Consider the following 72,089-nt stretch of genomic DNA (forward strand, 5'->3'; position numbering starts at 1 on the left):
CAGTATATATTTATTTTACTACTGAGCCTGCTTAGCAGTCAAACTGTAGGAAATTGACTATACACTTACTGTATAAAAATTGTATGCTTGGTTAGTGATACTTTAGAAGAAATAAGTGCATCAATCATAGAATAGCAAGTTGTCAAGTCTTCATATGTTGGAAAAACACAGAACAAAGAACGTAATGTGTGTTGAGCACATTTTACAAAAGTTTCATGCCAAAGTTGATTTACAATGAACTCTTCCCTCCCTCTTTCCTCCCAAATTCTTCTAAAGAAATGTTTAAGGAAATCTGAACAAACTATCACGCTCTCTGTTCTGACATGTGTGTAATTACAAGATCATCCTCATTGTGAATTTTCTGTTTGGTTGATTTAAGAAAAAAATTAGGTGCATACTCTTAATGCTGTTCTGCCATTCAAAATCAGAAGGGTAATTTTCCTCACAAGTTAATGAGAAGAAGACGACTTAATAATTAGACTGGCTTAGACAGGTTGGATCCTTGACAAGGAACAGTGCCCGCCCTTGGAGCTTGCTCTGTAGGCTGAGCAGTCCTCGTCCCAAGCAGGGGCTCCCAGGCACCATCCTTGTCCAGAGGCTCTCCTGGGTGCACGCTGGTCACGCTCAATTTCATATCAGAGCCCTGTGAGAAGTGCAGACCTGACACGCGTTCTGTACAGTGCACAAGCTCTCCTGACAGCATGTGAAACCCTACAGATTAAAACTGCCACTGCATAGGTTGTTGCTATGGACCGTTGCATCGCTCTGCCTGATCTGGACCCAAAAGCACAAAACCAAGTCTGTATCTGTCCAAGTGCAAAGTCGAGTTCTCTGTTAGGAAACAACGTCATACTTCAGCTGGTAGAGATTCCTGGATTTCCAGTTCTGCAGCTCTTCTCTCACTGTTTCTTCTTTAGGGCATCTGCTCACCCTCCCATGTGTGTGATTCCCTCCCTTCATTATATGGATTTATACTACAGACATATGGCTTTAGTTAATCTGACAATAGCTCTCACTCCTTTCTAAGAGATCTGTTATGAAAAAGTAACCATACATTGTAATAAAATATAACACCAAGACAGAGAATACCCTTTCACTTCAGCAACAAAGACATCTTTTGAAGCTCACCCCAAGTATCCTTGGTACCAGCACAACCATCCTAAATATAAGAACAACTACAGTTTCTTTTTGATGTTGGACAATAGAAAGTAACAATTCTTTGAACTTCTGTCTCTAAATCGGTCATTGCCCACTCAACCCGTGCTTTGTATTAGGGAGGATGAAGGCAAGTAAACTTTGATTAGTCTAACTCAGAATAACTGGAATGCATAATAACCTAATATGGCCTCATCACACCTCTATTTAATGTATGTTACGCTTTCCGTTTGCATCACAATTTGTCAGTTATGGCTTAAGAGCTAGGAAAGTTGGATGTTTCATTTCTTCTTCAAGAATGAAGAGAGGAGTAAACTCAACCAATTTCTTCCATTAGGAAAGAAAAATCCTGACAGTTCTATCTACAGATTTCCATTTGAACAGAGATGGCAGTCTGGATATGGCTGCAGATAAGATACCTCCATCCAGAATCCGCAAGCAAGTGCCATGCATGGAGAGGCAAGAGTCTCTTTATCATCCCAACATCACTTCAGCTTTTGGTATTTCTCACTTATGACTTTCTTCAGCCTGAGCTGTTCCTGAGGAAATGTCATGGCTGTTTCCAGGAAACTGTCTACTTCAAACTCCACATTTCTGGGGAGACCCATGCACATATCAGAGTGATGACACCCTCAATCATGCTTTTATTCCATCCCCTTTCTCCATCTGGCCACGTTTGGAGAATGAAGTGAGGGAACAGTAAAAATGTATTATCAGTTTGGTATTCCAACAGCAAGCAGTTTAGTAAAATGAAGATTTACAAAATCTATGTTATTGAATGTGTCACTGTCTAGAGAAAATAATACTCTTAACTGAAACATATGGACATGTTTATGTGTGTTTTGGCATAGTAATTTCAGGCTGGTCTCCACTTTAATCTAATTTTTTGCCAGTTTTGTTAATCTTAGAGTCCTTTAATTTTCCCAAATTAAAATTTTAATTTAGACAAACAAAAACCCCAAATTATTTTTTCTAGGACTAAGAAGGTATCTTTACAGGTAAAGATAAGTTCATGCTGTATAAGGATGTAATGAAGATTTTAGCAAAAGCAGAAAGCATCACTTTTACATTCAACTGGGAACAGAAATCTGTATCTGGATGTATTTCTTTATCCCAAAGTACAGGATGCAAATAACTGGCATCTAGACATCTTCTAAATTATAATTTTTAAGTGGAGTTTTCATGTCATTACAAAATAAACTCATCCAATAATTCACCCACTGGTTATCCTTTTCCATTGCCTCTCAGAAGGAATGTGCTGTTGAGGGTGTCAGTATTTTATTATTATCCATTCCTTGGACATCTTTACGGATTTTCTTTTGAGTCATTACATAACATATGATCCAGAACACCTGTTTAAAGTGATGCAGAAGTGTGTGCATGTACATACCTTTCTCTAGCTGAGGACTTACGTGACCTCACCCCAAATTTCTGTCTGCTGTGAAAGGGAATCATGACTTTGTAACTCTGCTGAAGAATATGTCCAGATGAAGACCTTCACATTTTTACAGTGGATATGGAATCCTGACACTGGTGTTGAGTAGGGAAAGAAAGTCCATGCTCAGCTCTCCCCTGCTTCTTGCTGAGCAATCCCCTGGATGAGCAGTGCTGGCACTGATGAGTATGAGGCCGGAGGCTCCAGAGGAGAAGTTAAACTGATAAATACTGAAAAAGTTGCTTAAAATATGAAGTACTAAGAGCAAGCCACATAATATATGCCCCTTTTCATCTTGGGACAACAGGGGATGGATGATTCAGAAGTGGTACTGAAGCCAGTCAGTAGTACAGGCGCTTGTCAGGTGGTGAGCAGCATTTTTCATGTTAATGGAGGAAACATATTGTGTTCAAGCACTTCAGATTCAACCCCTGTTCTTATGGAAAGTGCTTTGGGATTTCTAGTGAACAGGAGGAGAAAATAAGGCTCCAATCACTAGGAATCTGAACAAAGATATCCAAATAGGACAACTCAGTTTGTCTGTATAACGTGCTGGAAAGTACTTGGTCTTTACTAAGGACTGGTAGAAGGCTTTGAGCATCAGGTACCTGATACCACCTCACCCAGTCTCTTCTCAGGAGTTCACTGGCTGCTGTACATCTTCTGAGCTTAGCCTGGCACCCGGTGTTGTTGCAGAGTTAGTCAAAGGAAATGCAATTGTGGAGTGAATGTTGCAAGAGGTGATTGCAATGCTGGAAATGCTATTGATGGCATTGCTTATTTATTTAGTAGACAGAATTTAGAATGGGAATAAGGATTTGTCTGTCACCATCACATCAGCCATCAGTTCAGCACTGCTCTAGGCAATGTTACTAATTTTTGTTTTGTTTTCATTCAGTCCAGATAATTTTTTATGTTCATTTAGTTGCTGTTAATGATTAAGAAAGAAATGTTGCGTAATGGTGAGGGAGGGTACTTGGAAATTTCACCCCTTACATCACAGCCTGTGCAGTTCCGGCCAATGACGTACAGTGAATTAGTTGTTTCCTGCAGAGGCAGAAGCCATGACGTGGCTTTGTGTCAGGACCTGGTGCTTTCTCCTGGTGGACCAGTGTCACAGCCACGTCCTGCAGAATGCATCACTTTCAGCTGCCCTGGGACAGAGTTCTTCTGATGTAGAGCACTGGAGGGTTTGTACTTCAGGGGCAGAGAATGCGAGAAGATGTACTGGAAGTACCTCAAACAATGTGAATGATTTGTTGATCTGCACATTGTCTCTAACTGGTGCAGTCACTGCTATAGGAACTGCTAAGTCACATCTGAACCAGTGACTGAGCATCTGGTGAAGGCGTGTTGCCAGCCCTGGGAGCACAGGTGGAAACAATTCACCTGTGAGACCAGAATGGGAGAAGCCTGGATCCATCCTTCTCCAACCTCATTTAAGGGCTGGCAGCCACAGGGAAAGGACATCCACTTGGGGTCTCCTCCTTTGGAGTGTTTGGTGAGCCTTGTTTCTCAGGAAGGGGTAAGTCATTCTTTATTATCACATCGTGACCTCTATCTTTTGTGGTTGATCCTAAACTGGTTTAAAGGAGCTTTATCTGCCATTGCTTTTCTCTGTACCTGCAGATTGGGCAGCAGTTTTGTAAAAGTAGGTGCTTCTTTTCCCTTGGGTTGTGACTGAACTGTGGAACTCACTTCTGTGGGAAAGCGACAGAATTTCCTGAAATTTAAGAAGACTCTAGCTGTCACTTCTTTATTTATTCACATTATTTAGGGCCAAATGGACACAGATAGCTAAGCTGACACAAGAGGTCAGTTCCAGCTCTCAGTGGCTTCAGGGCACAAATTATTCACCTGCCAAAGAAATATTTTGCTCTTTCCTAGCACCGTGCCTGTATGGCCATCATTTTGCAGTTATTAAGTGACTCTAAATCCCTCTTCTGCCCCTCATGTTGCCTTCAGTGTAGCTGGGAACAGATACATCTATTTTATGTATGATAAATGAGCAAGACACTGAAGTTAAGCTGCCGACCAATGGGCGCACTTTAAATCAAAAAGGATTGAGAAAGGACTGCCAGCCTCTTTCTCATATGGCCAGCATTACCAAACATTTGTGCTTTCTCTCCACAAAATGTCCATTGATGAGCTTGCAAAATAAGGTGACTTTGTGCAAGCTGCACCTGGTATGAGTGCCTGACGGCACTGTGCAAGGATCCCAGGGCAGCTCTGAACAGTCAGGCTCTTCCCTGAGTCAGAGCAGCATCTGCAGCATCAGTGCAGCATCCAGGAAGCAGGCCAAGGTGGATTGCCATGCTGAGCTGCTTCCAGGGCTTCAGGGGGAGCAGTGCCAGGACCTTGTGGCAGCGCATTGTGCTCTGCGGATGCACCCAGATCTCTGCTGGTCTGCAGCCAGGAGCTCCCAGCAGCAGTGGCACCACGTGTGCGTGGGAAGGGCAGTGCTTGTAGGGCTACCATTTTAATTACACTGAGGAGTCTTGCCCTTGTTTCATGCCAGCAATTCATTGCAAAGCCAGAAGCCTTTAGACAAGAGAGAGCCAGCTGACAGTGCAGGCTGCAGATTTTCTTTGCTCCTCCGAATGACCTAATCCCATGTTTCTGCATCTCTTTCCACCAGCTCCTCATTCAGGATGATCAGAAAAAAATGGGGACAGCAGAAGAATAGAAAGCAAACTGGGCTGGAACAGTTGAGAGTTGGCAATGCTGTGAAGTCAAGTTGGAAAGCACAACTTTGCAGCATTTTTGTGTTTGGTTAAAAGACTTAGGGGGCATCCTTTGAGCCAACAGGGCCCAGCAGTGCAGAGACTTGGGTTCCGCTTCCTACTTGTGACCGCCAGGGGTGCCCCATTGTGCAGCAGTGTCACAGCACTTGGCACAGGCCGAAGTGGAAATTCTATCTGGTATAATTATTGTATATTAAAATAGATAAAATTTTGATATGGAAGTATAGAATATTCTACATTACATTAGCCAGAGAACAGGTTATTCATCTCTGCTTTAATTTGTAGACTTCATAACTTTGTTTGCATTCGCTACAAGATAACTACTGTACATTCCTGAAAAATGACATCTTGCATGAAAAGACTTAACAAAAGCCACAGTGCTGATAATTTTCCTGTGGATCAGGGAGGACAGATCTCTCTGTGGTTTCACTGACATGGACCAAGGCTTGCCTTTATCACTTAAAACTAAATTGTAGCGCTGTCATGGCTGCACATTAAAGGAAGTTTCTCTTGATAAACTATTTTACTCAGTCATGTGAGACTTGATTTATTCTCCCAGACCAAACATAAAAAGGGCAAAAACTTCATTTGAGAAGCTTCTTGGGTAGGCAAAATGCAGACATAGCGAATGTTTTAGAAATACGTATATAAATTTATTAAGTTTTTATCTGTTGATGCTTGCTGCATTTCAAAGTCTTTGAAACTCTCCTGTGGGATGATACTTGGGAGCTGCACAATGTGTGCTGAGGAGGTGATGATGTACAGGCACTGATTGGAGTGAGGGGCAGAGAGCTTCACTGAGGGCTTGGCAGCAAAGCAGATGATGTGTGTGTAGCTGGTTGCTTTCTGGATCCTGCTACAGTATTCATTCTAAGTAATAAAACCTTAAGCAAATTATATCTGTAGTTTAGAACTTCTTCTGATACTGTGCTTGTTGAAGTTACCCGTAGTTGCCACCTTTGTGTGAGCCCATGTAGGGAGTGTGAACTTGTATTAAATGTCCCTGTGGTCCATCCAACAAAAATGTTGCAGTTCCCTGTAGCTGAAAGATGAAACTTCACTGATTCAGAGAAATAATAAGACTATTAATACCAATAGTCTTCTCAAACTCATGACCTGTTCTTGTAGGTCTTGTTCCCAGTCTCCTTATCTGTAGCCAGGGCAGAATTTCACACATGCTATGCCCAGAAATAAATGCAATTTCCTGTCCTGTTTACTTGCTTGCACTTACAAACCTATGCAAATGGGAGTTTAATAGAAGTAAGTGGACTTTTCACTTAATTAAAATCAGGTATTTTTACTTTTATAGATTATAAACAATTAAATTCTTCAAAGGTGCAAGTTGCGTGCTGTGTAATCAGCATTGATTTTAGACATCTGTTTTCCACAAATGCTTATAGGAAAAAAACAAAACAGTGACTTTTAACTCATAATAGTTTAAAAAAAGCATGAAAACAATAACCAGATAGAGCTGTTGCATTATATTCTACAAGATTTAAATTCTTCAATTTAGAAAAGAAATAGTTATCTATGTTTCTGTTGTTGCTTTTCTTCCTTCCCCTGGACATATGGCACTTAAAACTGTGCACAGACCCCTTGTAAAAATAGTGTGAGTTAAGCACAGAGCATTGCCTAGACAAGTAGTTTTAAACTGTGAATTTCTTTGCTCTGGTACCAGAAGGTCAAAGTCAAGTTTTAGGTGTTAACCAAACATAGGATGCATTTGGTTGTTTTGCCATCAATTTTTAGCACATTTAAAAACTTGATGACTCTTAAATAATAAACTGTTTCTAATCAGTGTCAAAACTGCCTTCAGACTTTCACAGGCCCTTGCTCCAGGCAGTTGTCCTGCTCCTGGCTGTTTGTATGGGGTGCTGGATTGGGAACCAAAGTTTTCAGTGATGACAAATCATAACCAGTTTGGAAATGAATCGATTTGCAGGGCCCATTGCCAGAGGTCAAATTTGCAATTGCATGGAAATGTTAAGGTGCAATTGCTTCTGGTTTAATGAACTCCAAAAAGAAATATGCGGGCCTGTAAAGCTCATCCATTAGATCCTGACCTACAAATGGCAAGGAATAACAGCAATGCAACCAAGAGATGTGCTGACTAAGGGAAATGCATTGATGCAATTAGTTTTACTTGTTTTGGCATTTAATTCTGATGCTTAGGCAAAAGAGGTCTCGGCACGTGGACAGCTAGCAGCAAGGAAGGGATTCCCAGTGATGTGTGTGTTGTCTTTGCTCTTCCCTGCCCTTGCAGCAGCATCCCTCCTCCAGCCCTGTGAAGGTGGTGGATGCTGCCTGCCCCAAAGCACATCCAGCAGCAGAGGGGTGCTTCCTGGCCAAGAGAATAGGACTAGGAATGGAGGTCTTCTCTCACAAGTCTTATGAGGAGTGACTGAGAAGAACTGGAATTATTTCTTGTAGAGAAGATGCTCGGGGATTGTTACCTTCTACAACTCCTTCTACTGAGGTTGGGGTGAGGTAGCGCTGTTTTCCCAGGTAACAGTGATAGGATGAGAAGTAATAGCGTCGAGTTGCACAGGGGAGATTCAGGTTGGATATTAGTAAAAAATCTTCTCTGACAGAGAGGTCAGGCACTGGAACAGGCTGCCCAGGGAGGTGGGGTAGTTACTGTCCCTCCATGCAAGAAATATGGAGATGTGGTTCTTGGGAACATGGTTTAGTGGGCAGTTTTGGTGGTAGGTAAGTAGTTGGACTAGATGATCTTAGAGGTCTATTCCCACTTTAATGATTCTGATTGTCTATTCTAGGGGCTGTTTGGCCCAGATTTGGCCCAGAAATGCGTGTGTTTCTGAGACTACATGGGATGCTGGTTGCTGGAGGTGAGTGGCTGCTCTGACCAGTGCAGTTTTCCTCTTCAGAGCATCCTCTCCGGAGAGCCCCAAAATCCAGCTCTGAGCATATACCCAACCTCCTCCTCCCACTGTGCTGTTCTTTGAGGCTGTGCCCTGCTTTGCTGTGAAGGGATCTGGCCTACTTCAGTGCCAGGTAGAAAACAAAGAGGTAAATATGTAAATTGATGTCATTCTCATTTGGCAAAAACCTCCTAGCAATGTAAATAACCAAAACTGGATTAACAAGTTGGTCATCTTAAAATGAAAATAATGATCCTCCTTTGTCTTCCTGCTCCCATCAGGATGATCACAACAGGTTATCTGTTTCCATAAATCAATTAGATTCAACAAGCTGGCTTGTTTGCCAGCCATGTAGAAACCAACCACACCACTCCTACCCTTACTGTCCATTTTGACATTTGCTGGGTCTGTGTAATCCTTGAGCTGGGCTTTGACTTGGAACACCTCCACAGTAACCCCAGAGCTGGTCCTGGTGTCATCCTCAGTGCTTTTTCCCCACCTGACCCTTTTGTGGCTAAAATGCCCTCCACCAGTGGCTGAGAAGATGGGGAAGGGAGAGCATACCGTTGGTCCAAGGCAAAAGCATAGGGGAGAGCAGGAGCAGAAGGGAGCAGCAGCAGAGTGGCTGGCCACAAGCAGCAAGCTGGTCAGCGCAGAGCATGTGGTGGAGGAAGCATCACGTTCTCATGCAGCAGAATCAGGAGAGTCCGTTGGCAGCAGCAAAGCAACAGCGAGGGATCTGAAGCCGGGTACCTATCTTCATGGTTTGTCCATGCCCTTTTTATCCTACTTCTTTCCTGCCTAAGCAGCTTTCCTGTGGGCTTGGGGTAAGAGTCATGTGAGTTCCTCTGAGATGGCCATCTCCCTCGAGGTAAGCCCATGCAAAAGACCTCTTCATGGCCATTCATCTGCAGCTCATCTCTCTCTTGTTGCCCTGGCCTTGTCCATCTGTGTCCCTCAGACATAGGGTTTCTCAATCCTCGACCAGGACTTGACCATCCTCAGCAAACTCTGAGGCAATACGTTCACACAGGAGGAAGATCTTTGCTCTGTGTCTTGGTGCAAACAAATGCAGCCCTGTTGATGGGGAACGTGGTACACTGTGGTGAGTTTTCTTCTTTTTTTCTGCCTTTTTATTTTTCTGCAAGGGCCAGGTCATTGCTTCCGAACCTCTCTCTCAAGAACTGACACTTAAAGTGCAAATGAAGCTAATGACAAGAGACAGTATTTTAATGTTAATTAGATATTTCATGTGTCTTAGTTCATCAGAGCAATATTGCTCTTTTATGTATTACATGAAAGCAGAGCTTTAGCTTGGAGGAAAACAGGGAACACAGTCGGTCATGGAAGCAGTGTGCTCCATTTTGTAATTATTAGAATTATTGTTACACTTTGGAAATCTGGGAAACTTTGAAGAGAAGAAACTTAAGAATGATAATGGAACTACTGCACTATAGGAAACCCTAGCAAGGGCTTTATACCTTTTCTTCCTACATGAGCTGGCATTGTAAAAGCTGCTGTCTCCTAAGCTCTTGCTAAAGGGAACAGACTTGGCTTTTCTACAGGGTTGCGTAGATATGTATTTGGTCTCTCTGTACATGCATTCCCCCCCTCCTTCGTTCCCTATGACGTTATTATCTTTCTAATAGTTGTGTTAAGCTGATGACAGGAGCTGCTAATGCTGCACATCCTGGTGGCCTAATGATGATGTTCCCCAGAACCAGGTCCATTGCATGCAGTGTTTTCTCTGAATCCTTGTGTTCTTGAGGCCTGGCTTCTACTCCTTTCAGTTGCTTTTAAGAAGCCACATGTCACTGCCAGAGAGTATTTACGTAGTTCACGCATTAAAGTTGCACATGTGTTTGTAGAACACAAAATCTAAGGCCTGCCCACAGGAATGGGCTCCAGCCAGAGACTGGAGAGCACCTGCAAAAGGACAGAAAGCCCCCGACCATCCAATCCACAGCATGATGAATGCAGGCACTTGCTGATACAGTCACTTTAGGGTGGGGTTTTAAGAGGAAAATAAGATAGATAATATTAATTTGTGTTTCTTTCCCTTCTTGTGCTTCAGCTGGGCTTGCTTTTATCATCCCTCTGGGTGGAAGAAAATCTGTTTAAAAACAATACTTGTAACCATAAATAGGGCATTTCAATGTAATCTTGTAGATATTCTAGAACAGGGATTATTTTTCTTACAGCAGTTGGTGTGGGTGCCCACACCTAACAAGAACAGCAGTGTAGAAATGTAGTTAAGCCTTCTATTTTTGTACACAGCTAGTATTAAAGGAAAAAAAAAAAAAAAAAAGTGTTAGATCTGTAGTTTCTTTATATTGTGCAGAGCAAAGACACAACAGAGTAAACTCATTGAATATAGTAGTACTGAAGATGATCTGCTTGGCTTGGAACATCCTTGCTACTCTCTTTTTCACAGTGTTTAATTACACTTATTCTTTTTTTTCTTTTTTTTTTTTTTTTTCTAGAGGGGTATCAAATTTATGGCTAAGATTTCCACGTGAAGCACTGGAGTTTAAGAAGGGAGGCTTAACGATGCTGACTCAAAGGTAACACTGATCTGGAGCTGAACATTTCACATACAGGAGTGGGGAGGGAGTGTGCTGGGCACTGCTGATGCAATGTGCTCTATACTAAATCCAGTTGAGGCTCCAGCTGCCTGAAATCAGGACACCCAGTTTAGGGTGAAAGAGATCTCACCAACCTTTGCCAGCCTGTCTGTACTGGGCAAATATGGTGGCAGAGACACTCTGCCCACAAAACCCTGGATCTCATTCCTTCCTATCCCTCGCTGTGCATTACAGTAGGGAATTACATATTAAAGAGATGACAAAAGGAGGATTTATTGTTTTTATTTAATTGGGGGAGGAAATTAATTCATAACCCAATACTAAGTGCATGCACATGTAAGATAGACACATGTTCTTGCAGTCCCCAGCAACAGCAACTGTACTCTTGTAACTGTTTGCAGACATAAAGGAAGAAAACTTGTGTGCTGGAGTTGCATTAATACACATTAACAATTGTAAGTGTTCTGCTTGAATAAAAGCAGTTTGCCTTCCTGCTTGAGGGTTTCTGCACTTTGGGGACATATGATGGGCAAATCAAATACACTGATAGAGGGCTATAAGTGCAGTAAGTTATATTTAACGAAAATAAACAAGCAGATACCGGCACTTCTGCTCTGCTATAAAAAGCCTACATATGCTCAATGCAGGTTTTCTTAAGGTAAGGGACAGAGCTTAGGAAGCTCTAAGGCAGCTAGATTTGCCCATATGGGAAGGCGGGCTTTCACTGATGATTTTGCAGACAGAAATTGCCCATCTGCACTGTTTGCAGGTGTTTTGAATGATTATATTATTAGCTCTGTCTGTTCAACTTTGCTTTTTTATGGTGGCTTTAGTATTGCAGTAAATAAAAAAAAGAAATATATAAGCAGCCATCTGGTTCCCAATTTTTGACTAGTGCTCTTTGTCAAGAAAGAAAAAAGAATTCTCAGATATTATTTCCTAGGTCTGAAGCACTGGCAAATGAGGAGAACAAATCCTCAAATTCTGACCCGAATATAAAATGGAAGCAGAATTTTCTCCTTACTATTTAACTTGCTCTGATTAATCCATTTAAAAGTAATTGCCATGTTCTGTTCTCATTTATGCCTCTGTGAAGTCAGTGGAGCAGTTCTGGACTTACACCACCCTTCTGGGGGCAGAATCTGCTGTGGAAATTGGGGTGGGGGGTGGGGATGTAAAGTGGAAATAAATAATAATTGGAAAACTGCATTTTGTTTTTCTCTAAATGGGTGACAAAGGCAGCTGGGAAGTGGACCTTTTGTGCTGAATTTTGCAGGGAGGCTTCACATTTCTCAGATATTTTTGCAAAGCAATGATGAAACATTGCAGGACCTTTAGAAATGAAGAGCAAGCTATTTGCTATCTCAGCAGTAAGTTCTCAATTTTTAGACTGCATTTAGGTTTCTCTGAGCATAATATTTGATTATTGGCAATATGTTTCCAGTTAAATATTTCATACAGTGCATAAAGGCCTCTTTTACTCTCAAGCATTCTGCTAGTGTTAATGAAAGCAGTGAATTCATAGTCTGGTGCCTGAATACCTTTTGCTGCAAACTGTTTTAGGGTTGGATTGCAGACAATTATTTAATGTTGCTTCTCTATTCATTGAATCTGAATTATGAACCTAAAGGTAGGTGGATTGTCAGTGAATCTTCTTGCAGAAATGGTGGCAGGCCTCATAGAGCTGACCAAAAACCCAGTGTTCTCAAAGTCCAAAAAGGCACATGGCCCTTCTTTTCTGCTTTGACTACAGGATTTCTTTGTCTTCAGAGAATCATTAAAGTTAGTAAAGACCTCTTTCCCCACCATGCTCACTAACCACGTCCCTAAGAATTACATCTATGTATTTCTTGACCACCTTCAGGAATGGTGACTCTGCCACCTCTCTGGGCAGCGCCTGACGGCTATTTTAGAAAATAATATTTCCCTAATTATCCAGACTGAGCCACTCGTGGCAAAATTTGAGGCTATTCCCTCTTGTCCTGTCACTGTTACCCAGGTGCAGAGGCCAACCTCCACCTCACTGCAATCTCCTTTCAGGCTGTTGCAGAGAGCAACATCTCCCCTGAGCCTCTTCTCCAAACTAGGCTCTGCACTGATGTCGTTAGAGGCTTCATATACATCCTTCATATTCCTGATTGTTTTCTATCAGTCCAGTTACTATACTAAAACAACATATTTACTTACATCAGTCATTACTCTTCTAGGTTCATGCCGTTAATATTCCAGTAATCACTGTATCCGTAAATTAATAGACGTCAGCATTCCTAAAAAGATTATACACATTCACATCAGCTATGTGAATAAATGGTAACAGATACAAATGCTTTTTCATGCTGGGTATGCAGGATAATGTAAGTAAGTGTGGTCAGGATCTCACATTCATTTTTCTGAGTTCAAAGAATCAGAGGTTTGGGTTGGAAAGGACCTCATAATCATTCATAGTTCCAGCCCCCTGCTGCTGTTGCCAGCTGCTAGATCGTGCACTAGTTCAGGATGCCCAAGGCCCCATGCAACCTGGCCTTGAATGTCCCCAGGGATGGGCACCTATGAACCCCCTGGACAGCTTGCGCCAGTGCCTCATCACTGTTAAAAAATCTTTTCCACCAACATCTAATCTAAACCATCTCCCATCCTTTAGTTTAAAACCATTTCCCTTATCCTATTGCTCTAGTAAAAAGTTGATTTTTCTCCTGTTCTCCTAAGGAGCAATTATTTAGCAAGCATTGTCATTTGTGTTCTGTTATGAGACTATGTCAGCTGAATGGTGGTATCAGAAATGGAAAGGCAAACTCCCTGAGTTAACTGTGCTCTCTTGTAGGAACTTCTCAGCTTAAAAAAAAAAAAAAAGCATTTAAAGAAAGGCATCTAGAAATAGTAATTCCTGCTTCAAATCTTGTAGGGCTGCTTGATCTGCCCTACTTGCTGTGACTGGCAAAAAACCACAGCAGAACCCACAGCACGGACACTTCAACCGGAGCTGGACCTTGAGTCAGGTACTTCTGTGCTTCTCTCCCTTACATGGGCAAGCTGTTGTTCATTTTCCCCATTGTACAATTGTTGTAACTTCCTGGACTCTGAAAGTTCTTCTTGAGGAAGTCCAGAGAAGCACTATAGTTTGTTATTAGCGGACATATCTGGGGAACATTTTAAACTATACAGAATTATCCAGGGCAAAAGCGTAGTTTGTATCTGCAGGTTCATGAAGGATAGGCTTGGCATATGGATTTGTCTCCTCTGTATCCTGTGATACAATGTGCTTTTGCTGCAGATTTTGTCTCACTGTTTTCACATCTTAGTTGATCAGTTAAAAAACAAAAAAAAAAAAGACTAAAACCTGAGAGATGGATTTATTCTTAAATAACACAAATAATCATGTTGGTTATAATTGTTATTATGGCTCCTTTGGGAATCTGTTTTTACAAGCACTCAACCCTTTTGTCTTTCCTTTGGGACTGGGGCTATGTTGTGATTTATAAAGATACCAGACCTTAGGCTAAGTCAGTGTCCTCAGGGTTATGAGATGTTGCTAAATATCAAAACAAAATCCCAGTGTTCCAGTTCTTTAACTTCACTATGTTTAATTAGCCATTCCAATTAACCTTCTCTTTGTGTTCCCTCATGTTTAAAGGGTTATATTAAAAGTACTGTTGAATTAAAGCCATTTAAAATATGCTGAGTATATTTCAAGGCATTCAGAAAGCCTCTTATGTGAAGCTGTCCTCATTTCAGTTTTGCTAATGACTGGTCACCGGGGCCATATTTCCAACCCTCGGCACCTAGGTTGCAGAAATTGTAACAATATACCTGCATGTGCATCCAGGTCACAGCATGTTCAGGTGGGAAATCACTTTTGAAGATATTTTACCACTTTGCAAATGTCTGTGTACACAAAGGACATATAAGTGAAAGCATATAAATTCCTGCTCTGAGAGTTTAGACAACACCAAGCATTTTGGCAGAGGATTTTGCTCAGAGTTCTGAAAGAGACAAACAGCAAATAATCAGTGCTTCTACAGTATTCCAAACAAGCTACAGTGGGAAAAACACTACATGGAAAAAACACTACATTTTCCACACCAACCAGTTCATAATATACAGTTCTTATGTTTTAATGTTGGATGAATAGCACCAAGTAAAAAACTGTTTAAACACTGTATTGCAGGAAGAGGATATTAGAAATGCTTTCTCTGGCATACCACGACACACTCCCTCTGTGTCACAGACAAGGAATATCAGGATCTGTTCAGACAACGTGATATGAGGGTCTCCAAAACTGTCTCTGTAGTCTTTATGAACCTATGCATTTGTAAATATATGCTGATAGCACTCTGTGAGGTAGGAGAATACTATTATGCCCGCTTTATGATGCCCAAGGGTGACTATGTTTTTCAGATTTATGTTATATTAGGCAGCTTTTCACTTATTATTCTCTGTGCCTCCATTCTGTGGATGCTATTCATAAGACATCCAGGATTTAACTCATGGCTATGGACTTTGTCAAGGGGGAGCAGGTACCTGACAAATCCCTGACCTGGGGCTGTCATTGTAGATGTCTGCAGCACCAATGGGAGTGGAAGCCAGAACATGTATCTCATTCATACACAACCCTTCCTGGTTTAACTTCCTCCTCTACTTGTACTGGAAGGCCTGATCTTTTTAATTCATTTTTTTTGTTTGTAGGAGGAGATGGACTGCTCAGGGGTGAGTTATGATGAGAAAACAGCATTTATTTTGCAACTTTTTACATTTGGAAGAAACAGAGATATTTCTAAAAATCAGGCTACAGTGTTATTTTAGTTAAATTTGTTCCATCCAGAAGTCTGTTCTTACAAAGACCAAAAGAAATTCTAAAGGATGAAGAGGAAAAACAAGAGAGATGTTTATATTATTGAAGCTGTGATATGAGAGACTTTCACTTAAGAAATCTATTGGAGTCTGTCTTTGTTTTCTGAGACAAGGCCATTTAAAAATATCATATTTTGTATTAAATAGTTTGATGGCATAAATTCAATAAGGATATTGTCTAGTATGCTCCCTGTATGAGTTGAAATGAGTTACAGAGAACACCAGGAAAAGCAAAGATCCATTTCCTTTTTTCCTTCTCCCTACTTTCCACTGGTGAAACTCAACTGAAAAGCATGTGATTGAAATATAATCAAATAACCTGCTGGTGTCTAATAAAGAAGCACTGGTTGTTTAAATGACTATTCATAACAGACTTAGATGTCTCATAGTTGGCAATGGTTTAAGAATCAGATAACATCAAATCAGTTCAAATATGGGCTTAAGCTCCTTTGAAAAGGTACAAAGAACAAAGCCAACAGCATCACTGTCCACTTACTAGTTGGAGAGAAATGAAAACAACTCCTCCATTTAGGGCTCTTATCAAGCCTGTGTTGGAGTCTCAAGAGGATCAGCTACATAGGCATGTGATAAACTACAGATACTGAAAGCAGGAATAGATGAGACGTTTTACACAGAGACATAGAACCATAGATTCATTAAGGATGGAAAAGACTTCTACAGTCATCTAGTCCAACTGTTCACCTGCCACCAATATCACCACACACCTGGCACACTGCCCTTCCTTCAGGTTTCATTTGAGTTCCTCAGGCATGACAGCTGCTGCCAGAGCTTACTCTAGGAGGTAAGTGTGAATGGCTGGAGAGACAGTCCTGCAATAGGAGAACTCAGGAAAGCTCATGTTAGAGAACAAAAGGCCACACATGCCTCTTTGTGTGCTCGAGATATATTTTTCAGATTCATTTATTAGCTGCTGTATTGCTGATCTCCTGTTGAGCTTGCCTTAAGTGCAATGAGGACAGCAGTTATGAGCTCTGTACTTAAAAGAGCAGATTTGGGGCAAAGAAAGTATGCACATAACACGGATCTTTGAAGATGCATCTTTTTGTGTTATCAGTAAAGGTGCATTCAGCAAATCCGACAGTTGTCACTGAGAGTGAGAAATAGAACAACAACAAAAAATTCCTCCCTTTGCTTCAGGCTCTTGGATGCACTGGATTAAGTTCATTGCTAATTAGACACAATTGTAAAGCACAATTATTTATGAACCTTCAATGGGCCGAATTCATGAAAGGAATAACGAGTCTATATTTCCCTTTTGTAGAATTTTAATGAAGAAATGGCATTACTATTCATTATTTATCCACTTGCAAATTGTAATGAATAGTTCTGCTGGCAAACACCAAATTTCTGTATTTACAGAAAGGCGGAACATGTGTAGATAATAACAGTTCTGTGTGTATGAAGTGCTGTATTTCTATAGATATAGAGATAAAGAAATTATCACCAGGACTATTCATTAAATTTTGGAAGTAGTAAATAATAAATAGGTCTAACGGTTATTCATTAAAATCCACCAGACATGAAATATCAACTTCACCTTTCTTTCATGGGCCCAATGAATATTTCTCCAAGAATTCTGGCTTTTATGAATATTTTGTTTTTCTCCTCCTGACACTGTTTTATATGCAGTCCTTACTTTAAATTAAATTAAATTAAATAATACTAGTGCATGTATTCTCATGATTTCCACAATTCATGATGCTGCAAAACAGATGAGTTAAAGCGCCAGTCATTCCTGCCTAAGGGACCGTATGTCCCTGTCCTTGGGCCTGCATGGCCGCAAGGTTAGGACTGAAGGCTGAATGGCGTCACCTGAGGAATGTCACTTAAAAGTACTCCTAGGATTGAATTATGTATTGTATTAATTAATCTTCACAAAGCTAAAATTTCAATGCTGTTCTAATTCCATAAATAGTAATTGAACTCTTTGAACCTAATAAGAACACAGACATTGACTTTTTAAACTCCAGTGGAATACACGATATTAGAAAAAGCCTTGCAGCTGAATTAATTGTGAACTGCCAGGTAAAGAGAAATGTCAAACATGACAGCAACATTTTGGCGCCATGTAAGCAGACCTTAGGGCCAGGTGATCCAAGCTGCTTGCAGACTGGGGCTTTTCTTACACTGTTGAATTGTAAGAGATCTGTTATTGAAAGCTGATCTTCTTGTAACTGAATACTTCTTATAGTTAAGAATCTGAGGCTCTTATAAATCTCAACAAGTTTAAAATTAATACCGAAGAAATCTAATCTGTTAGTCTTGACTTCCTTTAAGTATCCTGCAGTTTGATTTAGACTGTGAAGTGGGGAGAACACACAGTTTTCTAGCTATAAGCAGAAACATACCTGGCTTTAGGAGCTGAAAGTTGCCATCCTTCCAAAAGTCTTCTGGCATGTACACCAGGCTGAGGAGGAGGGATGGGTGGTATAATGCTGTAATGTATATGGTGGAAACTACAGCAATAATAGCTGAGTGACACAATCCTAGGCTACAGCAAATGAAAACAAGCCTAAATGGAGCAGCCGTGGGCACAGAAACAAAGGGAAAAAACCTGCTTCTTGAAAGCCTCCACACTAGGCAGGGATCTCCAGCAAGATGCCCTCACCTCCACTGCCAGCCTTTAAATGAGGTCTGAGAAGAGATGCATCCTGGCTCCACCCCTTCCAGCCACTCAGGTACACTGCATACACCTGATCTCCCTTGGGTTAGCCCTGCCTTCCCACTAGGTGCTCATCACTGCTTCAGGCTATGACTTGCATTTCTACTACACTCCACCCTTTCACAGCACAAATCATAGAACAGCCTGGTTTGAAAGGGATTTCATTGTTTCTGGGAAAAGCTCTTCTGAAAGATCGTTAAATTCTGGTGAGAAGCTTCATGCCATTGTGCATCTGTAGCAGTTGGCCCTCATTCGTGTAACAGTGTAGCATAATGGTCAATGCTCACCATTTAAATGTGGGTCAAACCACATTATTAAACCAGGACTCCTTGCTGGATTGCACGTGCCAAAAGGCCCCTTTGCATTTGACACACAATTTCAAGGATCCACACAGTTCTCAGCAACAAAGCAGGGCTTGCAACCCCACAGTGCTACTGGCCTCCTCCCATAGGGAGAGAGCAGGCACTGGCACGTGGTCCGTGCTGCGCTCAGATCAGCTCTAAAACATCTGTTTGGCTCTGGAGAAGCATGCTGCTTTCCCTTGCTTTTCAAGTTTGCTTTCCTGTATGTAACATTTACATCATGATTTAAAAACAATTTTACACATAATAAAGTTTAACTATTTGATATTTTTCATTTCAAAACTAAATAACAGACATTTAAGAGAATATTTCTTTTTAATGACACACATGATAGTATTTTAAAGCTCCAAATGGCATCCACAGTGAATTTTTCAGTCTTTTTCTAGCATCTACTCTATCAGGCAACTTTGCCCATATTTACAATTTTTTTTCTTGAGATGTTTTACTGCGTTTGGTAGAACTAACATCTGCTTCTCCAGGGACTCTTGTATTTATGACAATTGGAGACGTTTTTGAAAACTATTTGAATTAAGCTCAGGCTCAGGAGCTGCTTGTACCCGTGCCGTGTTCACTGATGACATTTGACAGAGCTGTTAATCCCTCTTGACTCTGATGTATGAGATCACATTGCAGGAGCAGGAGCGACCCAGTGATATACACACATGCAAAGTAACATTCACCCATTAGTTGCTGTTCGCACAAAACAAGATCCCCACCCACGGCTGAGCACTGCTGCCTTTCAGAGCTGATGTGCTCCTTAGTGCCACGGCAGCTTTTCCTGGCCCAGAAGGGAGCCCTGCACGCGAGACTTGTATTTTTTTTGCCCAGCATGGCCCTGCAAACAGCATCCTGCATCCTTCTACCTTCATGGCCATAAAAACAATTGCCAAGACTTTTGGTTCATCCTTCCGCATAACAAAGTCCAAAAGAACTAATTATGAAAAGAAAAACCACTGTTGCCAAGCTAGCCTCAATTATCACATCAGCAGCCATATTCTTTTGTGTAAACTGTCTTAAAAAAAAAAAAAAAAAAAAAATCAAAACACACACGCACACACATACACAAAGAGCAAGAATTCTCTTGGGATTGTTACTGATGAAACCTCTTATTTTCTCTAGAGTGATGGTCCTTGGGGAATTTTGTGAGTTGTGAGAAAACCAAGGTGTTGCAATGTAATGTAACATTATGATTTAAAGATGATTATCATTTCTCTTAAGTGCTGAATCCGCAGTATCTTTTTCTGCACACTTTTAAGAAATGTGCCGCTAGACAAATCTCCAAAAGAGAGAAGTGATGCTTCTACATTAAAGTGATATCTTTGGACTTCATAAATTTGATTGCAAATATAATTCTAAGCGTGACACTATTTATGTTAGAAATATAAAAATAAATATTTTCAGTTGTTTTCAAGTCTCTAAATCAAAGTACTAAATGGAGCCTTCCCCAGTAGCCTGTCTGCTCTGCTTGCATGGATCTGACTCTTAGCTTTTTGGTCACAATGATTTATCTATCTGTGCTAACATTTAAAAAAAATAAATAAATAAAAAGGCAGAAAAAGAAAAGGAAAAGACAAGCAAAAGAATGGCATGAATCAACCTGGACAATAAGTGACTTTTTCAACTAAAGAAAGATATATTGATTCCTGAATATGCAATGCCTTTGACATTGCCTGGAAGGGCGTTTCCTTGGTCAAGAAGACCAGGTCCTTTCACTGATTGCATATTAGCCCTTCTGTTCTTCCACATGTCTAATTATTCTTACAATTAAAATAGATTGCATGATCTTTCATCTAAATCTTTCTCTTTAAGAAAAAGAGAATTTAAACCCTAATTTATGAACTTAGATCTTATTAACCTTTCATTCGATTTGCTTCTGTGCCTTGATCTTGTAAACAGGCTATTATACCTTTTGCAATTTTATTCGGTATGTGCTTTTTCAAGACAGCCAGAAAGCCAAACATTGTGCTCACCTGCACAGCCTAAACTAAACATTTCTTGCTCCCGCACCCTTGCTTAGTGTCCCGAGTCCCATAAGCAACTCCAAACCATAGATAAATGTAACCATTAAACAATCCATGTTAACAAATAGAAACTGAGCTGACTTTGGCCGGTGGTTTCCCAAAACAGTGCTTCCATCCAGAGCATGCAGACATTCACTGCTTTGCCTCCTCCCAAAGGAATGGGCTCTCCATTCCTACTGCTGTTTCTTCAGACATGCTTTGTTTTCCTACCTCTGCTATTTCCATCAGACACAGTTGTCTTTATTTCCTGTTTTCCTCCACTCTTTACATTTCTTCCCTCTTCATACAGTCATCAGGACTTCTATTTTAAAAAATCAGTCACGCTGCTCCTTTTGCCCCCTAGTTTTTATTATTTACTCCTCTTGGTTTTTGACTGTGCTCCCCTCTACTCTTCAATTCATGTAATGCAGTCTCACCACTTCTTTCTTCCATTCCATTTTCAGATATTCTTGTTCTCCTTTTCCTCTTCCTCCAAAATTCCATATCTGCTGCTGATGCGCCCTGCTACATTCATCCTCCTGCCAGTATGCAAGAAGGGTGATGGTATTTTCCAAAGACAGAGATGAGATGCTTCTCTCAAGAAGCAAGACGTTGTCAGGCCGCATCACCTAACTCCCAATAGCTAACCACAAGTAGTGTACATGGTGGGACAGCATCTGCAAGAGAAGCTCAGGAAAATGGAAAGGTAGGAAATGCTTTATCTTGTGAGGTGCAATTACACTGTTTCTCAGTTTACAAAGCTTAAGAAGTATAGCTTTGCTCTATCTTATGTAAGAAAAAAACAGAGAAGGGATTTTCAATTCTTTATGGTTTAAATAAATTCTGGAAGATAGGTGCAAACAAAACTGGAGTTCTGACTTCAGGACTTCGAAGAAGGAAAAGAGAAAGGGATTTTTTGCAGGATAAAGGAACAACCAACAGTACAAACCAAGGGTGCATTCAATAACACAAGAGCTCTTGGGAAAGGCACTGCTGGGAGCACAGAAGGACAAGTCTGCTTTGACATGATGGTAACTGAATTTTCCACTTATAGTTCAGACTTAACTGTGGTCTTAGTCTCACCCAGCTATGAGAATAGAAAGCTCCTGCTTCTATATGCAGATTGCTGCAAGGATGGAAGGAAGTACTGTGATTTCTGTTTGTGCAGTTGTATGGGAAATTGGTAATCACAGCCTGAACCTCTGATTAATCAGCTGAAGCAAGTGTCAGGTCAGCTGTGGGAGCACAGGTGAGGGTAATTTAGCTGTGCTCCCGGAAGGGGTGGAGCTTGACTCCACCTCCTCTAGACCTCATTTAAGGGCTGACCACCACTAAGGCAGCATCTCTTGGAGATTGAAGTCTCCTTGTTGGAGACTGTCTCAGTGGTTCCCAGCAGACTGAAGGCTTCCATATGGGGGAGTTTTTCCTGTAAATAACATTTTGGATATTTATCACCATCCTTCTTGTATTATTACCATCTTTGTGTTATTTTTACCTTACAGCAGTGCTTTGTAGCTGGAGTTCAATACAACGCATTGCAATACTGGCCTAAAAGTACAAAATCAAGTATGAATGAAGGACACGTAGCTACCCTGGACTGGAGACTTTTTCAGTTGTTGATTCATTTAGAGTATGTCATATAGTCATAAATACAATGAACAAGTCCTGGTTTTTCTTCAACTTTTCTTCCTTGCTTTTCTTACTTCAGTTGTATTTGCTTCTCACAAATTCTTGATTACCAAGCCCTAGAAACAAACTACACCAACCCGCCAAAACAAGTCCAGCTTTGGGATCAACTGTGTGCCTTCATGAATGATCAACGAATTAGCGTTCTGTAAATCTTAGTGTTTGGTTTCTCTTTTATTTCTGATGGTTGCATGAAGTCATTCCACTCAGTATGTTTGCACTAGTAAAAATGCGAAATAGCCAGGTCATTGAAGAGTGAACTGACACACACACACATTTGTGCATAGAGCTTTTTAAGGGAAGCAAAGTAGGATGCTATTTGTGTTTCCTGTACACAGGGAACCGAAGTTAATTTGTAGGTTGGTGAGAGAAAGCTTGTGACACTGCACTCCATTTCACATCAAGAGACATTAACTTGAAATTACTGTTTCCAAGGGAAACACTTATGACTCAAAGCATTAATTTGCATTAGCCCACGATAAGGCTAGCCTGTAAATTGAGTTATTGAAAATAACTCGCAACCATAGCACTAAGGAAGGAATTAACTAGGCATGTTTTCCTATAAACATGAGCTGATATTTTTTTTCCAGGTAGTTAAAATACTAAAAAAGTGTGCAACATGTAATCAATTTAGTTTTCTAGTAAATTCATTATTAAACAAATTGTCACAATGGAGGTAATCAGTCTGGATAAATTTGAGCTGGCTGGGTTTTATCTCCTCACCTTTTACTTTCATACGAACAGCCTATTAAAGCCCATGGTTTGGGACAAGCTCTACATTTTTCTCTTACAGCTGTGAGGACAATGGTCATTCTTTACAAATTTAGTTCAAGGTAATGTGATGTTCTACCCAATCTGGCAGAAAGATTTATAACTTAGCAACTGGGGCCTAAATTTCTGTGTTGTAAGCAAGTCTGGTCTCAGGCAGATTTCACTTCTTTTGGACATCATAAGGATTATTTAGAAAATCTCCATGAAATGCTCTCTTTACCCTTTGTGTGCTCCTATGATAACTACTCCAAGAAAGTTAACAGTTGCTATTACTAATTGAAACCTACCCCAAACAAATTATTCTAAACTGTTGCTGATTAGCAGTTGCACAGGTACCACTGCTTTAAGCACAGGGTGAGTTAGTATTCCCTCGAATCAGTGTAGTCAGCCAGGACCCACTTTTCTGTCCTCACTCAGCAAATGTTTGCGGAGTTTCCTGGTTTTAAGAGAGGTAGGCTTTCTTCTTACCTCTCAGAATGGTGCCCCAGAGGGAAGTGCAGACAGCTCCCTCCTAGCAGATGCGTTCCCCTTGCCAGCATACCCAATCACGCTGAGGGCACCCACCTAGTACTCTCCAAATGCCCTTCCAATGTACCAGATCCAAAGACATTCTGGAAGAGAGGAAAACAAGGAAGACTCATTTTCTAGAATGCAAATATTTAATTCCAAATGCTCTCCCCTTTTGTGCATTACCTTCTGCACATATGCACGTACTGTAACAGCTATCTATTTTAATTTTTTTTCCCCCTTCCTTCCTTATTTCTTCCAACCACACAATGGCCTTCCAACCCTAGCAGTACAGGTGCAGTGCTGCAGGCACTGGGGCAGTGCTGATAGAGCAAAGCTTGGAAGGATCCAGCTCCACCAGTATGTGACATGATTTCCCTCTTCTCCACGGTGAAGTGGAGCATTGAAACTGGAGGTTTGCTCTAGACTGGGAGGGAAAAAACAACCCATTGAGCTACCCAATAGATAAGTGCACCTCAGAATTGCAGGCATGGCTTTTCTGGACTACGCATGGGATGTCTGGTTGTCTGCTTGCACATCTATACATTAAATAACATCATCTATAAGGCAGGTGACAACATTGCATGTGTAGGTGAAGAGCATCCATACTGAAGCAGACTTAAACCCTGGTGTCTGCCATGTACATGGTGCATTGCAATGGAGCGGAGCTCTGCCTCGTGCTGCCTGGCCCTGCCCATCACATCCCATATTCTCTGCCTGCCATGCCTGACAGGGCACCCTGCAGTGTATCCCTCAATTGCTTCTCATGAGTAAGGACATTATTTTTGATCCAAACTAATATGTAATTATCTATTTCAGAATGTTTTATTAGGAATTAGGACCCTTTTTATATTTTAACCAAACATATTCATTTCACAGCATGTTAAAAATCATTTTCTCTCCCCTAACTGTGTTTATCCTTTCTCTGTAATATTTCACAGCTGAAGTCCTTTTCTAAGAGAGCTTGAAAAATATGGTCTAGGTTTATTTTCATAAATTCAGCATGTACGGACAAAATGCGTCCTCTCCTTTCTTGTCCTTAGCATTCTAAAATGTACCTGTGTTCAAATATTAAGAAATAAAACAAATATAAATTATGCATTTTCCAAGTTAATTTAAAATGCATTATGCACTGCTTTGTTCTCTGGAATTAGTATTATTAAGGGGACAGATCTGTATGGATTAATTTTGAGTCAGTTTATTCACTTCTTTGTAATTCAGTGGCAAGGATTTCTGTCCCCAGGCGTCAAATTAAAATTTTTACTGTAAGTAACACATACACAATATGGACCTCTTTGTATTGTTTCTTTGTTTTTCTATCAGACAGCGTATTTACATACTGCATTATTTCACAAACCCATCTCTTTCAAAGTAAACAAAACTTTCCCTTGTTCAAAACGATTTAAAAAGCCCACTCCCGTTGTCACTGCACCCAGGTGGCACCTGGTGCTGGTTTCATGGGGCTGGGGGTGGTCTTAACCAAATAACACATCCTATTCAGCTGTGCCTTCCCTGAGGTTTATCACAAGCTGAATAACCACCAAACCTCTCACCCCTTCTAAATGTTTTGGCGGTGTTTGAGCTGCTTCTTTATGATTTTTGTAAAAAGCAGCAAGGAGGTATTCAATAATCATTTTAAAGCTCTGTGGTTCTTGCAATAATTCTTTGCTCTTAGATGTTTTAAATCTTTATTTTTCCCTAAACTGAGCAAGAAAATAGAGTCTGCTTTCTTAATTAGTCTTCTTTAAACAAAATATCCTTTCATATGCACTAATAAAGACTAAGGATCATTTCTGTCTTGTTTAAATAACTGCTTGCTGTAGTATAAAATTGTAAGAGACATGATGCAGATCAAGATGCTGGCTTGAAGTGGAGAAGAGGAACAAGCAGTGCAATAATAAGCAGATTTTAATGATTTACTATAAATCAGCATTTTTGCCCTGTCAGTGAGATTGAAGAGGCAGACAGCTCCTCACATGTCTGCCTAGCAAATGTCTTCCTGATGAATCATGTGCTCTGAATCACTGATCACAACATTCAAACAGCACATCCAAATAATGAGGAAAACATATACACAGCATTCCTGCGGCTGATCTCAAACTGCAGGAATATGTGTTTTTAGTGGTGTGGTAGTTAAACCCCTACACTGATACTGTGTCAGTGCAGCAGAGGGTAATATAAGGTTAACTATTGATGCCCTCGCTTCACTTCCACTCATTAAACCAATGGTGAAAATCTGATCTTTACATACCCTGTAAGAAAAAAGACAGCAAAGCCGGATAACGATGTATATTTTTAAGGAAGGAAATGCATCAGCTGCTCCAACATTATTTCCATTAATTAGAAAACTGCCCAGGCTATTGTTTTCTATACCGGATAGCTCAGATGACCATTGTTAATAATGTCAGGTGGTCACTAAGAATAACAGCAGTTCTAAAATGTTGTATGCACTGCATAATGCACCGTGTTCCTCCTTGCAATCCTGCCAGCTCCTTTGGGTAACTAAATAATTGTCACCAAGGCTCCTGCTGACAGAGGGGTATGACTGAGTGGGGTTCTTCCCAGCAGGACTCACAGTTTCAGGGTGGCAGAGCCAGGGAAAAGCCACAGGGCTGGGCAGGATGAGGGGCAGTCCCACGATGGCACCACGGAGCCAAGCCCTGTCATAATTCCCATGGATGATGCTCCCACTGGCAGCAGCCTCAGACGGGCTGAAAAACACAGGAACTGAGCCACCTTATTTCCTCAGATTCAGGAAGGCTGATAATCTCCCAGCAGGAGTGGCTGTGATAATTGCCTTCCTCTGCAGCAGGAGATGGTCCAGTGAGGACTTCTCACTGTGCTGCACCCAGAGAGGGTGATCCATCTGCAGGTCAGTGCAGAGGACCTCATCCTGCAGCTCATAATGTGACTGCTCACCAATGGAAGCGGGACTTCAGCTTCCAGCACTCTGTCCCTTAACCTGTTATTAATGCCATCACTTATTCAGCAAACAGTTATGAAGGAAATAATTTTGTACAAGGAGGAACTGCAGATTTAGAGGCTTAAAAAGCAGAGCATCCCAGCTTTGGTGGTGATCTTTTGACAGATAGTGACTTGTAATTCCTCATTTTTTGGGCTGTAACTTTTGCGTTTATTGCTAATTTCCTGCACTGCTCTAAAAGCATAGTGCACGTTTACTTTAATATTTGTTAGTACCACTGATATTCATAGTATCTGCAGCTCTGTTTAACCTCGTGCTGACCTGGTCACAAATTTGTCCTAGAGATCACACGGAGGTGCTGGCACCGGGCACCCATCTCTGGTTGTCCTCCATGTCCCCACAGCCTGCCACCCATTTGCTGCATTAACACTCGAGATGTTTTGCAAAACACTGCTGCCTGTTGTTTGGAGACATGAAATTCAGAGTCCTCATCTTCTCTGGTTTGCACTCGGGGGAAAAAAAATAATAATGGGCTTTTAAAACAATAAAATGACAATGTATTTTAAACATGACCACGTCAGGCTCAAAAATGTTTTTCGAAAGCAAATCCATTTGTTTAATTTGAATAAGAACATACTTAATTTCATGGTCATTTGGTTAAAGCAGTTATTTTTATTAATGTGTTATTGAGCTGGAAGCTGAGGGCACTGGTCAGTTTGCTACTGTATAACTCATTGCTCGGAGAATGAAGTCTAACAGTACAAAGGGGAGAACTCGCGTGTGCTATTTAAAGCATCACAATGGAATATTTGATCTGTGTTCGTATTTTATTCAAAGTAAGGAAGGGGGAAAAAAAAAAAAACAAAACGCTCAGACTGCTGATTTCTGCAGAAAAAAATCTGCAAATGAACTGTTCTATTAGCACAAATGTACAAAAGTCTTTAGAACCTCTCTCTTCAAAAGCATAATTAGGTATTTATTTCAGACATACTAACATCTTTGCAGTAGCTAATAAGATGCAGCCCATTTGAATATTAATATAATAAATGATTAAATTAAACAGCAAGATTCAGACTCAGAAATAGCCTTTATAGGTCCCAGGGGGTCACTAAAACTGTATTCCATTTCTTCCTACAGTTAACATAGTACAAGGGACATGAATGCGTAAAGCAATATTTGTCTTATGAAACATGGAGTTTTATATTGTGCTATTCAGTTTTATTACTCCACAGTTTGAAGCTGAGGCCTGTGATGAAGTCACCATGCTGGGACCCAACAGCAACTCTTCCTGTTTCAGTGCGTTTTTGGCATCCAAGTGACGCATCGCTGCTTTGGCAGAGGCAGGGCTCATGGCAGGCTACATATAAATAGGTTAACAATGGTGGCACGTGATAAACAAATAACGCCACGCACAGAAAGTTGGAGTAAAGTAAATGGCTTAGGAATTTCTCATTTGTACATTATTCTGTATTTATTATTAATAATATGTACCCAATAATGTGCAGAATTAATATCAACAGCACTAGGATGATGGGTTGGGCTTATTTTTTTTCCCCCTGTACACCAGATAAAAGAAAAATAGGCAAAGCAGGCAATTATAATTGGCCATTATTCCAATAAAGGTGTTTCCCTTCTCAAATTAGTCCATGAAAACTGCACACTATCCAAATCCCATGAACCTGAGAGGTGTTAATAAACATCTGGTCATGGTTTTTGCTTAATTAGCAATCCGTAGTTTGGACTGAAGGCTGTTTATGTAAAACAAAACACACTTACATGCATGCTCACATGCACACTCTCCCTCTTTGTAGCACTACCAAAGAGAAGTGGCTCTGTGTTGTGAGCCGCAGCCCTTCAGCAGTCCAAACCTCCTCCCCTTAAATGCTTGGTGGGAGAATTGCATTTTTAAGTCTTATCATTTGTCACACAGCAGAATGAAATGAAAGCTATTTGGATTTGCCTCTTTCTGATCATTTTACCAGACTAACGTCACCTCAATCAGACCTGCAAAACCCCTGTATTTTATTGGAAACAAAATTTCCATTTTTAAATGCAAAAAAAAATTGCACGCTTACCGCAGGTTACAGGGGAAAAAAAATGCCATTTTATTATTCTTAGCATCCAAAATCTTACCGCACTATCTCTCTAAGGAGCAGCATTGGCAGGAAGGTAATGGATAAACATGCAACCAGGCTCGCAAGACTATACTGTCTAAATTAGATAAAAGTAGGAAGAAAACTCCAAGATAAGTGGTACAAAGTAAATCAAAACAAATCATCTTACCAAACTTTATTCGCATCTGATACCATTTTTAGAAATTAAGGTCAGTTTTGTGGAACTAATAGGGAGTTACACCTATATATCTTGGGCACCATGACAATGCTTGAGAGGAAGATTTATACACTATGGTTGCAGATGCAGAAGAAAGATATGAGAGATCAAATGGAAGTGCATGATAACAAATGAAAAATGGTCCCCACAGCCCATAAATTAATTGAGAAAAGAAGGTTGTCATTATTTGAACATGCTTTAAAATAAGGTATGGGGTCCAGATGGCAGAGAATAGATAGGCCAACAAAGTTTGAGTAATTGATGACTTAAAAATAAAACAAGATCTTAAAGAAATGAATCACGTTGGGAGAGTTAGAGGAGGAATATTAGATGAAAAAGCACAAAAACTCCTCGAAACTTCAGAGCAAAAATCAAAGTATAGGAAAACAGACATTTTTTTGTGAAGGATCTAAATAAATGTAAGTAATAAATATTTCAGGCAGCAATTGTATCCCCATTAAGGACGCTTTTCTATTGTCATTTCATTAACCTATTCAGCTTTGTTTTCATGGTTTTATTTTTTCTTTATTTTTTTTTTTTTTTTTTCTTTTTTTTTTTTTTTTTTTTTTTTTTTTTTTTTTTTTTTTTTTTTTTTTTTTTTTTTTTTTTTTTTTCCTGTGGTCTCAGACCGTCTTGCAAATGAACTGAAAGAAATTAGCCAGGCCTGTGCTACAAAAATCACAATTACCATTTCTGCTCCCATCACTGTTGTTAGCACAGAAGGTCACGGCAAAGAGCCCTTTGGTAAACAGCGAGATGCTTCCCAGTGCTCAGCGTTGGCGCTTACAGTATCCTATTTCCAGCAGCACAGCTTGTTGTGCGGGTTACAACCAAACCCTTCTTTGCCTCATTTGCAGGTTAGTGGGGTCAGGTGGGTCAGGGAGGAAATGACAACACTCGCATGCATTTTACTAGCTTTTTTTCATGTTTTTCTTTCCCTCCCTCTACTCTTCTTCAGCCCCACACTGAAGGAGTGGGATCGTGTGCCTCTAAACAGCATTTCAGTAGTAGGCAATGTCATGTCATTAATAAATAAACTAGGTACAATTTCATTTTTGGTTCTGATATTCCTCCCACAGAGAATAGGAAAACAGCTGTACAGAGTGTGTGCGTGCATACAGGTGTGTGTATACATGTTTGCGTACATATCTGTAGGGGTGTGTGTGTGTGTATGCATGTGTGCACTTTCCATATTTATCACTTTTCAGTACATTAGAGCATTTAGTACTTCGGAAGGCACTCATCCAAGCAGAGCTCCATGTAAATGCACTGTGTACAAGCCAAGAAAGAACGGCTCCAGGCTGATAGAAACCTCAGAAGTATGTTAAATCATACTACTCAACTGTTCCTCATTAGAACACTCCTCGTCTCTTGTTTTTTTCCTTCCACTTAAAAAATTTTTTTTTTCCTCAAAGCCACTTATTTCAATGCTGCACTCTAGGAGCAGATTATGAATATTCAGATTGGAAATAGAGCACCACCTAATAACGAGGAACACAAAGGAGGCTGAAATGTATTCAGCCTCTTATTTACATTGTTATGAGATATTGCATTATAAAACAATGGCTCCATTCCACACTGTATCTGCTACCCCTCGCATTAGGCTCCTTGGGAACTTATTATTGATGACAAAAATGCATCTAATGAGAGAATGCAGGCTTGCTAAATGTATAGGTAAGCTATATTGCCTATAAGAAAGATAGCCCTAAAGGAAAAAACATCAAAGCCTGAGAGCTGATTTGTTCAGAAGTGCAACTGAGATGAGAAGAAAAGCAAACTTGGGGACCTTCCCATCACTGTGCACAATGATGTCATTAAGGTGCATTAATCTCAAAAAAAGATGCTACATACAGGAAAACTAAAACGTGCCCCTCAGTGCGGAAGGGTTGAAAATATTCAGAGGACAGAAATATACAGGCAACAAACATTTCAAGGGAAAGATAGTTGCCAGCAGGATTGATTTGAATACTCAAACCGGTGATTTATTTTTCATGCTTCTCATAAAAAGAAGAGATTCTTTCTTCCCCTCCTCTCTCCCTCGCTCTCGTGCCCGCTCGCTCTTTCCCAGACAGTAGAAAGGATGGGATGAGAATCGCCCATTGAGCAATGGCTGCCCTTTCACAGGCGCTACAAATGAATGCAGGATGCTGGATAGGCCAATTCAGACACCTTGCAAGGAGTGTATCAAAAATGGGATAATCCACATCCTTTGCATTTGTAATGGAAGAAAGGGAAAAAAAGGACAATTTCATTAAAAGTCTAGCCTCTGTAAAGAGAATGCTAAATAGTTTCATACCCCAAATCCATGCTGCTTTGAATGCAAGTCCTGCCTCGCCCTTAACCAAAATGAAATTTCACAAATCCAGCTGTATGTATAGAATGGAAATGAAAGACAAAATATTTACTCATGGGCTCAGCAGTCCTGGTTTTAAGAGGGAGGGGGTTAACTATTGATTTTTTAACAATATAAATTTAGCATATTTCACATGATCCATTACATTCCTTAGAACCATTAAGATGCAGTTTACATGATTTATTCAGAATAAGGTCCACTTTTAGCTATATTTAAGCCTCCTATTTGTTATTTAACATGTGTTTAATGTTTTCTGTCCCTGCTGTGCACAGCTGCAAGCTGCTATTTTTTGGCAATTTTTGTGACTGTGAAGTGATTTGTGTCTTTGAATCTCACCTTTCTATTCTACGGCCTGCTGTTTGGTTTTTTTTTTCCGAACTTAAAGAAATAAGTTGCACTGCATTATGACCTCTACTTCACTTCGTGAAGTAAACACGAGGTCTAAAAGGGACATAAAAAACATGGCAGGTATCCTTATGGGGTAGATACAAGGACATGCATGTAATTGATTTAGCGTTTTGTGACACTGTAATTCAAAGCTGCTTAAGAAAAACCTTCTAAAAATTCGGTAATGACATAGGAACTACTAATCGAGTGCTGGCAAACACTTCACTCACCGCTTACAGCACAGGCACATAAATCCTCCATGGCAGGGAGTCCTCCATATTGTACAGCTTCATTAAGATTTTTTCCAGTTTGTTTCTATTAGAAGAAACCAGAAATTAAGTTATTGTTTTACATCACATTTGAAATATCCTATTTATTTTTACAATCGTTAAACAAGCAGAGCATGATGCTGAAATGCTGCAGATAGGTACAAACAATTGCAGGGAATTCTGTAGCAAAAGAATGGTCACAAGAAGGATCCTGGAATTTCAGTTGGCTTTCCAGATGCAAAAAGAATTGAAAAGGAACAATAATGAACAATGGAAAAGTGTGATGGCAGGAGCAATGCATGTCTTGTGTGTTTTTTGTTTGTTTGTGTGAAATGGGACTTCCCAAGATGTAGCTAGGAGCAATTGGGGAAAGGCAATTCAATCTTCTCCAGCCACAGTGTTTAGGCACAGCTGCAGCACAGCCACATACCAAAGCATAAATAAAAGGCTTCCAGAATGGCCTAATCACCTGATACACACAATCCAAACCACTCCAGCTGGAGAAGGCACAGCCACAGACCCATAGCTGGTGCCACCTCCTTGTGCTGCGACTTCATCCCTGTTGTGGCAGCTTCTCAGCCTGCAGAGCAGGGCAGCCTTCCCAGCAGACCTCGCCTTTTCATCCGCTTTTTTCCTTCAGCACCCTCTTGAATTCAAGGAAATGAATCAGTTCTCTCTTGCAAATTAGAATCTACGTATAATTCATGGGCAATGAATGTGCAATGTTCATATAATGATCTAAAAAGGCAGTTAGCAGTGCATAATGCATATGCTGGTACCTATTCCTTTTTTATGTGGAGTGAAATGGGAATGCTTTGTGGTATACTGAAATCTCAGAGATGCATGCCAGTGAGTCACTCTTTTTTGGAAGGTTCATATTCCACATCACCAGTAAATATAAGGAAGTGAAAAACTATTGGGACTGCTGGGGGTATTTGTTGTCACTCTTTTGGCATCTCTGGATAATTTCAGTGTCTATCAAACTGCAACTTTAATTGATGGGAGAGCATTTCTCCCTAACAATTTTAAGCAAATATAGGAGGTTAAAACATCCCTGTCAATTTGAATACATTTACCTGTAAGTGGCAACCTCAGTAACTTCATTTATCTGATTTTAATGAAAATGGAAAATGCGCTGCTATACGACTTTTAAAAAAAGTAAAACATACCAGTTATTACTGCTTGATATATGCTCTCCATCCTTTTATAGGATCTGTAAGAGAAAGCCACGTTGAAACAGTTTAATGCAACGCCTTTAACTTATCTAAACCACATTCAACTGACTGCACTGGGAAAATTGAATCTTTTCCTCACAATCTTAGTGACATGAAAAATATATAATACAGTAAATGATTAATGCAGTTATAAACTATACCTGAGATAAGATTTAAGTATTCATATTTCTATCATGTTAATACAACACGATAAACCCATGAAGCAAACTTGACCATAGCATTTGTTATTCTGTCCAGTGTTCAATTATTCTTTGTCCAAATACAATTTAGGGGCTTGCTAGAATACATTCTCTGGGTACGAAACATTATGTGCTACAGTGAGATAATCAAAGCAGTGGTCAGCAACTGTAGACCTTGATCCAGTATACGAGAGCTGCAAAATAAAAGAGAGCCTTGAATAGAGCCACGTGCAGATTTTCATTTGGGTTGTCCAACATATGTCATTTGCACGTGAAAGCATTATTTTTCCTCGCTGTTCTAACATTTTGCTTGAAGCTTTATGTTTTTAGGTAAACCTGAAGTGATGTAATCACAGATGTGCTAAGCAACTAGCCAAGCAATTTCAAGCCACATTTTTTTAATAACCAACTTCTTTTTCTAATTTGTGCAGTAAGGTTCAAAATCTGCCCATGGGAAACATATGTACACAACTCTAAATGGTATCAAGAGAAAAAAAAATGAGCCTGCAGTGATGACCACTTTAATTCTTCAATGGGCACTTTATCACAAGGATCCTCTGTATAAATAATGAGCAATTATACTGTAGATAAGCAGAAGGCATAGCATGGAAAGCACAAATTTGGGAACCAGGATGGGAAATCTACAGTCCTAAGACACTAGACTTAGGTTACTTGAGGTACTAATTTGCTGGTCTGCAAAATGAGCATGAAACTCCATCTTCAGAGCTTCACTCATATTCTACAGTGCAAAGATAACTTGGAAATTGGATTGGATAACCCAGCTTTGAGTCAGGTTTTGGAGAGGAAGACCACCAGAGGTCCCATTCAGCATAAACGGTTCCATGATGCAGAGATTTCAGTCCTTGGCAGCACTGATATTAAAATTGGTATTAAAATTTAATTTTTAAAATTAAAAAATACCTCTCCAAGCCTTTTCCCGCAGCTCAAGCCATGAACATATCAGCTGTAAACACAGCCCCTCCAGATGTAGCTCATGCTCTTTTGACTCACTTATACAACCCATGTATCACTTGGAGTTTCCTCAGGGTCAGCTGAAAATTTCCTTAGATTCTCTGAGTGTCTGGTATCTTCCAAGCTGCAACCAATGGCAAAAGATAGAGGCTGCTTTAAGACTGAGAAAACAATACTGAAGATGAGAAGAAATTAACAATGAAAAAATGGTACCCTTTCAAAGCTTTCATTGAAAAATTAAACAGCCAAGAGCTTTCTGTTTTTATTTGCCCCCAACTCACCTGTCAGCAGAAGAGCTATTGATGAAAACCTACCCTTGAAATGCGTATAGAAGCCATATGGAACATCCAGGCAAGGCCCTTTGCTAAGCTGATCTGTCATGGACTTAGGTCTGGATGGACAAATATTCAGGAGAGTGTGAGGCCTGCCTTGCTTTCAGAATGGCAGGTAGACTTAATGGCCAAATTTAAATAAAACTGTGAAGTTATACCACACTGCAAATACACCCTAAAATCAAAAGGGAGATTAAAACAATGAGCTGGCAGAATTATATTAGAATACAATACACCTCTCTGGGTGTATTTTCCCAAAAGGATTCACAAGCTCTTTAATTAAGCTCTAAGAACACAAACAGCATCGAAATGATGAGCACAAATGAAATACTTCCTACTTTTTGTTTAGAATTTGAGTGCAATGTAATAACTCTTTATTCCCATGAAGTTGATTTTATGGTGTCATTCACTTTCTCTTTGATCAAAACTATTGCACATATAGTTGTACATATATATTCCTATAATTGAAAACTCCCTGTTATAGTGGTGATATTAGTAATCAGGTATTTTTATTTCAGAATAAAAAAAGCTGACACAATTGGGTAACCCTACTACATAGACACTATTATTGCTCTGATAAAGCAGTGCCTTATGCAATAGTTTAATTAGGTATTGATGTGAACATTTGCCTCTATAGGCACTGATAGTAACACCATTCGTGTTTTTGTGTGTGTATTTTCACGCACATATGTAAATCTGACCTGCAATAAATATTTAATTTCTCCCCTGGTTTACTCTTTTGCTTGTTGCATAAGTTCTACAAGCACAAATGGTTTCATTTCATGAACGAGATACATCAAATATCTTCCTTCCTGCAATACATTTACATTTTTAGGTTTTCCAGCTCGGTTTGTGCTACTCTTAGTGACAAAAACTCTTGAATAGAAACTTAATGTCCTTGCAGCAATTTTACAACAATTTCAAAACATGCCTATGGTAATCCTATTATCACAGAAGCTTGCAATGACAAAATGATCTCAGCACAAGTCTGCACTGACCCTCTGGAAGGCAATACCATTATAATGTGAGATTATACAGGTAAAATGAATTCAGTGAAAAAATGCGGTGTTGGAATTTCAGTGCAGAGTCCTGATGAAATGATAAAATCAAGTTCACCTTTATGCTGCCTTATGTATATGATAAATGCAATGATAAGATGGAAGGAGTTGTATTCAAAACATACAGAAGACCAGCATAAAATATAAAAGGGGCGAAGTGGGTCCAGAATGAAAGTTCAACCAGTTTGCAGAAAGGAGCCCAGTGATTTGTTCATATGTAGATGATCTGTGAGCAGTGTACAGCCACCCCAGATGCTGCTCAGCAGATGGGGCACATATAGGAAAGCAGTCAAGGAAGAGGAATATTATATATCCAGAATTCCATGGATGTCAGAATGAAATGAGCAAAAAATAAGGAAACAGTAGTCAAACCCCTACCCCTTTTGATAATTAGTAACCATAAGATGTTTACTTAAAGAATATGCCATTCAGAAATAACTTAAATAAATCTGTGAAGCTCTCAACTACTGCAGATACTTTGTATCCACATCTGTAGGGATTTCATAACACTTATTAAAAACCTTCAGAGTTCTAGCTTGGAAAAGCCCTTCTAAATGAAAAAAGGTGAATGGTTTGAACCCTTCCAACTTTCCTAAAAGTTCTAGGCTTCAAGATATGATTTTTCCTGCTTTGAACGTGAGCCGCCTGTGTGGACTTGAAAAGAGAGAGGGAATGTCCATAAACTTTAATGGTATCATTGAGAGTGATCTGGCATGAGTGGTGTCATACCTGGGGATGAGCCATCGCACGTCCTCTACAATCCATCTTACAGGTAATGGTTATCTGAGAAATTCCAGAAGATCTTCCTGTATATCATTAGTCCCCTCTGAAAGTAAGATGAATTGGAGGTATTTAAGGAGAGTAGCTCAAGACTAGACAGGTTCAAGTTAGTAAAGAAGACAAAGTCCCAGTTCCTCACATCCAAGCAGTTTTCCCAGCCAACCAACATGCTGCAGTAACAGAAAATCAAGGAAAGCTTTCCTTTGTCATTGCTTTTACAAGTGTCTTAAAGTGATTGACAACATTCATATTCTCATTATGGCATCTGCAGATAATGAGGTATCTTGACACAGGAATATCCACTGCTTAAGCATGGCAGGAATATTATCACTGACGTTTGAGCAGAAACATTGCAAATCCACACAATACCTATACATCTTAGAAACGTTAAATGCAGCCAGATGCTGGAGCCATGGCTGCTAAAATCACATGGGTTAGCTGGTATCTCTTGAAATAATTATTAAGGATGTAAGGTATCTGTTTAGCCAGTCAGGATTATAGATTTTAATTTGACAGATAAGAGCAGATTCCCCACAGAATTTGAACACTTTCCCTCTTTTCTCTTTCAGAAATCTTCATGGTATTCTATAAACAAGGCTCAAAAACATCTCAAGGGATGTGAAGAAGGACTTTCTGAGCAAAAGGAAGGGCAATATGCTACCTGCTGGGATCACATGCTGGCACAGACACAGGGGCTCTCAGTGAAACAAGTTGCTCTTACTCACCCAGGGTATATGTTCTGACTAGATGAGAGATTTACACCAAATAACCAATGGTGAGATGTAGGAAATGCATGTCTTTCTCCTTTCACAGCTGGAGGGAGCACTGCCAACACCACCTCCTTGGGTTATGTGAGAGGCTGATGCTGGGACTTGTGTCTTTACTAGCTACTTGTCTTTGAGCACACATCTGGACTTGGAACAGAAAGGAAACATTCAATGTCCTTAAGAGGAACAGATGTCCTAAGCATGAAAGCAAGCAAGCAGGACTTAGCATGTATAACAGTGAGAAAGGACATCTCTGAACATACTTGTAATGTCTTTGGACAGTACAGGTGCTTTTCCCCCATACCCTACTTCTACTGTTTGATCTGTGTCCCAGCTAAAAGCACAAGAAAAAAGCTAGTCATCAACTAATATAATTTCTGCTGCTGAAATATCCACCATGGCATTGTAGTTATACAGCCTGCTTGGTGAGTACCCATGAACAAACACAGGAAGATTTGCAGAGGACCTTCATACAAAGCTAGAAAAAAGGATGCATAGAGTCATATAATGAACTCATTAATACTTCTCCTTTCTAGAAAAATAATTTCTCCAGTTCAATAGCAAAACTTCAGTCAAATGCCCCGTAAAGATGAGGTGCTTAAAAAAATCACCATGGACTAAAGAAGAGATAGTTAAGAGCTCAGACTGACTGATCACTACTCCTTGGTGTCACTCATAAGCTAAACTACAGCAGGTGTACTGAGATGAAAACATACACTAATGCTTTGGATTAGGCTTTGTACCCTCTAACTCTTAAAAAAAAAAAAGTTCTAAAAAGATATAAATAAATTCTAAAAATTCTAAATGTTTCCTAAACAACAATTCACATAATCTCAGTGCAATGGGTTATTAACTCTGTATAATATTGCATAATGATATTTCTAATTTATTTATTTTTTTGTGCAGAAGTCTGAAAAATCAGCATCCTAGATGAAAACCACAAAAAGATTTCTAAGGTTAAGGAAGTAACAGCAGTGCATTCAGGCAGGTCATACAACAGACTGAGATGCAGTATTTTGCTAAACACTGAAAATGCCATTTTAACTGTAACACAATGAAAGTCCTGTGGTTAAGGCACCTTGTGAAATGTGAGAAGCTACAGTTCCATGTGATTTTCCACTATAGCCCCAGAATGCAACTTTGGTCATACCATTTATCCTCCATTTCCCACCTGCGAAATGGAAACGTGATTCTCTCATCAGGCCTGGTTGGTCCCCAAGGCAGTGGCTGAGCTCTCTGCACACAGAAGACGCTGATGCTGGTAAGGTCTCCATGTCTTGCTGCAGTTTAGAAAACAATGCATAAAATCACGCATAAATTGAGTCTCTTTTTTTTCTTTTTTCTTTTTTTCCCTTCCCAGAATTTACTGAAGAAATCAGTCAAACAAATACCAGATGCATTAATCAATTTCCAGCACCAGTCTGGAAAGGTACAATACTTCTGTTAGAACTGGTCTACCTTATGAAAATAATAAATCCTACATTTTCAAGAGGCTTTTTTTTTTTTTTTTTTTCCTCCATGTGCTTGAGAAATTTCTTATTAGGCTTTGTTCCCAAGCGCCACGCTAAATGTTAAGCCCTTTCTTCACTTTGGAGCTAAAAGGAAAGAAAATAATGATGTCTCATAATGACAGCTGTCTGAGAGATCTGTGGGAATCAGAGAGCTTCCTGGGAAACCCAGTGTGCAATCTACCTGACCCATTGGTCCCTCCTCCCACAGGGCCCAGCCATGGGCTCACGCACCAGGAGTCTAAGCTGGCTGATGCGGTGGCAGTGTGGGACAGGCGGGCAGAGACAGAGCAGGGCAGCTGCAAATGAAAATCACCCTGGGGATGGTTACAACTAGATAAAGTTTTCGACAATAAGATTCCAGAGACTGCTGACTGGAGAAAAGCTCAATATTTTAGTCTCAGTACAAATTTGCTTCAATCTTATACAACTCCCATGCAGCAGCATCCACAGCTGCATGCTGTAAACAACAAACAAATCTATTTCCATCAGCCCTGCTGATGCTATGAGAAAAGTGCCTGAGCATAAGACATGCCCAGATGTAGAGTCTCACCTGAGCCTAGTGCTGCCCTCCATTTGGCCCCTCTAACTTAATATCGTTGTTACAAAGCTATTGGTCTCCTGGTAGCGAGCTGGCTCAATGCAGAGCCTCTTCTTCCAGCTAATCTGACAACTCCGATCCAAGAAGCATCAAGGGCCCAATTAAGAAGACACATCTTATCAAGGAGCTTATTTTGCATAACAGAATACAAATGACGAATAAAAATTTAATGTTTAATAACTTAGTACAAAGAGGGCTGTTGATATAGAATGCCTGGAATTTTTATGGCGGCTGTCAGACTTGTGATAAAACTGTTATATAGGAACACTTGGCAAAAAACAGCGTAGAATTTTTCAGTAATGGTGTGTGCATGATATTGCATTAATTCTTGATAGGAAAGTAACTGTAAGCCTGGGAATCAGCCAGTTTGAGTTTCAATGCAAGATGATTTTTTTATTTTTTTTTTTTTTTTGAAGGACATCTAAATACATTTTAATGAAGAGTCAGCTGAAACGATAGCTGGTACTTCATAAATGCATTTGTGTGTTTGCTGAAGTCCAAAAATTAGAGGCAAATCATCATAATCCCGCTGGGTTGAGGGTAACTTTGTCAGATTCAGTGATGTGGATGCAGCTTGCTGGTAACCATCACTAATGGACGGTAGCAGGTAAGCTTAAAGAGGAAGCAGAGGTTATCTGTAGGGCTCTGGCCTTGCTGGGTAGGGGCTTTTCTTCCATTTATTTATACTGTGTTTAACAGTTGAACGTGGATGTAGCTCTTCTCTGACTCCAACAGTCATAATCTGCAGAAAAGCCAGACGTGCCTTTGTTCTTACAATGGCAATTTTTACATTACAATTCCTTCAAGATAATAAAGAAAATATTTTTTGCGCTTCAAATTCTGATCCCAAATAGTTTTTCAATCAGCAGGTATACATTATGTTATTAAAGAATTAACGCAGCCAGCATAACCAGCATGTTCTGTAAATATGTAAATGTCAAACGGGAGAAAGAAACGCAGCTCAGAATTTCTTTCCAGCATTTTCATGAAGCTGATGCCTTTACACAGGTTTGAAACCCTCATATCATATCCTGATGAATTTGCCATAACTCCTAATAATCCTTCTTGGAAAAAAAAAATAATAATAAAAAAAAATCTAAATACCTAAGTGTAGAAATTAAGTCATCTTTACCAGTACACTTAAAGTGTCCATTAAATAATGCTAAACTAATGATGAATTAGAGTGGAACTCTTTTGGAAGTACATATCACATCCATATGAATACTAAATGAATTTCTTATTCATTCAATTCTATTGTATTAGTGTTATTGCAATGAATACCAAATGAATTCCTAATGATTGGATACTTAAAATAAAGTGTTACCCCTTTACAATAGTCATCAAACTTTAAGAACAATTTGAGATAAAAAAGACGATGTACTGGTGGGGGAAAAAGAAGAAAAACAGGTTCAACTGTATAGTTCAGTCTATTGAAGGGTATAATTTATCTGATGATGCTAATATTCAGATGCAGCCTTATATTAGAATTAATACTACAGGAGTGGACCCTTATACAGAGGATTTGTTGCAGAAATAAAATCTATCAGTAACAGTTTCATTGTTCCATCATTATGAACTCATTTGGTATTCACTGTAATAGCGCTGATCGTAATGAATTTGTTTGATATTCATGTGGCTCTCACATGCATTAACATAGGCTTTCTGTTGTAATTCAACATCCAACAAGCATTAGTTAATGTGGACTTTGGTTTAGGCATGGACTAGTGTTCTGCAACTAGAGTTTGCTTTCAGTTTATAAGCAGTTGAAGGACAGTTTCCTCTAATTTCTGGTTCTTCTCACTAATACAATATTTTAACCTGGAAAGCCTCCTAGAAGATCTCACAATATCTTTTCACATGAACATAGGTGTGTGCCATCTTATATTTCAGGCGACAAGCCAGAAAGAGAGAATTTTATCACCCGGGCACATTACCTCATTATCCCCTTAGCAATAGTGGTTTTGGCACAGCCTGGAGCTGGCACAGTACTGAGGGAGCAAGGAATTGTGACTCCTGGTACTAAATGGATTTTGTTGCTTTAGGTTAGGAAATGCCTGGACTTCGCAAACATAGGGTGGTATATATTTGGCAAAGTGAACTCCTGCCCTTGCATCACCTTTCGTAAAGGAAATAACTGCATGGCAAAAAGCAGAGTAAATCTTTGGAAAGTTTTCATAAAGGAGGGAACTCAGCCAGGTTTTCAGCAGTTTCAACTCACTTGAAATTTTTCAGGCACTCCTCAGTCAAAGCTTGACTAGCGCAGGCTCTGGTGTGATTCAGCATCAGTCAGGGTGTTAGACTCCATTTCCCCATTGTGCCTCACAGTAATTATCCCCATTATATCTTCAAGAGATTATAGATGAGCGATAGATGAACTATAATCACTATTAACAAGAATTATAGCAATTTTTATGCATAAGTGTTCAAAACACCAGGGGCCGTGCGCTCAGGTAATACACATAGATTTAGTTCATGTAATCAATTTGATTGTAGTAATTGGTAACATGAAATTAAGGAGTCAGGTGATCTCCTGATGCTATCAGTGCTGCTGCTGCAACCCAAGGCATTTTCAAAATCCTGTCCCTGTTTCCTTCCAGTGTCTCACAAAGGAGGCTTTCCTTTGGCTTTCCTGACTGCTTTATACAAAGAATTTCTTACTCACACATAAACTCACTTTCTCCCACTTGCCTTTCCCCTGTGACTGCCTCTAGGAAGCTGGGATTGGCCCCACTCAGTGCATGGGGCCTCTTTTCCATCCTTAATCACAGACTCATAGAATCAGTAAGGTTGGAAAGACCATTAAGATTATCTAGTCCACCACCGTACCTCTAAACCATGTCCCACAGTGCCACATCTACACATTTCTTGAACACCTCCAGGGACAATGACTTCACCACTCCCTGGGCAGCCTGGGCAAATACCTCACTGCTATTTCTGAGAAGAAATCTTTCCTAATATCCAACCTGAACCTCCCCTTGTGCAACTTAAAGCCATTAACTCTCATCCTATTTCTGTTACCTGGGAGAAGATGCCAATCTTGCAGGGCCAGAGGTGTGATGTGGTGGTGAAGGCTCCAGAAGAGACCCTCTGGCTCCCAGACACATGGCACAGGACACTGCCTGAGTAAGGAAGGTTCTCCACAGCCCTAGGGAAAGATCAGCTCCCTGTCTCTTGTAAGACAAGGTGGGTCTACTGCATGCCCCTTGTCTGAGCTCCTGCCCAGTCAAGACACTGGCAGAGCTTAGTCCTATCCAACCCAAGCCAGAAGCTACCTGGTGGCTGTATCAGACACCCACAGCACTCAGGCTCATTAGTACTTAAATCATGGGGGCAAAAAGGAAAACACACACATTAAATACAGTGAAAGGAAGGCTTGGATGCTCAGGGCCAGTCAGCAGGGCACAGATCTCTCTTACTGGCCACAGCTCAGTCAGGGTGTGGGATTGGATGGCTCCAAGGTGCCTCTTCCCTTACTATTCAGCTTCCCTTTTGACTCGATGGCAGGGCAAAATGTGTTAGGGCTCTTTGGAAGCCCTGATAGATGTAAGCACTGTTTAATTAATTTGATTTATGATATAATTGCACCACTGTGCTTGAGGGTTTCAGGGAATTCCATTTCTAACATTCCTTCATAAAAGGGATTTCAAGTAAAAGTTTGCCAGGGGAAGTGGTGCTGCCCCAACAGGTGTAAGCAGCAGATCCACCAACCTGCATGGCCCCTCTAGCTGTGGACCCTCCTGACTTTTGAGCAAAGCTATTTATCTCTCTACTATCTACCAGTGTCATTCTAGGCAGACCAACCTGAAGCCCAGCTACTCTAAGAAATCCATCTTGGATTGGCTTGTGGGGGGTTTGGCATTTGGTGCCAGTGTTGTGTTTAGGACAGAGAACTTCCTCATAGGAATATGGAAAACATATATTTTTCTGTTCTTTTTATTTGCCTAACCAAAAAAAGTTATCTGTCTTTTCTGAGCTGAGATTAAAGAAGTTCATTATTTTGCTCACCTTCTCTAAGACAAACACATTTTCTTTTTTCTTTTTTTTAACCTATGAAGAACGTTAATGATTAACTGTTATACATGAAATAATGTTCTGTGGCACAGAAACAGAGAAAGGACTAAGTAACTGACTCCTTTATACTGTATGTTGTGACCAAGCACAAAGTTTGGCTGTGTTTAAGGAAAAAAATGGCAGGAGGCTGCCCAGCCACTGCAGGATACCTGTGATAATAATGTACTTGTATCACTTCACAGTTAAACTAAAGCAAACGTATGTCATTGCTGTGTGTGCTGTAACACCTGGGCACAATAGGAGGAATTCATGGACTGTGCACCCATAAATCTTCATTTCCTAGTTTTGTGGGTTTGTCAGGCCTTTAAAGTTATTTAACACGCTTTTTGCGGTGATAGATAGGTACTGAGAGTGTTATAAATACTAACTTGTGTCTGAAAGTTAGGCTGTGAAGCTATCACCCAGGCTTATGGCGTCTGTGATTTTATATCCAGCTAACAAGTCACTTTCATGGGTCGGGACATCATCTGGAGTCTATGAATGTGTAAGAACCAACAGTTACTGCATATATGGTTGGTGCTATTTAATTCATATATACAGCATTTCTTTCAGAGAAAAAGCACTGTAAGAGCGTTCTTTGCTTTAGTTTTCAAAATAAAGACCATAGGCTTTACTGGTGTCTGGTCTATCAGGAATTCATAATGAAAACGAATGTTCATTTTTCCTTTAAAAGTGTCTCAAGCTAAATGATTCTGACGCTTTCAATTTTTAACATCATAATCAATAAATGCTGCTTATGCACACTTTGCAAAGCCATCAGTTTAGAAGTTTGAAAAAAAAAATCTGCATATGGCTGCAGCTTGCTGACTGCAAAGCTCTAGCACTAAATCTTCTGAGTTAAAGTTTTACTGGTGTGTTATGAGTAAAAATGCCTTGTCAGCCATCTGCCAGTTTTTCTCCTAACATCCATATTTTCAACCCTTGCTAAACATTGGGAGCATTTGGCCACAAGAGGCCAGCTCTACAATTAAACAGCCGAGCTCTGCTGCAGAAGCAAGGGCATGTCAAAATAGAACTGTCTGTTATTAATTTTAAAAGTCCATAAAGGAAAGCTATGACCCTGTCAGGGTGATGGACTGGCAGTTAAATGTATTATAAACTGTTAACTCTCAGAGACACAAAAGAAAAGGAAAAGAAAAACAATGCAGTAGTGTCAAAAGCTTCAATAAATGCTAATCATGGCAGATTAATCAGCCTCTAATTCCACTGATCCAAAAAGGTTAGAGAGTCAATTGTGTAAAATTAGCTCTTTCTCATGTGTCCCTTTGCATTTGGAGAATCTGTCTGTTCATTTGCATCTTTTGCCAATGTTTACGAAGAATTCAGTTCATTAGCTCTTAAACATAAAATCAGACACTGGAAGGGGGATTCATTGCCTTTTCCTGCTTAAAGTAGTACTTAAAGCAAATAGCATTGCTACAGTGTACATTTATAGATTCTATCATGCAGCATTAATTACTGCACGTCTCATATCCAGAAACCTTCTTTTCATAGGAAAGTTTTCATGTGAAGTGTTCCATTTAGGTTGTAGAGAGGGCTTTTTTGATGGGTTAAGACACAGTCCTTAATTGCAAGACCAGATATGAGGCAAATGGGAGCTGCTAGTCCTTGGTAGAATACGTGCTAAAAGAGATCCCAGAAGTATGTGTTCTAGCTGCTTTGGGAAATCTCTGTTGTAACCTGTGTTAAAATCCTACAGCTTGCCAGAGAGAATGGCAGCTCAAATGAATGACTATGCAGAACACAAGAAAGCCCGAGGAAGGATCGCTTAATGACAAATAAAGCAGGAGATGAGAAGACATATTAGCTCGAGCTGTTTGAAGTGTTTGTAACTGAACTCAGGACCAGACAGGACTCACCTGCTCTCCTTACAAAGCCAACGTTCAGCCAGGATTCATCCATCATCTGACAGTGTTTGACTGCTGGACTGAGTTTTGAGGCCTCGTGCTGTTATAACTCAAGTTACTCGTGGAGTGCCTCAGAGCTAAGAAGTGCAAGAACAGAGACCGTAATTTCACAGCATACCTGCAAGCTTTACTGATCGTGGTTTCCTCTTCTAGGAAAATGCATATGGTCAGCTGAGGGGAATCTTGAAGCACAGCACATGCTCTCCTAAAGCTGTTTGCCTGGACTGCCTCCATTGTGACTGATGTGTCATACCTATTGAGAATTAAATAAATAAATAAATAAATAAAACTTGTTCCCCACATCAAAAAGATCACAGAATTTGACACAACATGCAGAAATCCAGGAACTTCTTCCCTGTTCTCCCTGGTAGCACAGGTCACTCAGACCCCTACCCCAAAGCCTTTTCACAGGTACACAGGGGAGAATTGAGGAGCTTTCCCATTTCACAGCTGCCCTCCCTGGACTACACAGGAAGGTCTGCATTTCACCCACACAAAGGAGAGAAAAAGCAGCCTGACACCCTTCCATGGGATTTAGCCTCTGACAAGGAAATCCCATTGAAACTGAGGATCAGCGCCAATCTCCCTGCAGCAACTGCAAGGCATTACCTTGGTCTTGGCCTTCCCTGACTTAAACACACAGCAGTGTACGTACATATTATTAAAAGGTTTCAAAGCAAAACACACCAGAGCCAGATGCTTGCCTAACTCCTTCATGAACTGCTGAATGGAGAAGAGATGTATGGAATGAGTCCCTGTATATGCTGGAGCTACACGAGGTGCCATGGGGTACCACTGCCCAATGCTGTCACAGCAGCATGTGAACACCGAGCATTTTTTGTCTTGATTGGCAAAAAAAAAAAAATCTTTCTGGATTTTCAGAGCTCGGCCCATTCTCTAGACTGTGGCAAGCCCCAGGGCATTAATGCTGTGGAGAAATTAGGGAAAGGTACCTACGCGAAGCATCATATCACCATCGGGGGTTGTTTCCACATCACCCTCATTTGCTTAAGGATAATTTGGCTATATGTATAACATGTTTCTGCGCTCAATGCACATATGCTTTGAACTCAAATTCTTCAATGGGGCTTCATCTCCTTGCTCTGTGTTGGCTTTAAGCTGAAATCCCACATTTTCTTAAGTAATACTTTTGATTAAAGTATTATTTCTAGATGTACTACATCAAAAAAATGAAAATAATACCTAGTAATGGAGACTTTTCTGGGGAAAGAAAATATTGTTAGGTGTGTCCCCAGGAAAAAAAAAAGGAAGAATAGCACAGTGGGGCTGTAATTTTAAAAGCTGACCCATGAGGAATACAGCTTAAAATATGAAAATACAATACAAAGTTTAAAACTTGATTATGATGTGGTGAAACAGAAAACCACAGAAATTATTTTAAATGGGATGTAGAGTAAGCATACATGGCACAGTGCAATGGATGGACTGTCAGCAGTATTTCTTTGTGTGTGCATCTTTTGTACTGCAGTGAAGTGCGCAACAGCAAGATTTGAATATTCTGAATCTGCCATCTCCCTCTTCTGTCAATCAGATCCTTCCAATTTTGAACATGCCAGGATGAACTATGTTGACTTCTTTGGCACAAGAAAGTGAATCCAGTGAAATTCATATATTCAATGGTTTCATGAAAATGAGAAAAGTCTGTCTATTTGCTAGAACAGCTTTGGGCTAGTTTTGAATGGCTGCATTTCATCTCTGCGTTTTCCCTCCCCACAACTGTTATGATGTGAAAAGTGCCCAAGGCCAGGGGCTTGTAGGCCCAAGTCCACTGAAATTAATTGCAATTGGGAAAAAAAGGCCTTTTGCCTAAGCCAGGCATATTATACTTTCCAACCTGACCACCTCTTCCTCCATTGATGGATACAGTTTACTCTATCACATCATTTCTTTTTTGCAAGTGCAGTGAATTTAATGCCATCCAAAAATGTATCAGACAACTTCTGGCACCTATTCTGTCTCAGAGGCACTCCAAGTGCTCACATATGCTTAAAGTTCAATAGTTTTCTATTGCTCTATCTTCCACAAAGTTTTTGCTGTAATACCAACAGGCAAGTTTAAAAGCTTCCAGTCTGGATGGAATAAAGTAGATATTTTCTTACTATAGCTATGGTGCCTCTTTCACTGTGACTCTACATAGGTTGCAGAGGACAGCTGACTTATGACATTTTCCATTGCACTCTGCCATTTTAAGTTGGCTTGAGACCAAAGAAAAGTGGAGTTACTACAACAAAACCTACACAGTCACAATCTAAACCTAACCTTCCCAGAAGTTTTCTAATGTTTGGGTTAACAAGAGTGGTATTTGCTCTGCTAAGAACCAGAAAAATCCACTTTCCATAAGGACTGATTTTGAGTTCAGATTTGGTAAGGACCTCCAGCTAAAGACCAAGTAAGAAAGTTAATTATCCTGGTGACAGCAGGGCTTTGCTTTGTGAACAAGAGTAGATTTTGGAAAGTTTCCTCACTGGTGTAGTTGAGGATGGCAAGAAAAGATTAAATTTTCAGTTATATCACTATAATTTAGTCTGTTAAGATGATTGATAAATTTTATAGGCTTTATAAGAATGCAGGCTAGAGTGGGGCTACATCCATTCTTTAGTATCTCCAAAAATACTTAGGTGGTACAGGAAGTGGGGAGGGATTTGAGAAGTCTTGTATTTCTTCTTGTGGGCCACTCTGACCGAGCATGGATGAACTTTAATGTTAACAGAGCAAGCTTTCAGATAAGATGTAAACCAGAGTTCTTGGACATCTCTGTGCTTCACCCTTCTGGCTGCTTTCCAGTTCCCCTCTGCCTACTTACAGTTTTTGCTGCTTAGGATAAAGTTTATTTCCTGCCCCAAACCATTCAGTAGCATTCTTGCTCACTATTAAACGAGCAGCTGCGTGTTAGTTGTGAAGAGAGCTTCTGCCTCTCAAAGACTGCTATTAGACTTGGATAATTAAAATCTATAAACACACTTTAAGCACAAGAACATCTCTTAAGAGTCAAAGATGCAGGGAAAAGGGTGAAGTGAACAGACTAAGTGACAGCCACTAGGAAATGTTTTGTTAACCAGACACAGGTTTTGCTCCTTTGTGCCTTAAGCATTTACTTACAGGGAACAAAGTGGCTGCAAATTGTTACCAAAAAAATGGTAGTATTTGTGCCTAGTTTGCATAGGCCAGTGTCTTAGAGTCAGATAACTAGGATCAACCCTCTGTCAGGATAGTGGTTGTCAGTCTGTCTTTTCCAGCAAACAGTGATCCAGACCAGCATAACAGAGACCATCTCTTCTACCCTCCCAAAACTTGTACAAACACAATGGTCCCTCTTCCTCTCCTGATCAGTTCTCTCATGTAGTATGATAAATGATCACTGCTCTTCACCCAGCATTCCTTTTCTGCCCTCAGCAGCAGAACGCTCACGATCACCTCTTAACAAGTAAAGGTTCATAGCAGTAAAAAACATGACAGTAGATCCAGCTATTACTTGACTTTGCAGATTTTCATTAATATACTTCTCTCATATTCAAATAGGTATTGTTGAACCCTGTAGCACTGATTGGCTTCTAATTTTTGGTGAACCATGTACTAAACTAGAGAGAACTTGGTGTCAAATCCAGTTTTAAGGCACACTGGTATCTGAAAGAGAGCCAAATATGTAGATCTTTCTCCTGGAACCCATTTCTAAATCAAACCTCACCAGCAGCTTTAGAGAATTTCAGACTCATTCAAATTAGGCAATTAGGCCCATTCAAGATTAAATTCAAGGCTTAACCTCAGTTTCCATCATTTGTCTCCTTATCCAGTGCAAACTGCTGCAGAAGAAAAACCTCGTAGAAGCGTTTCTCTTTCCAAAGATCAGAAACAGCAAATCATAAGCAGGTTCTTTTAATGCTTAAGTATATGACTATATATTCCACTGCCAACCAAAATCACAGCAAGAAAAAATATTACAGTGAAAATGCTGCCTGAAGTGGTGCAGACTTTATTGTCTTATTTGGTGAGACACAATTTACCTTTTATCTATTATTAGTGAGTAATTTCTCTTCACCATTTGAAGTAGTATGTTTCCCTTAGAAAACCACACAAACTAACCTTAGTATTAAATTCTCAGTAAAGAAAACTATCTTTTCTGGAAGTCACAAGATTCCAATAGTATATAGAATCTCTTATTTGTTCCCAAAGGCTTTTCCTTCACCAAAAATGACCCAGTTCACCTATTTTCTGTTGTTTCACAACCTTTCCATCCTCCTGAAAGAATTTGCCTTTGGGTTATAAGCCAGAAGGTGCTACCCCATATAGAAGGTGGTATTTTTACATCAAACTCAGTGCTATGATTTCCTTCTTTGTCTACAGCCATAACCATCCTCTTGTTCACACAGAAATGAAAGACAACAAAACAAAAAAAAGGGCATGGATTATGCAATGCACTTCCAGTAATATTTAATAGTCACAGTAAAATGCTGACATATATTGCTGTCTTCCTACAAACTTGTTTTCTGTAGAAATTACAGCCTACTGTTTAAGTCACCTGAATAATCTGCTTTACACATCTAAACAACATAACAAAACAACTCATCCTGATGAGATGAATGCTCTCTAGTGAACTTAACACTAAGCCCAGATTCTGCTCCAAGTTTTACAGTCAGCCTTCAATGACAGATACTCATTTACAAATGGCATCAAATGAGGTAGGAATCATCACTGACCAAACCTAGATGTTCACGAGCACCCTCGTAGTGATCCATACTTCCCAGCTTTTGTCTTATGGGCTGGTCTACCCCTTTTCATTGCCAGCAGGATGGTTTGCCTTTCCCAAGCACACACACATCTGCATCCTCTGCAAACCTACAGCCAGAAAACATTACTGCAGGAGCCACAGACATTGTCTTCCTGGAGAAAAAAAAAAAAGATTTTGGGAAGTATTGAATGTATTTTTAACTGACTTCTAGTGCAGTTTAGCAGCTGGAAGTCAGGTACAAAGCCAGAGCAAAGGGCTTATCCCATGTTACTGTGCCTCATGTCTTTTTCCACTTAGAGTGGAAAATAACACTCCTAAGAATACCAAGCTATGCTCTTATAACCAGAAGGCACAGGACAGTGTCCAGCACTGCAGGCTTTGATCCTTGTCCTTGGCCCATGATTTAAACAGGACTAACAGCATGCCCCGTGCTTTAAGAACCATGGACAAGCAGAAGATGAGAAGTACAGGACAAGTCTGTTTTGGGTAGGTACTGGCTAAGTCTCTGTTCCTGTCAGCTGGGGAGGATGTTTGAAATACCTGATTGGAAAATAAAGGCACCAAAAAAAAGTTACTTTTCCTTTCCTCTGTTTCTTTTAGAAACAAAACAAAACAAGGAAACTTGAACATTTGACAACCTACAGATTTCTTTTTATAAAACAAATAATAAAAATGAAGCTTTTTAGCTTTGTGAAGATGATTACTGAGAAATTCCAACAATGGTGAGCAGTTATGTGTTTGTTGGAGACCTGCATTCCTATTATAAAACTCTTCCCACAGAAGTCTTTAAATTAAAATTATTCTTTGAAGCTCAGACTAAGGCATCAAAAACAAACTGGAGTTCAAGTGTACAGTGTGATTTGCATGGGGAAAAGGAATTCATTTACATGGGTGCTTTTTGTGACAGTAGGAAAGACAGTCACGTTTATAGGAGAGCTCTAACTCCAAAGTATGGCCAATTTGTACCTGGCTAGGGGTTACTTGTTGAAAAAGTATTGATCCTTACTAGAATCAATTCCAATGTCATTTTTGTTTTCACAGCTTCATGTGTTCACAGCTCTGCTCTGGATCATGGTACCTTATATATGATCAGCAGGACCAGAATCACAGAAAGTCCTGGGTTAGAAGGAACCTCAAGGATCATAAGGTTCCAACCCCCCCTGCCTGGCAGGGCCACCAAACATCCACATTTACTAGATCAGGTTGCTCAGGGCCCCATCCAACCTGGCCTTGAACACTTCCAAGGACAGGGCATCCACAACCTCCCTGGGCAACCTGTTCCAGGACCTCACCACTCTCCTAGTAAAGAACTTCCCCCTAACATCCAACCTAAAACTACCCTCTTTCAACTTAAATCCATTTCCCCTTGTCCTGGCATTATCAGCCCTTTCAAAGAGTTTACTCCCCTCCTGGATATAGGTTCGTACAGATCATGAGTGGGACCAGCCCCCCATGCACATGGTTAATACAGCCACCCACAAGGCTGAACTTTAACAAATCTTCCTCTTGCTTTCACCCTGGGAACCTAAGTAACAAATCTGAACCAGTGGAACATCTTTAAGACTATGCTTCAGTTTTCCTTTCCTGTAAACAATTAACAAACAATAGCAAGCAGCCCATTTGGGAATATACAGTCAAAAAAGTACAGTTGGAAAGAGTAGTGTACTGAGATAGCAAAGAAACAAACTGGAAAGGAATACTTACCTGTAACCAAAGATTCAGGTTTGCAATGAAAAGCTCCACAAAGGAGGGACATCCAGAATGAGATCCATCCCCAGTGGCAGTCAGCACTTAAATAAGGTCTAGAAGAGGTGCAGCCAGGCTCCACCCTTCCACTCACACAGCTGAACTGCCTTCACCTGTGCTCCCAGGGCTGACCGGGTCCTTGCCTCAGGTAATCAATCAGTGGTTCAGGCTGTGACTCAGCAGGTCCTGTACAGGGAAGGTGGCATATTCACATATTTTAAATAGCTATGAGTTTTATTGTTTTTGATGTAAACATCATTAAATTTTCTTGTAAGCTTTTTGTTAAGTCCGTGATCATTTCTAAAGATGACTTTGATTCCTTTTATATCTTCTTCTCAAAAAAAAAAAAAAACCAAATGTATCTAATATTTAGCAACTCCCCAGTTTTCCCCAAAAGCACACTAAGACTATAGAGCATTTCCAAATATCCCAACAGATCTCTAAATTCATTTTATAAAGTTCCCACCACCTTCCACTAACCACCCAGTCCTAACTATCTAAAGAGGCTTCCAGGGAGGTGTTTGTAGGTAATTACCCAAGAATTAATCATAGGATTAACATAAAAGGAAAAATACAAAAATTAATTAAGTTGGTACATACGCAAATCTTTGTGAGGTATGTTACCAATTTTCATAGAGGGGCCACTGTCAGAAACGCAATTTCATCTACCCAATTAGCAGGTTTTGCTGTATTATAAATCTGTCACTGCTTTCTTTGCACTAAACAGCTGCTTATGTAGAGAACTGTGTGACGCTCTATTAAAAACCACAGGTCTGTATAAAGGGGGCTTAGAAAAAAAAAATATTCCCAATAAAGCTGTGTTAGACCTGCTTCGTCAGGAAGGCTGTGGCCAAGAAGCAGTTAAAATTATTAGGAAGGGAATTCCATCATGCTATTAATGTCCTGCAATTCAGCTGTGACTGTGTTCTGTTCACTTGGTTTTCCTCTTCAAGTGCTGTTCTGTTTTTAAAGCTGCTTTGAAGGAATGCTCTCCAGTGGACTGCCGCCTGTCACTGCTCCCTGTCATGTGTCCGATAATTAAAATCTGACTGATTTACTGACTGGCATCAACCATCACAGCTCAAGAGTTAGAAGATGTTCATCCTTCCCAAGGCTAAATTTACTTGGTGAAAAGGGGCTGCTTGCTTCCAGCCTGAGCTGTCATTCAGCTGCCGTGGAAACCATAAAGATAGCTAACAGAGCCCCAGCCAGCAGTCTTTAGTTTATTTTATTCTAATATTTATTGCCACCCAGAAAATGAACATAATACAGACAAGTTAGTGAGAGCACTGCACCAGTGATTTGTGAGACTGGTGTGGAGTGAGAGCAAAACAGTCCTGCAGTATTAAAATAAAATAGAACAGCGGTGTTTCCCAAAAGTATGGCTGGGCTGTAGCCGTGTTTATTTTAACCCTAATGGGGTGCAATTTATTATTACATTTTAAGTAGACGCACTCTTGAAGAAGGGTGGTGGGTGTTTTTTCCCCCCCTTTTTTTTTTCTAAGTGTGCATTGCTCAGGAAGTACAAAAAAAATAAAAAATAAAAAAGGAAAAGAAAGAAATATCATGTCATCCTGTGTGAGTGATCTAACAGTATTAATGGAGCCTCCAGGATCTACTGAAAGCAGCAACTTCAATAGCTCAGGGTCATGATATCAGTACTTGTGATGGAACAAGCTATTTACAAAAGATTTAAACTCTGGGGAAGACGCCTCCTCCAGGCTCTCTGGCTTATTCTCCTTACCCTTTGGGGTCACATCCTGCTCAGCTGGCTCCTTCTGGTTTCTCTGTTATCTCAGGTTGGGTGTGACAGTTGCCTGCAATCTTCAGCTCTGACCCTCTGCGACATGGCATCACCTCAACCCAGAGCACAGCACAGCCGCACTGCTCCCCAGTTTGCAACCCAGATATTTTTTCAGTGCAGAGCTCTCTCATTTTTTTTTCCTGTTCCCTCAGCTACAGTATTTGTCATTTTCTCCACATAAATAAAGCAAACCTTAAATATATACTGTCTGGTAAGGAACTCAAATACCTTTCCAGCATGAACAAGATTAATCACACATAATATTTACAGTACTAAACAAAACAATTATAACATCATATATACTCAGTTGAACAAACACCCTGACAGTTCTTTTTGAAAACATACAGTAAAAATCAAATGAAAATCCATATCAGAGTAAGGAAATTATCTTCAATTTGTATTCCTCTTAAGCCATTTCTGAGACCAAAATTCAGAGGCAGACATCTCCAGAAGCCATCAAGGCTTTGATTTACCACTGTCTTTCTGCTGTAGATGCAGTTGGAGGGACAAGCAGCACACCAGAAGCAAAGGCAAGTAAAATTATAGGGAGGCATGAAACGAAAGCCAGATTTACCTTTATTTTTTTTCCCCTCCTCCTATTATCATAAGCACATGAAGAGATACGTCTTGAGTGTGCACCAGTGCAATTCTCTCTTTGAAAATGAGGACAGTAGTGTGGCTTTCAAGGGCTTCAAAGCATGCCTAGAGGAAAGAGGAGACCAGAGCCTTGTCTACTAGAGAGTGAGCTAGCTGAGGGCTCGGCCCTGCAAACCATTTCTTACCTGAGTCTTTGTCATACAAAATGTCCTATTGTCCTTCATGGCTCTACTCGTACACTTAAGATTCATGCAAAGAAGTGTTTGCAGGGTCGTTGAAGCCATGCATCAGAAGAAGTCCATAAGCCCTCTCAGAGAATCTGTACATGTAACAATACTCTCAATTGCACAGTATCCCAATTAGATGTATTAGATAACAGAAAAAAATAATAATAATAAAATGAAAAAGAAGATAATAGTGTAACATTTTCTGAAGGGCCACACAGAACTATTTTTGTGCATGCTCAAAGATGCTTCTTTGCTGGCAGTGCAGCTGGGGAAGGAGGATGCATAAGAATCCAGTACCTGCCCCTGCAGAAGGCCACAGTACAAAAACAGATTTATACTGACCACCCGGGCACTGAGTTGTCTGATCAGCCACGGATCTGATGAGCTGTAACAGACTGTAAAGGGAATTCAGAATTAACCATAACCAACAACAACATCATTCACTCTCAAAAGTATTTCATCTTCCCTGGTCTCCTTGCCTTCAGGAATTTCTCTCTACTTGATATTTCTTAATCAGAACTTATTTTTTACAGGTCATCAATTTGATTTCTCAGTGTCTGAGAGCTTGGTAGTCTCATTTGGAACAGCAATCAGCTGTGCACATCGATCTTTAGCACCTTGTATTCAATTTTCATGCAGCTGTTTACAGCATGGAGCAAAGAAACTTTCTGACAAACGGAGGTTTAACAGCAAATATTGTGAGTCATTTTTTTTTAAAAAAAGATAAAGAATAAGATATATCTTATTATTCTTTATTATCTCTTTATAAGATAAAGAGATGCATTTTAAAAAGGAACTCAAGAAGTGACAAAAATAACAGAACTATGGAACATCTGTAACAGTAAAACTGTCTGCCATCTTGGAGAATCCTCAGGATCAATTTTTTTTTCTGGCTAGTCCAGATAACATTACAGGCTTTGAACAATAGCCTGTGGTTAGATCACTCATAACTATAGGTGATGGTATTCACACACAAACTTTTGTACCTTTTCCAGCTACAGTAGTGGTCCTTATAGCCTGCTGTGGTAGTGAATTTCAGAGGCTGGGAACATGCTGAGTGAAGAAAGTTTTTCTTTTGCTTGTTCTGAATGTACCTGCCGTTAATTTTAGTGAACAACAAGTTGCTGCTATACTATGTCTTAATACGAAAAGGAAGAACTGATTAGTTTTCACTACATACTCACAGCATTAAATACCTCAGCCAAGTTCCTTTGGATTTTTTCTTCTTTCCAAATGTCCCTTTCCCTGAAATTGCTAATACAGGAGGATGAAAATTGGTTTCTAGTGCGATTAACATTGAGCAAAACTTTCAACTCAATTCTAGACTAAGATCGCGTGGTTCTGATATAATGCCTCCTTTCCTCTTTCTCTGGGGATGCACAAAGCATTTAAACAAGCCCAGATCCCTCACCCTGTGCTCCTGGAACACCACCTCTGCTCTGAAGTGATTCCAGGAGTTGCTACTCTCTACCTTTTCACCTCTAAGTATCCTCTGAAAAGGAAAGGCTTTTTCACTCTCCCTTCCAAAATGTTTGGCAAGTCAGATGACCCCATTCATATCTTCAGTGTCACTTTGATAGCAGGAGATGACAGAGTTTTTCAGCAAACATGAAATGTGATGCTTTTCCAGTCAATAGCATCCTTCAAGGGAGCTTTTTGCAAGTTCACCTGAGCTTATTAGAAAACAGGGCAAGAAAAGTTGTTTCACCTCTGCTTTATTCTAAAGTCCAACTAAGCTTCACCTAAACAATGTTGGGAAATTTCTTGGACTTTATGGGAGTTGAGCAAGATCACAAGATTTAAAAAGTTATTTCAATGCCTGATTTGAGCAAAATGGTCTTCAAATGTGACCCATAATGCATTTCACTCCAAAGGGGGTATAAGCAGAGAACTGAAGATTATACACATATAGGAGATATTAAATGCACCCACTTCTGCGGTGAAATACAACAGATACTTAACAGCACCCAGTAATGTGATATGCATTGAAGGTGGGGTGTGGTGAAAAAATAGAACAGTATCCAGATGAAATTGCAGATGTCAGGAATGGAATTCACCAACTGGGAGGAGATGAGCAGAAAGGGAGATTACTATTTTTATGTAAAATAAATCAGTCTGCTAATCGGGCTGGGATTTTGCTGCTGGGAGTTAAGGAGGGCAAGAGGAGAACTGTAATTTTTAGAGCTGCCACTTTAAACTACAGCCTCTCTTGCGTCAGTGAGGCTTTGATGCAGCATCAGAGGGAGCATCTTGTAGTGCTGCTATGTCAAGACTCAAACAGGCATATTTTAAAGTAACGGGAAGTAAATTAAGCCAATTAAGCCATCTTAATGATTTGACTTTTTTAGAGTGCTTGCTTACCAAGCAGATTTTTCTCAGCTTTTGCAGTGATGATTATTACCTACATTTTAGGAGGTAACTACTTCCCAGATCATCCCCTTGTATCACCCTGTCTAGCATAAGCCCAGGTAAATCTAAAGACTTAGAGGCTTTCAGCATTACTAAAAGAGCAAGCTTTATACCTCAGGTTTGGGAAAGAGTGTTATTCCCTTTATTTTTTTTCATTCTCCATGTTTCTCACAGCACTTGTTGAGCTCTCATGTGGGAACCTTCAGTGTTGGCTGGAAGCTGAGCATCATTTGCATTAAGAACCTTACTAAAAATAAGTGTAGGTCACCACAAAACTCATTAGATAAAGGGATAGACTCTGCATGCCAATTAAGAGATCAAATTATGGAACAAAGCAGAGGGAGAACTAAAATTTAAGGTCCCCTTGCATTTTCAGGCAAGTGATTTGTCAAGTGGAGGAGCTATTCCACTAACTGAGTCTTGTGAAGAGCCTGACATAGCCATAACCGTGAATATCTCAAATCATTATGTCAACCGAGGTTACTGTGAAGCTGAAACTGAACTGGCAGCAGAGTCCTCTATTGTCATTATTCAGATAGAAAGACAAGGAGAGAAGGAGAAAAAGAATTAAAGTTTATCAGCATAAGTTTAGGTATGTTCTGTTAATTGTGAATAGCGAATAGTATACCATACCCATCATGAGTGCCCCATAAAAATGTACACATCAGAACATTATAGGGCTATTCATACCAATACCATGGGCTACAGAACTGTGGTCAGTCTCGTTTTCCATCCTTTGTTGAGTAAAATCGCTTTTCCATAGTAGACTGGCTTAAACCCAGTTTTCCAAAACCCCAGGTTACTGAAGAGATGAGTGCTAACATTCTCATGATGGCTGCACGCACTTATAAGCCAGGTCAGCAAAAGCCAGTGCCTCTCTAAAATTTATAAAGCTGAATTAGGCTATTGCTGTGGCCACTCTTGCAGCTGAGACTCACAGTGTGTTAGCTTGAACACCAAATGCACAGTAATAAATCCTGCTGTAATTCTGGCTGACCACTGCAGGGAAGCCCAGTACCAAGCCCATGCTGAAGGTTTCAATGCAGACAACTTCACCTCCCTCAAATCTGCTTTAAACATCACCACCCACCCAATTATAAGTTGGCCAGATGTTTTGAAAGAGGAAGTTTCTGAGCTAATTAGAAGTCTGAACTGCTGTTAATCTGCACAAGAAGTGGATCAGCAAGCAGGGAGTCGATCATGGTTATGAACAAATTGCGATTTATCCCGTACTGCCAGAGTTACTATGTGGCTGTCACATGTCATTGTATGAGGTGACATGTCACATCATTGTCATGGTGACATGTCACCATGTTACTATGCAGCTATCACGGACATAGAGTTAAAAGCCCTCACTACAACTGTTTCCACTTTAGCTATTTAGTTTCTTAAGGATTACTGACTGTGATGTAGAAATTCCTATCAATCATAATGTCAGCTCTACAGAAATTAAGCTACTTTTAGATGAGGATTTTGAAACAAATTTAATAACACAGAATAGTGCCTATTTCTCAAAAAGTGGGTTACATCCATCAGGGGAATGACACAAAAGACTAGGTGGAGACAAGGGAGGGTTCCTTCTATTGTTTTCCAGAGATCTCACAAGAAAAAAGGACAGATTTAGTTGGGAATAAAAACAATCCTTAAATCATAAAATTAGCACCACAACTACAGAAATGCATTTCTGAGTTTGCAGAGAGCCATAAAAAGAAGGTATAGAGCCAGCTACATCGGCAGTGCATGCACCAAGACACCAAAACTTCTATGGCTAATATGCCATAAACATACAACTAAAGAAATTAAGCCTGTGAGTAAACAGAAGCATGGTGGGAGAACATGTATGTATTTGTATACATATATGCATGCGCATGTATGTACGTGCCTGTATATGTGTCTATGTATTTCTGTGTCTGACAAGAGAAATAAGCATGAATATCTGGTAGTTTTTCTCCTCCCAAGGAGGACTTGGCTAAGGAAGCATACATCAGTCAGGAGGTGAAGTGAAAGTACCTTGTTCTTCTGAAACTGAGAACACTTATGTGGAATTCCTTCTCCAGAGGAGAAAGAAGAATTGCTTTCTTTATTCAAAATAAATCAGTTTGTTAATCAAAGTGGGATTTTGCTTTGGGGATTGGGAAATAAGAGGAAAAAAATACAGTATTGAGAGCTGTCATTTTAATGAACAATCTTTGGTGAGATTGCACAAGGTGAAAGTCAGCATAAAATCTAGCCCAGATGTTTAGTTGGAACAGGAAGTTTTGTCTCAATGTCATGATTTTCACGTTTCTATTCTGAAACTGAAACACACTTCATATAAAAAGGCTGCATAAATGTTTACAATTATTTGATAGAACTGTAAACAATTCAAGTAACCTAAATTCACCTTAGGATCTCCTAACATTAGTCCCAAAACTGAGCTAATCCTTTGCAAATTCTGCCTTCCAGGCTCTGTATGGCTCTACTCTACAGTGCAGTATTTTACCTCCACACATGGATGAAGTCTGAAATTTCTTGTACACAAAAATGAGCATTTTGGCATAAACAATGTGATAAAGACAGTTTCCATCCCCATCATTGAATCTTGATGGTTTTCTTGAACTTAGATATAACAGTTCCCCACACACAGGATACGTGTGTGATACAAGCAGTTTTAACTTGAAAGCTCCCTCCCACCAAATGTCTGCAATTTTGTGTGAGCCAAGAAAGACCTAAACTCAACTATAACATATTTCCAAGAAAAAGTCTTCACTGTTATTCTCCCAGGCACAGTTTGTTTCCTAACCAATGATGCTATTTAACGAAGACTCGCCCTAGTCTTCCTGAAAGCTTTAAAAAACAAAATAAAGAAGCATTTCTGTTCCATAGTTTAGTTCTTAATCATCTAATCAAACTTGATAAATTTTCCTCTCTCTGTCTCTCTCTCTCTCTCCCCTAAAATGAATTCTTGGCAGTCTTCAGTGAAATTAAAAAAAAAAAAAAAAAGTTCATGTAGAAGTTCAAAGCAGCAATTTATGTTTCTGATAATTCTAAATTAATTTCTAATCTATGAAGCATAAAGAAACTATGTTTGAGATGCAGCCCACATCCAACCATATGGCTTAAGGAGACAGTCTCTGTGATGTGTGGCTGCAGATCTTTCTGTCCCTGGCATACACACCTGAAGTTCATGCCCTCTAATGTAATTGGACAGTTTTGTTTGTGAAAATGGCCTGTTCTGCCAAATGCTGAAGTCCTTGCTTTGACAGATATATCACTTTTCCAATGTGAGTGTATTTTGAAGAGAGCTGACACATGATCAAGTTCTCTTTAATATCCTTCAACAAAGCTGACAGTTGTCCAGCAGGGTCTTGTGCAGCATCCAACTGTCAGCTTCTGCAGAGGCATTATGGGAGAGCTGACTGAGGAAAGCAGCGGTGAAGAGGGAAGCAGTGATTTATGCCTCTCTGTGCACTCAGCTTAGTATCAAAAACATGTACCTCAGCTCAGATGTATTTTAGCAGACCTATATGGACACGGGTTCCTTAGATACTAGCAGACTGGAGAACAAATTATTTATGTCTTAATTTTTTATTTCTGCTTTAGTGATTTGTTGTATGCCTCATTATAAAGTACCCCAAATTTCATACGCACAGGTATGAGTATGTGGGTGAAAATAAAATGTTAAGAGTAACAAAGACTAAATTTCCTCATTAAGATCCTTTCCAAATCTGAGCTGCCTTATAAATACCAATAACTGCCTGCTTTTTTTTGACTCTTCAGGGTGCCTCAGTTTCACAGTTCTCAGAAGGGCCTATCACTTAAAAGAGAGTCCTCACATACACAGCACAATGTATTTGACAGAAACACAGAATTGTAGGGGCTAGAAGGAACCTCTAGAGATGACTGAGTCCAGGATCCCTACAGTAGGTCTCACAGGAAAGCACCCAGATGGGTTCTTGAACATCTCCAGAGAAGGAGACTCCGCAATCTTCTAGGCAGCCTGTTCCAGTGCTCCACCTGGAGCTGGTTAGCATGCTGTTGGTTACCCGCGCCACTAGTGTGAAAGTCACTTTTTCAATACCAATCTGACAACGTACACTTAGAATAACTCTTCCAAATAGTAGTTTAGGCCAGACTTCACCCTCTTGTCACCTTAAAATTTCCCTTTCTACAGGAAAGCAAGGTCTGATTTCAGTCACTTTGTGCTACTTGCTGAAACACAGCTTGCAACAAGAAGGAATTGAACAGCATCTAGAAAACAGTATAGGTGCTATCATCCCTGCCACAAAAACAGTATTTGTGCCCTCAGTCTGTAGCTATTTCTTTTGTCTGAAGACTACTACTGCCCTTTCTGCTACATGTTGCTGCAGAACAGCATTTTGGGTACAAGGACTACACAGATCAGGCCCACAGCCTGGTGCAGCCTGAAACTGGAAACCAAGCTCATGCAAATCTCTGGGCATGAACTGCTGAGAATCGTGCATGTGAGCAACACTACAGATGTGCAAGTCCTGAGTTACTACACAAAACTGCAAGAAAAGAATCCTTTTAGACAGAAAGCCAAGTGTTATTGAAACAGCTGTAGAGGAGTTGGTCTGGAATGCTGCAGAATGGCCATGCTTGCTCACTCTGTTATTCCAGTGTCCCTTTAAAATATAGTGCTGAGGTGACTGCCTACTTAGCCTACGGTGAAGGCCACACTTGTCTGCAGTGAAGTCCCATAATCTTAGTTTATTGCAGTGCATGTATTGTATTTGCTCAAGCTGTTGCCTGAGGGGGTGCTTGTGGGAAATGTATAGCTTTCTTCTCCCCCCCTTCTCTCGCAGACTATTTAGGCTGACATTTATCAATAAATTGCACATATTGTTATACATTTTTTCTGGCAGAGCAGCGCTACATGATTATGTGATGAGCACATTTTATCAATCTCACAACACTTTTTTTCTTTTCTTTTTTTTCTTCTCCTTAAAAAGGTTTTTTGCTGCAGAAGTGACTGGAATGTCACGGTTCCAGCACGACCTGATGGCTAAGTCAGAGCAAAGATGGTTTCACTGCAGCCCTTGTTTCAGGAAACCTTCCTGGAGAAACTGTTTCTGGCTGCTGTCCCTCCCCCACACCCACAGACTCTGGGAGAAATGTAGCATAGCCCTCTGCTCCCCACAAAGCCCATAAATCTCCCGCAATCGGGCAATTCTACACTCTGCAGTTCTGCATGTTACATTTCCCCCCTACCCCCCACCCACCCCCCATGGGCTAAGCTGCTAAAAGCCGCTGCCTGACCTCTTCTTAACTTATTTTGTTTTATTTTTCCAAGGTAGCAGCACAATGACCCTACAATCAAGATCATGTCAGTTAATCCGCCTTTCAGATCAGCACAACTCTTCCTCATGCATTACATTTAAATTTTCTTTTAAAAATGCCTTTGCTTGAAAGACAAATCATTTGTCTTCAAATTTCATCTGTCAAAACTGAGACAGGTTATTTCCATAGCATATTTTTAATCCTGCTCTGAAGTTTGCTTCGTCTGTTTTACTCTCCTCATTAGTTGCAACCACATACCTGGATTACTCTCAAAACACCACTATTTTGGACAACATGAAGTATGCAGCTAGAAGGATCTAACTTCAAATGATTCAGAAGAGCTGCAGCAAGAATTTCTCCCCATTCCTGATGCAAAATATGTGGGGTTGCTGCTGCAGGATCTGCATTCCTTGAGGTTCCTTGGTTAGAATAAAGAGGGGAAAACTTGGTGAAAATATACTGTTCCCATTTAGTGCACCTGAACTTGAGAAAGCTGCTGTTCATCATTGAACTCAGCGCTTGTGTATGCAGTTTGCTATGAGATTTGTAATTCTAAGATGCAATCAACATTGTAAGGAGCACCACTTTGGAGGGAGATAGATAGGACAACTTAAGAAGAAGTCAGGTCCCCATGTAGTGTGGGTGGCAGGTACTGTGCAGACAGCCCAGCTGTCACTGCTCCAGTGCTGGGGCGAAAGCTCTGCTAGAACAGACCAACTATTGCTGTGTTTTGCTTCCAGCTTTATTCTGGAACTACAGAGACACTGAAGCTATGAAGAAATATCCAATAAACTGTCTTAACTTTAAGGCTTAATGAATAAATTCAAGCTGCAGTTTCAACAAAACTATTTTCTTTAGTCCACATTGACTTGAAGACACTACTCTGAAATAAAGAAGAAGAATGCTGCAGTAAACAGAAACAATAAAAGAACTCATTGGTTATGTAAATTTACTGCTGTAACTGTTTCATTATTAAAAATGTTTTGGTAAGAACATTTAGTTGAATCAAGATTGAGCGCAACAAAAAGTAAATTCAAGAAATGATCTAAAAAGATGTCAAATACTTTTACAGAAGAATTAAAATAAATAAGGAGTGTATTTTATGAAACATGCTGACTCTCTGTTCCTCTTTTGATGGCTAGACACACACATCAGTGAAATATTTGTCAGAAGCAACCATTTCCATTTCTAGTCTTCCTTGAATTATGTGCTAAATGAAGTCTTTACATTTCTGAAGTGTTTATGATCGCTTCAGAATTAACAGCTTCCCATGAATGTCAGATTTATGGACAATCTGTTAAATATTCGAATCAGATCTGCTTACCTGAACTAATCCAGCAGGAAAAAAAAAAAAAAACCTGTTTTTCTCAAAAGCCAAGGGTTATGTCATGTCACTGTGCCAGTGTGAAAGAAAACATGTTGTTATCAAAGGGAAATTTGCTAACAATCTGGAGGATGCTTGATACATGGAAGTATCAAGTATTGACTCTCCACTGCCGCTTGTTTTTCACATTCTTAATTATTGGCTGATACATCGAAGTGGAGCATGGAAGCATAAAAACAAGCCAAAGCTACAGTTCTGAGTTGGGCATTGAAATCCAAATAGCAAAATGTTCCAAATATACAAGTAACTGAATTCGTTTAATATATATGCAGTGCATTGGGTGAAATCTGCTATGTACCACAAAGAGTGGAATGCTGTTACATGCATTTAATCAGCATACTCTCCCCTTCCTCTACCACAGCATTTCAGAAGCATTGTACTGCGGGCATTAATAAACACAGTGAGGGACACATGAGAGAGAACAAGAGGAGGAAAAGATTGGGAAGGAGGAAAAGCCAATGAGGTGCAGCACAGAAGCGATTGGATAAAAAGTGGCAAAGAGAAACATGTGAAAGAACTAAATCATGTCGTAAATAACTTCTCCAAAGTAAACAGATTTATTTGAAACTTTCTAGAATGAGCTGTCTTCTTTCCAACACTTTTTCCATCTAACTCTCCTCATTACCTCTGAGCTAATTCTGCCAGGCAACACTTCTGCTGCCCATCAGAACATAGGATATTGCTTCCTTTCTCCACAGACCTATCCTTGCTTTCCATTTCCTTCCAAAACTCATGCAATAGCTGCCTGCACTGCTTCCTTCATTCTTACATGTTTTTTTCCTCTAATACTTTATGTCACTGTTGATTCACAACACATATGTAGATTGGAAGGATACAATCCCTGGTCTTTTACTGTATCCACTCTGAAAACTCACCTGTACTTAGACTTTAACTATCAGTATATAACATACGCACTTAATCTGTATAATTTGGTCATTTTATTAGAACTTCTCCCAGGGAACTGGTTTAGCTAATGATAATGAATGGTCATGACTACCACATAACTGGGATGGCATTTGAGCAAAGGGAAAGAAAGAAAAATCCTACCTTCGTGTGACCAGTGTCATGAGGTTAAACAGCACTAGAGTTCTACCCTCTTGCTTTTTAATGTGGAAATGACTAAATAAAACATTAAAAAGAAGAAATATGCATGAATGATAATGAATGGTCATTTTATTAACTTTGCCATTCATGTTTTTATCTCTGTAGGATAATAAAATGCACATAGACCATCAAAGCTGTGATGTGATGACCATACCTGGAGCTTTCACATCCCCCAGTCTCTGCAACAGTAACAGCCATCTCCTTTCTTTGGTTCAATTTGCAGTTGCTCAACAGTTCAGAAGAATCATTTTGGACAACAGAACATCCAACAATCCAAAACAGAACTGTAAAAAACCCAGGACTTAATTTTCAGATTACATATACAAAGCAAGTAATTAAATTTCTAAAAACTAGGGTTGCCATAGATGGAAAACAGCACATGTGTAGATTAAGTCTCTTAAAAAAATGAAATAAAATAAAATAAAATAAAATAAAATAAAATAAAATAAAATAAAATAAAATAAAATAAAATAAAATAAAATAAAATAAAATAAAACAAAGGAACTGCATGGGTAGCAGAAGTAATACTAGTTGTTAATTCTAAGGCAACACATTTTTCTGGAACATGTTTTATCCGCATCAATTTTGTCCCCCCCATTATAATCTCTGCAAATATACATGCCGTCAGTTTCTGCCTATTCTAGCTTGCACATACTTTGCGAAAGGAAAAGAAAAAAGTCTTCACTAATAGGCTATGTTATTTTGTAAGAAATTCTCCAAGCAAACCTCTTTTCAAAGACTTTTAGCCCAAATGAAAAATTCAAGGTCTTAATAATTTTAATAAGCTTCTGATAGGCATTCAAATTTGAGGTGTTTATCCAAATACCCTCAAGCTTCAAAGAATCCCTTATCACTGCTTCACTTCCTAATAGCTGTCATTCCAATAAATATCTGAGCAATTAAAATCTCTATCAATCAAAAATATTGCTTTCTTACAGGCCTGTCATTTTTTTAAAAGCAAATTCTGATCTACCTTTCTAACAGCTCTTGAATTTTATAGCAACATATAATAACCAGCTGACTGCCTTTATTTCCATTTAACTTTTATCTTTAATGTCTCTGCTGTTTCAACAAAATATTTATAGCATTTTTTCCTTTGCACACTTAATATTATTGTCTCTGTTTCCTGCAATATTTTCCTCTCCCTCCCAAGAGGAGGAAAGGCAAAACCAGTGAAATCAGTCCAGGTAGAGAAAAGCAAGTTTTTCCTGATTGTTCATATCAGGTGAACAAAGACACTTTCCTACCATGAAGATACAAAAAGATACTTTTTCTGATACAGCATCTCAAAGCCTCTCTTTAGTGAATCCTTTTGGCGTCATTTGATTTCTTTGAGTTAAATAGGCTACAGAGAAGATTGTGGTACTCAAGAAATGAATCTTTGATGGTCTGGCAAAGAGATTTAGATGCAAGGACTAGAAAGAAAATCTTATGTGTGAGAGAGGTTATGAGAGAATAGGCATCAGAAACTAGATCTCTCTTTTAAGTGAAGCTATGGTTAGGAGAAACAAGGAAAAAAATAACAACCAAAACCAAAGCATTCCTCTTACTAAAATGAGGGAAACTGAATGCTGCATTAAGCCTGGAAGGTGGATGTCCACAAGGAATTGTCACATAGACAGGCCAGGACTGAAGTTGTGCAAGTTCTCACATACTCTGCCTGCTAATCTGCACTGGACTGAGATGAACCTGGAGGGACTTTGGAGAAGCATCTTCCAAGTCTGAATTTTCTTTCCTGCCACCAGGATGAGGACAGGAGTTCTGAAGCATGGTTCAGGCATGTGCATCTTGGTTTGCTTTCTATTCCCTCTTCTCTCATATTATTTTTCCCCCTCCCTTCCTGTAAATAAATCCATTTCTAAATCAGCTCCCTTTTATTTTCATTGATTTTTTTTTTCCTACTATTTTAGGACTGAGACCAGATATTAATGGAGCCCAGTTATCTGATCTCTTCTAAGTCCTATGGGCCCTATTTTCATCTGTGAAAACAAGCACTGAGGGCCGCCTAGGCAGATGACACTTAAAGGTTAAGGAGGTTGGACAATGTTTAGAGGACAAACTGTCATTCCATTATTTTCAAACTCAAGCCAATATTTTGCAATGCAAATGCAACAGTTTTCTGTGTATTTGGTTTATTCTGTTTCATGTTTTGGCCATTCTGCACTCTCCAGAGTACTATTAAGATTAGGAGAGTTGCGTGCAGTGGTTTAAAGAATATGAGAAGAGATATTGTCTGATGTATGAGCAAGCTTCTACAGATTGGATCCTTGAGTCACTTTAACCTTGAATTTTTTCGTAAGGATTTAAGGTATTTTTGTTAAACTTATATTTCTTGGTAGCTCATAATATATTCACTACACAAAACCTGGTTCTCAGGTAATTTGTCTGATTAAATATCCAGAGATACGTGTGTGTGTGTGTGCATGTGTTTCTAAACATAGTATAAGTTTAAAATAAAGGAGCCAGACAGATGCTATTTGGTTGATCTGAGCATATTAGTCATGTGGTTTTTATATACATAAATCTGTTGTTCTGGATTGATGTCCAGTTCTATTTATTTTGCCAGTAAAACAAAAGGTCGCAGTAAATGTTGTATATTGCAGCTTCTGTAACAGTGGATGAGTATCCAAAAGGAGAGGCAGCAAACTGCAGACCACAAACTCAGTTCAACAGTCATACCAGACAGATTTAAAGCTGAGTTTTTTCAAATAGAAGGTCTTTCCATTCTCCAATATATCCAGACCTCCCAAAATGTTGCTAATATATTTCCTGAAATAGCCCAACATTCACATCTGTCAACTCAAACACAAGGATGACAGAACAGAGGTCTGGTACTGCTGGAAGACATGACCTCCTTGTCAGAGAGCTATTGTATGGTAGGCACATGCTCATCTAGCTCCAATAATACTTTGAATTCACTGTGGTACATTTTGTGCTTTAGTACAAAATATTTACTTTTTCTTTTGAGCACAGTTGGTCAACCTAATTTTAATTATTTCCCAGATTGTTTCTCTGAATCAACTTTTTCATTGAGCCAGATTCACCTTTTGCTGATTTATTCATTCCCTGTCAAAAATAAAAGTTTAAATACCGTAATTTAATTAAAAGGTTCTTGATTGAGATCATTAAATCATGGAGAGACGTTTAATTCAAATTTGCTGTATCCACAATTGTAGTGATTAAGTAACAGAAAATCAACTTATGTTGTAGTAGTTTGTTAGAATATTTGTTTACTCTTCAGCTGAAGCATGCTAATTACAATAAGAGGTCTTCACATGCAATCCGGTTAGCAAATATGATTGGTTAATAGATAAGGAATGATTCATGATTAAAAGCATACAAAACTACATCTGCAGAAAAAGGTTATTAGACCTGGGGCCATATCACAGTGTCAAAAATTGGGTCATCAGATATACTTGGGTTGCCACGTGGAAGTGGAATCAGACATATTTTTATTGTATGTGCAAGCACAAACTCACATGTACATTTGCCTCATTAGAACTTAGCAGCAGTAGTGTTTGCTGCCGCAAACAGTCATTTCTAATCCATGTAAAGGTAGGATTTTCATTCCTCAAAAAAAGAGGACCTCACAAAATCAGCAAACAGGATGGGATCATAAAAAATGTGATCAACTTGCCAGGGCATTTTTATTACTGCCTAAGGACTACGACTCAAAAAGTATTTCCATTAGTTACATATGACCTAATATCTAGAATGTCTCCTCTCCATTGCGGTCACTAAGAATTCGGGTTCCTGAGTGAAGATTTCCACAAGAACCCAAAGCCTCCCTACCTGCATCTCCTTTTACATGCAAAGCTTACATACAGCCTGGGAAAGGCTTAAACAAATAGGATATCAAAGTAGGTGGTAGCTCATTTTAACTGATTTGTGTGGATATGGGAAATCTATTTGTTAATTAATAAACAGAGAAAGTCCATTAAGTATTTTGTTCTATTTTTCTTAACTGGGAAATTATTGTTTTTCTTGACACAAGGTTATTTTAACTTTGGGGATTTTGAAACAAGAAAGGATTTTGTTAACTTTTTCTGCAGTCATTGGGGACATTTGATTTTATGTTTCAATTGAAAAAATAAAATAAGCATTGCTTTTAGCAGAGTTTCTATATGCAAACAGCTCTTGAATAAATTCATTACGCTTATGGTAGGAAAATGAATCCTGTTATAATATGTCTCTTGTTCTCTCACTGTTTTCTCAGATACACATATGCCTTTCGAATCTGCCATTTAGGTTCTGAAATTTCATTCACCTGGACTCTTCTCACTCAATCTGGATTGCACATCACTGATTTCCCCTTGTCTTTCTAGTGAGTCCCATCATACTCGGGTCTGGTACCTTCTTTTTTTTCCTAAATGGACATACAGTCTCATTTTCTTCCAGCTTCTTCCCTCTTCTCAAGGGAAGAATTCTTCTCACCCCTTCACTGACCCCTACAATTTCCCATCAATGAGCATGGTCCATACCTGGCAGGTATCCCTGGGCACTGACCCCACAAGGCTCCTCAGTCAGAGGATGCCACACCTGGGAAGTCTCATGGGGATGGGAAACTGTAAACCTGATTCAGAATCCACCTGCATCTACCTTCTGATTACATTGCAAATGTGAATGGAAGCATTTTATTGTAATTAGCTGGAAAGGGTACAGATTGTAGTTGTTTTATAGTAGTAAAAGTATGAAATCTATAAATGTAAAATTGTTACGGCAGCCATAATACATTCTGAGCACTAAATTAAATTATGTCATAATATATATAGGGCATTTGTTGAAGATGAAATGTGGAATTGCTTTTCTTTTCTTTTCTTTTTTTTTTTTTTAATGAGGAGCTCCAGATTGAATACATTGGCAGCTGAACTTTCCTCTTTAGTCACAAAGGTGCACTGTGACAGGATGATCACAGCTGTGTCCCAGCCTGGTGTCACCAGCAGTGAAACCTAAGTGACTCCACACTCAGCATCACCAGTGGCTGTGGATTTCCCCTGCTCTGAAAACTATGGCTCTGCTATTCAGCATTTTAGAGATCTCTAAGTAATAGTTCTATGGCCAACAGCACATTGAGCTTCACCAGCATGAACCTATGCCAAATACCAAATCATGTTGGTCTAGCTGGGGACCTTGAGCAGGGCCAGAATCCTGTAATCCTTTCCTGGATGGGTAATTTATTCTCAGAATAGCCTTGATAGCTCCCTCAGGGCATCTCTAGGAAGGATTATCAGGAGGAAGTTTCTAGCAAGGCCAAGCTTCCAGTGGTGAAGGAACTACCACTGCTGTTAGCTGGGTACTGGTAAAGAAAGAGAGGTAGATCTACAGAGCTCTGCTAAGCACAGGACTGCTAAAGGAGTTGCATCCTTACTAGAGATAACTGGGGGAAGGGGGGAGGGGTAATTCCTCCTCAGAATCCTTTTATTTTTTTAATATGTTGTCTCTGTGGCCCTCTACTACCACTTAGTAGCAGGCTACTTAGGAGTAGAAAAGTTAAGTTTGCTTTTCCTTAAAATCTTTTTCCCCACCAAGGAAATAAAATATAATATTTTCTTTGTGGATTACTTCGACTTAGTTTTCTTTAAAACATCACTTTTGGGGGAACCCTCCTTTGCCAGTTGCTTCCTGATGGAAGCAGAGACTTGTAGTCAACCATAGATTTGTCCAGGGAGAAATCTGTAACAATAAATTCTGTGCAGAAAAATATGGGGTACTTGAAGTGTATGAAGCAATCTGCTAAAAACAAGACACTAAACTGAAATCCACTAAATCTCAGCTACACCTCCAAACCACAAGGTCTTTAGGACTCAATAGCACATCTCCTGTTCATTTCTCATTTCTCCCTGTTCCATCTCATTCTTGTGAAACTAAGTTCATAAGTACAAGAAATACCTATACATGCAACACTAACAATGGGACCTTTACATCCACTGCAGCCCCCACATTCTGCTACAACACAAATTAATATTTATCTCTATGCCATGGGAGCATAAGGCACTGTCACCTCTTTGTATTTAACTTTTACTTTGTTTAGGATTCTCTGGTTCACAAACAAATACCAGAACAATCAGATAAGCTCCCAGCTGTCCCTATTAGGGCAAATTCATGACTGTTTTGCAAATGTTCATTAAGATTTTAAGCTACAAGGCCACTTGATGGACCATCTCTGAAGAGTCTCCTTCTAAAAGTGCACAAATGTTTCATGGAGATGGTCTTGCATTTTATGGATATAGACATTTCTAGTACCAGAGCTCTCAGATGGTACCCTCAAGATCATAGCTGCCAGAGGGTACTCAGTATTTCTCAATTTTTGCACTTAGCCAAAGGGTATGAATCTCATCTGTGAATGCCCAAAACCTTGCCAGAAATAACAGATCACTGGGTACAGAACAACTCTAAGCAAGCCCTTCTGGTGGCAATATATGCAGAAGTAAGCATAGGTTATCCCACAATAAGAAGAAAATACGCCATTTTTATTACCTATGCTTCACTGCTGCAGACACAGAAACACACCTGTTAGCAAGTATGAGTATGTGGGGATATCTGCCTGTGCCGAACAGAGGGTGGTGAGGCAAGCAGAGAGTATTCTGCTGTTTCTTGGTCCCAGTTAGAACATAACCATTGTGCTACACACGGCAGTGCAGACCGTGAGAGTTTATTAATATGAGCACTAAAAGCAACGTGATCAGCAGGGTGCTACAGAGCCCCCTACATCAGAAACTCCAACTACGGTATCAAAGGTAACACTGCAGATGGTCATTTTATTTTCTGGTAAGTTTTCTCTTACGTTCCAAGTGCTGCGCTCAATGGTTTATTGAAGGGCTTGCCAGAGTTAGTTTTTATTTAAGCAGTGATGATAAACATTACTACTGGCTCTTTATCCTGCAAGATTTTGATTTTCCCTGGTCACTGATACTTCGCCAGCCTGTTTCCCACTACGATTTTCCCTTTGTCTGGCCTGCAACATATTTGTGACTACACAAATAAAGAGCATCAGTTCAGTAGATGGATCTCCAGGCCCAAAGTCCAGAGTAAATTCCATAATCAACGAGGCTGAATGATGCTTTTAGTAGGCCAAGGCTGATACTCACTATAATTCACATTCCCTGGGTACAGCGCTCTGTAATAAAGCTTGAATGTCAGGCATGTCAGCCAAAAGCTAACATACCTGTTTGAACTAGTCCTGTGCCAATGGAAACATATCACAAACTGAAAACATTTAGCCTACTGTATAATTGTAAATGGATTCTTTTTAACCAAATGAAGAATAATCACTTATACATAAGCACACAAATATGTGAAATGTTAATATGTAATAAAGCCTTAAACCACTCCTTGCTGGCATGTTCAGAATAATGTCACTGTAAATAAATATGTTGAAGAGCTATTAGAGTCCAAGACATTTTTGCCCATCAGTAGTATTAGTTTAACAGGACAAACTTTCATTATATTCTGACATTTGG

The 72,089-nt window shown here is 39.7% G+C and overlaps 1 long non-coding RNA gene across 1 annotated transcript; it reads right to left on the reverse strand.

Moving 5' to 3' along the window:
- Positions 1-39,004: 39,004 nt before the first annotated feature.
- On the reverse strand, positions 39,005-51,855 carry LOC107319266. The gene is made up of 4 exons (XR_001557712.2): positions 51,783-51,855; positions 45,450-45,584; positions 42,372-42,498; positions 39,005-40,095 (listed from the first exon to the last, which is right to left on the reverse strand). It is a non-coding gene; the product is annotated as an uncharacterized LOC107319266 (long non-coding RNA).
- Between the last annotated feature and the right edge of the window lie 20,234 nt (positions 51,856-72,089).

The sequence above is a fragment of the Coturnix japonica genome, chromosome 11 (genome assembly GCF_001577835.2).
Source record: "Coturnix japonica isolate 7356 chromosome 11, Coturnix japonica 2.1, whole genome shotgun sequence".
Lineage (NCBI taxonomy): Eukaryota > Metazoa > Chordata > Aves > Galliformes > Phasianidae > Coturnix > Coturnix japonica.